Genomic DNA, 72,089 nt, shown 5'->3' with positions numbered 1-72,089 from the left:
TGGGCTTAGCGATTCAGACTCGCTTAGCCACAGGTAGTTCAGTAAGAGGATGAGTGTTCATCCACAAAAGATGAACTCGCTTAGTGCGGTAAGTGCGCTTAGCGAATTCTTCAGAGAAATGCTTACATACAATGAGTATTGATGAACTTGCTTAGCGCAACATGCTCGCTTAGCGAGTTCATCGCATTTTCTAGAAAACGCAGAAAACATTGTCCGTTTTCTTGCACTTTTCAAGCCTCTAAAAGGCATATCAGACATGCAATGTGTGCCTCATACTCAATTCAGTATACAAGCGTATATAGGCCTAATCTTAAACTAAATCTAACAAAACATAAAAACCCTGAAAATCTAAAGCTATAGTTGAAGTCTTCTACCCTAAAGTTAAGACTAGAAAAAGAGAAAAAGAATCAAGGAACTTACTTGGATGGTGTATGGTTGATGCTTCAAAGTTGAAAATGCATAACGAAAGCACAGATGCAAAATGTGCAAATTTTTTAAGAGAGAGAATGCAAAGACGAAGTTTTCGGAATCTGGCAAATGTGAGTGTAACTGTTGTTACACTCACTTAAGCAGTTTTTCGATACTCTCGCTTAGCGGACCGCTGCGCTAAGCGAGTAAGAGAGACGTTCGGTTTCTCAACAAGGCTCGCTTAGCGGACCCGTGCGCTTAGCCGACATTTCAAATTCAAAATCAGTTTTTTTTTTTAAACAAAAACATGGCTTAGCGCGAGGGTACGTCTGCTTAGCGAGGTCTGCAGATTAGAAAAGCTGTAACTCTCGCTAAGCCAGGTTCTGGCCAGCTTAGCTAAAATGATGCATCTTAAGTATAAATGAGCATGCGCTTAGCTGAGAGGGACTCGCTTAGTGCTCATGTTGCCGCAATGAATCTCACTTAGCTGCCATGGCTGGCGCTTAGCTTCATCGACCTCAGTTATGGCCGTAAGGAATTACGCTTGGCGACAATAGGTCACGCTTAGCCACAGATAAGTTTTCGCTTAGTGATCAGGCTGAAGCTTAGCCAAATTCAGATCGAATTGAAGTTAGCTTAGCTCAACCTTGGCAAGCTTAGCGGACAAAATCAGCTTTAGATGCAAGGGTTGGGCACTGAGCGCTTGAGACTCGCGACTTAGCGCATGAACAGAGATGCGCTTAGCGCAAGGCTTGCGCTTAGTGAAAGGACTATTTTTCAGAAGAAAAAAAAATTTCTAAGTTATTTTTCAGTCCTTTTTCCAAGAAATTGAAACCCTTATGTTAAACATTCAAAGATAGGCTGATATACTCCTATGTACAGATCAGACAGCAAGTTCCAAATGATTAAATGCATGAAAAACAGAAATTAAAACTGGGTTACCTCCCAGGAAGCGCTTCTTTAACGTCATTAGCTTAACGCATAGCTTACTATCTTCAAGGTGGCATGAAAGTCACAAAGAACACATCTTCCTTGAAGTTTCGCCTTTTAGCTAGAAATTTCATGAACTTCATATAATCTGGAAGGACATTCCAAATCATTTCAAGAAAAGTGTTAGTTATTAAAGAAAGAATGGCACTTAAGGTTTCCTCATGCTCTCCATGCCTTCCTTTCATGTCAAACAGTTGATGAGGAAGGTTATTGCTTTGGAGAATATTTTCTTGTTGATTTTCTACTGTTGAGTACTTCTCTCATTGTTGTTGTGCTTGTTCCTCATCTTTCTCCTCATCTTTTTCTCTTGACTCATGCTCTTTTACAGGGCTTTTCTTTTGAGCTTCAACCTCTACAAAATATTTTTCTTGTCTGAACATAAATTGAGTTACTGCTTCTGCCAGCTCACCAACCTGAATTTCTACGCTTTGGAGTGCTAGTTGAGTTGATTTAGTTGTTTCCATGAATTGCATCAATAGTTTATCCCGATTGGAACCTCTTTCTGCTTCATTTTGGTAGTAAGGTTGTAATTCTTGTCCCCCTTGAAAGTTTTCTATTGAGTAGTTCTTACCAAAATGAATTTCATGATTTTTCATTTAATTTTGATTAGCTTTTGAGCTAGCATGGTATGCCATGAATTCCTCAAACACACTTTCAAGATTGTAAGAACTTAACTCTTGTTTCCACCCTTGATTGTGTGTCGTCAAGATATTCATTTCACCCCTTAAAAAACTCCAAATCTCATGGAACTAAATCATCTGCAGAAGATTTACTATGCATACAAAGCACTAAAAAGAGCAACAGTCACCAAGTCAAGAGAAAAACAAACATAAACAAAAAACAAATATTTTCAAGTAATAAAAGAATAAAGAATAGACACCTAAAAACGAGCTAACTTCCCAAATAAAAAGAAGTTCCCCGGCAACGACGCCAAAAACTTGTTCGGCTTTCGGCAAGTGCACCGGATCACACAATTAGTATAAAATGGTAAGAACCGAGTATCGAACACTCGGGGAACTTGTGTTATTTGCTAAGCTATTTCAGCAAATAGGTGTCTGGTGTGTAAAAGTAAGTGTGAATATGAACGAGTGTATAAACTATTTGTGCAAAAAGAAAGAAAATCACGCGAGAGAACTGATGTGTAAAAACAAGTAGAGAACACGTTGGTCTTCCTAATAGGTGCCTGATGCCAAAAAGATATTCTCTATCTACCAATGCTCAAGTGTTCTTATGGTGTCTCCTGAAATACTAAACCCCGATTCCTCATGATAGTTTTGCCTAATCCTGATCAAGCATCATCCACAGATTCCTCTTGTAAGACTAAACTCAACCAGGACCGCATTAAGACACACATACTCAACTAACTTATTGCACCCCAATTCCTCATGCAAGCACGACAACTCAGCCCTGCACTATCAAGGACTTTAGAGTCAGACCAGTTTCCACTATTGAATGACCCTAACAAAGCATGGATCTACGTGAGCAAGGTAAAGGCATACTGGAAGGAAAAGAAGATAGCAGAGAGAACACACAAAACATCATTAAATAGATATAAATATATTTACATCAGGTACCTATACGGAAGATCCAACAGAGGATTTAGTTTTCCATACCAGGAAGCCTTCTTAACAACAATGAGAAGAACAAGATGAAAGATTGCAAAAATACATATAGTGAGGATGTCTCCTTGTTCGAGGCCGTACCCGAATCAAATAAACATGAAAATGCAGTAACTAGGAAGTGATCCTAGGTCGTTACCCAACGAGCAATGATAAACCAAATGTTCATAATATACTTGCAGTAATAGTAACGATTGGGGGGGGGGGGTTTGTTTGTTTTGTGATTTAAAGAACAGAACAAGTAAACTGGAATATGAAACTAATAATATTAAAAATGGGTTGTTTCCTCTGATTCAAAAGCCATTCTCTTGTCCTGGGTTATGGAGAATTCGTCCCTAACAGTTAACCACTTAATCCAACCCTATTTCAATTTACTAAGCGAAAATCAACTTAGGGTTGTCAATACGTGATTAGGCAACACATACACCAGTTAGCCCTTCGTCCATTAATGCAAGTTAGGCTCAGAGGCAATTAATCGAACACGAAGCATGCACAAATTAATGTTAACGAATTTGGGTTAACTGGTGAAAGGAAAACTGCCAGGAAGCCACATTATAAACGAAACCTCAAAGAGAGTTGAGCTTCGTCCTCAAAAGGAAACAACACCAGAATATTTAGCCTTCCATAGATTCAAACAGAAAACGTAAATGAAACTAAAAACAGAAACATAAACGAAGCAGAAACGTAAATGAAGGCAGAAAAAGAAACAAGAACGAAATTGTAATTAGAAGCAGAAAATGGAAAATTGCATTACGTGAACAGTACCATTAGAACAGAAAAACGTAAAAACCATAAACCCTATGCTCTGAATAATAGTCTCCCAGAATAGCCTTGCATGAATCCCAAGGCTGCTATTTAAAAAGAGTCACTCAAAGTCACTGGGCCCTATTACAATATTCTGGCCCAAAACGAAATAAACACTGAACCACATAAAATAAAATTGCAATCCCCTAATTAGAAATTAACTAAGGTAAGCACTGCTTTATTTGCCCTCTTCAAGTCCACAACCAAAATCCAGATTAAGCCCAATGTTTCATTAATTCCTGAAATTAGATTAAAAACATCAAATTAGCTAAATGAGTCCAAATAATAAAGCTGCCTAATTAATTTGACAATTAAGATTAATCAATAATTAAAATGGTGCAAAAAGGGTTTAAGAAATAGAAGAAAATGATGGCACATCAAAACCCCCCATACTTAGCCTTTTGCACTCCTGGGCAAAATAAAACAAAGAACAAAATCCAAGGATATCAAAGAGAGACAAACAAAAACATTCACATATTTCTCAATGAACATCAAGGAATGAAAGTAATGGGTAACATCTAACATAAGGAGATCCGAAAAGTTAAGACCTTCATGAAAATCATCCAAGCAACCCAATCCTGGCAAAATAGTTAATCAGCTCAAGAATGAAAAGTGATAAAGCCTCACAAGATATACACTCTATCTCTCAAGTGTCTAGGCTACTATTTACCCTCAAAGCACCCATGAAAACAAACACCACATAAACTTGGCAAGATTCTGAAATTGACAATCAACCCATAAACACAAGCACATAAGGATCAAAAGGTCTTTTTAAGATTGTAATGGGGCCAAGGACAAGGTAGGAAAAATATGGAATAAGTGGCTAAATCCCAAAGGAATAGAGGAGCAATGGGGAATAAGTGCATAAAAAAAAATAAGAAGACCTAAAGATAAAATTTAAATATAAAGAGTAGAACCAAGAGTCTCATCATTCTTTTTCCATTTAAGTTCTTATTCACTCAACTTTATTGCTTTTCTTTTTCTTTTTCAATTTTTTTTTAATTAGAAGCAAGAAACATTTGAGAAACAACATTTCATTCAACATGTCCAACATTTAACCAATATACAATGTACATCAAGTATGGCCCAAAAATACATCATGAAGCATAGCCAACAAACATATTATCCAATGAAACAAAAAACCCCCACACTTATTCCCAAAACAATTCCAAAGCTCCAAAATTCCTTAAGGATATGGTGATATCATGGTTTTTCATTTAAGGCTTGTAGTGAGCTTCAAAACAAGGAAAGGGAAACAAGGCTCAAAAGGGCTATCAAAGGAATTAATTCAAGGTAAGTCCATTTGGCTAGAAGCTTATAAGAACAAAATTGCCTCAATCATTTCCAAATATGCATGTGAATTAGGAAGCATCAACAAGAATCAAGCCAAGGCTATTGTGCAAGCAATCAATGGGGCAAAACACACCAAATGATTATGATGATGGATGGCTCAAATTCTCACAAAGGTAAACTCATCACTTTCAAATTGAGCTTTCAAAACTATCATGACATGTAGAGGAGAATCAAGGATTTCAAGTCACAAAATGTCAAGAACTTTTATTTTCAAAACAATTACCCATTTCTTGAACATATCCTATAATTCAAAGAAAAACATGCAAAGTCGTACATGCACACAAAATTGACCAAAAATATTAAACTGGAAATCCGACGAAACTAACAACATTAACAAATTAACAAAACCGACAAAACTAGCAAAACCAAAGAACAATCCCCCCCCATACTTAAACAACACATTGTCCTCAATGTAGCACAATTAAAAGATTAAAAACAATTAAACCATCAAATAGAATCAGACAAGTGTAATAAAAGAAAAGAAGGAGATAGGAAAAGAAGAACTCCCTAAGTCATGGTGCAGGAAGAGTAGGGTGGAGTAAGCAAGTCTCTTCCACCACTATGTCCACTAAAGAAGGGTTTGTGAGGAATGGCTTAAGTCGATGTCCGTTGACCTTGAAGCTCTTGTTTGTGGAGTCGCTTTTGATCTCAATTGTACCATAAGGAAAAACATTAGTAACAACAAAAGGACCAATCCACTTAGACCTCAACTTACCACTCATGAGTCCAAGCCTATAATTATACAATAACACTTTTTGCCAAACCATGAAGTCCTTCTTAACTATCATGCTATCATGGAACTTCTTGGTCTTTTCTTTGTAGAACTTGGCATTCTCGTAGGCTTCTAGGCGGATTTCATCTAACTCACTCAGTTGCAACTTTCTTTCCTCACCAGCTTGATCCATAGAGAAGTTGCAAGTCTTCACTGCCTAGTATGCTTTGTGCTCAATTTCCACTGGAAGATGACATGCATTTCCAAAGACAACCCGATAAGGAGACATTCCTATGGGTGCTTTGTAGGCAGTCCGATGTTCCCAAAGAGCATCATCAAGCCTGGTACTCCAATCTTTCCTGCTTGGCTGCACAATCTTATCTAAATATCTCTTGATCTCCCTGTTATAAATTTCTGCCTGTCCATTGGTCTGGGGGTGGTATGGTGTGGATACCCTGTGTACAACCCCATACTTTTTAAGCAGGGCATGCATTGTTCTGTTGCAAAAATGGGTTCCTTGATCACTAACAATTGCTTTAGGTACTCCAAACCTGCAAAGCAGATTAGACCTGACAAAATCTACAACAACTTTAGCATCATTAGTTCTAGTGGGCTTGGCTTCCACCCATTTTGAAACATAGTCAACTGCATGGAGAATGTAAACATAACCAAAAGAGACAGGAAGAGGGCCCATGAAATCTATACCCTAGACATCAAACACCTCACAGAATAGCATAGGTTGCTGAGGCATTTGTCGTCACCATGTGAGTGTATTTCCTACTCTCTGACACTGCTCATAAGTGCTGCAGATCTTCCACGCATCTTTAAAGATGGTGGGCCAATAAAAACCATAATCAAGTGTAGATGCAATTGCCTTTGATGTTTTGATTATCATCATGATGATGTGTTGCAATTGATGCAAATGGGCTTTTCAAGATTAAATTCAAGACAATACTTCAAGATTACAAGTCACAACATCAAGATGATCACTAGAATATTAGGAAGGGAATTCCTAATTGAATTAGCAAAGGTTTGGCCAAGTGATTTAAATTAAAAAAGTGTTTCTCAAAGGTTTTACTCTCTGGTAATCGATTACCAGAGGATGTAATCGATTACCAGTGGCCAAATACGTTTTATAACAGCTACAAAAATTTGAATTCGAAATTTTAGACTGTGTAATCGATTACACAATTTTGGTAATCGATTACCAGCAGTTAGTAAACGTTTTAATTCAAATTTTAAAAGTTGTAATCGATTGCACAATTACTGTAATCGATTACCAGACAGGATTTTCATAAAAATAATTTTAAGAGTCACAACTTTTCAAAGGCTTTATTCATGACCACCAATGGTCTATATATATGTGACTTAAACACGAAATTGCTAAGAGATTTTCAGAACAACAAGTGTTTATCCTCTCAAAGAGAAAATTCATTTTATCCTCTTAAGAATTCCTTGGCCAATTCAATTGCAATTCATTAAGGAATTATTTGAGTGCTCAATCTGTAAAATCCATCTCTTTCTAGAGAGATTTGTTCTTCTTCTTCTTCTCATTCTCTAAGGGATTAAGAGACTGTGAGTCTCTTGTTGTAAAGGAATTCTAAACACAAAGGAAGGATTGTCCTTGTGTGTTTAGAACTTGTAAAAGGAATTTACAAGATAGTGGAACTCTCAAGCGGGTTGCTTGGGGACTGGACGTAGGCACAAGGGTGTGGCCGAACCAGTATAAAACTGAGTTTGCATTCTCTCTTCCCTTAATCTCCTTTATTTATTATTGCTTTATATTCATATTCAAATTGTTTTATTTGAATTAATATTTAAGAAGATTGTCATTAAGGGAATTCATAACTTGAATAAAAGTGAAATAGATTTTTAATTGGGGAAGTAGTTTGGAATATCTTAATTCAACCCCCCCCCCCCTTCTTAAGATATTTGAGGCCACTTGTCTAACATCAAGCACTTTGCAAGTTGTCCTTTGAACACCCAGATGACCTCCTGGTGCGGAAGAATGATAGAACTGCAGGACTGAGTCAGTCTCATGATCTGGAATGCACCGTCTAATGACCTGATCACTTCACAATTTCCACAAGTAGGGGTCATCCCAAATAAAATGCTTAGCATCACTTTTAATTTTTCCTTTTTGGGCCTTAGATGCTAAGGGAGGAAAAACCGAAGCAACTAAATAATTGACAATGTTGGCAAACCAGGGAGTAGAAAGAGAGTCAGAAATACTATACAGTATATACAAATGATCATCCGGGAAATCATCCCGAATGGGTGAATCGGCATCTGATACACGTTCGATCCGACTCAAATGATCGGCAACTAGATTTTGTGCTCCGCTCCTTTCACGGATCTCCAAGTCAAACTCTTGGAGCCAGAGCATCCATCGGATCAACCTAGGCTTAGAATCAGCCTTCTTCAACAAGTACTTTAGAGCTGCATGGTCAGTATAAACAATAATGTGGGTACCAAGCAAATAAGATCAAAATTTTTCAAGAGCATAAACTATGGCTAGAAGCTCTTTCTAAGTAGTAGTATAATTCGCTTGGGCAGCATCTAAAGTCCTAGAAGCATAGTATATCACCCTGGGCAATTTATCAATTTTCTGAGCAAGGACAGCCCCCAATGCATAATTTGATGCATCACACATAAGCTCAAAAGGGGCTGTCCAGTCGGGTGCCTGGATGATGGGGGTGGTAGTCAGTGCTCTTTTGAGGCAGTCAAAAGCCTCTCTGCATTTATCATTAAAGTCAAACTCCACCTCTTTTTGCAACAAGTTGGACAGTGGAAGGGCTACTTTGCTAAAATCTCTTATAAAGCGCCTGTAGAATCCTGCATGACCAAGAAAAGATCGCACCTCTCGCACACAAGAGGGGTAAGGCAATTGTGATATAACAGAAATTTTTGCAAGATCTACTTCAATGCCTTTTTTTGAAATAATGTGGCGTAAAACTATACCTTGCTCAACCATAAAATGACATTTTTCAAAATTTAGAACAAGGTTAATTTCAATGCATCTATTCAAAACTTTTTCCAAACTATCCAAACAACCATCAAAAGAGGATCCATATACAGTGAAATCATCCATAAACACCTCTATGCAATTTTCTAAGAAATCACTAAAAATACTAATCATGCACTGCTGGAAGGTACCAGGGGCATTGCACAGGCCGAAAGGCATCCTCCTATAGGCAAAAGTGCCGAAGGGGCAGGTGAATGTGGTCTTTTCCTGATCCTCAAGAGCAATAGTAATTTGCATATAACCAGAAAAACCATCAAGGAAACAGTAGTGAGATTTACCTGCCAGGCGTTCAAGCATCTGGTCAATGAATGGCAAGGGGAAATGGTCCTTTTTGGTAACCTGGTTCAGCCTCCTATAGTCAATGCAGACTCTCCAACTGTTCTCCACCCGAGTAGTAATCAGCTCCTCCTTCTCATTTTTTATCACTGTGAGGCCGGTCTTCTCTGAGACTACCTAGACGGGACTCACCCATTGGCTGTCGGAGATAGGATAAATGATTCCAGCTTGCAAAAGCTTGGTTATCTCCTTCTTCACTACATGAAGAATCATCGGGTTGAGTCTTCTCTGTGGTTGTCTTAGTGGTTTAACTCCATCCTCTAAATTTATTCGATGCATACATGTGGATGGGCTAATACCAGGAATGTCCGCCAGGTCCAGCCTATAGCCTTCTTATGCTTCTTGAGAACAGACAACAACTTCTCCTCTTGCTCATCAGTAAGGGAGGCAGATATAATCACTGGAAAACTTTTGCTATCATCCAAGTAAGCGTATTTTAAATTTGATGGCAGAGGCTTCAATTCTGGTGTGGTCGGCTGGATAGTGGTAGAAGAAGATGGTTTCTCAGCCTGTACCTCATAAAGAAAGTCAGAGGTATGTGTACTTCCTGAAACATGGTTAGTCCTATCTGACTCTATAAAATCAATCTCGAGAGGTAAAACACCACCACCAGACATGCAATCAATATCAATTTCAGACATATGATCAAGTACAATTTCAGACCCAATGCATAAAGAGTGAGAGGCATGCAGATTAGAATAAAGATCAGTCATGTATTCATCAACAACATGGTCAATTATTTCAGCACGAAATATAGAAAGATCTTTAGATGGGTATTTCATAGCATCCAGAATATTAAAATGAACAATTATATCACCAAACTCCATGGATAGTGTGCCTGCATAAACATCTATCTTAGTTCTAGCAGTTTTCATAAAGGGTCTGCCTAGAATGATGGGAACTGATCCTTGAGAAAATCCATCTTCCATATTCAAAATATAAAAATCAACAGGGAAAATCAGTTCACCAACTCTAACTAAGACATCTTCTATGAAACCAACAGGATAGGCAACACTTCTATTAGCTAAATGAATTACCACATCAGTTGACTGCAAGGGACCTAGAGATAGAGAATTAAAAATAGATAGAGGCATAACACTAACAGAAGCTCCTAAATCTAGCATGGCATTGTCAAACTTACTATTCCCTATAATACAAGGTATGCTGAATGTACCTGGGTCTTTACATTTTTCAGGAATTTGGGGAATAGCTTTACCAATCAATGCGGAGACATTTCTGCCCATGCTAATTCGTTCACTTCCTTTAAGCTTCCACTTATTAGTGCACAGCTCCTTCAAGAATTTAGCATATCTTGGAATTTGCTTTATTGCATCCAGCAGAGGTATGTTTACCTCTACTTTTCTAAATGTTTCCAATATCTCTTTCTCTGCCTCTTCCAATTTTTTGTTGGGAACTGCTCTTGGAGGGAATGGAAGAGGGATGTGCTGCTTCTGCAAATCAGAATTACCAGTGGAAGAAGATTCACCTGCACAAAAATTGTTAGGTAAATTTTTGTCATCACCTTTTTCTAGAGTAAAGTGAAGTTGGGTAGGTTCATTTGCAGATGAGAAAGGTGCTACAGGTTGAGGTCCTTGACACTGCTTTCTCGACCTCAATGAAATAGCACTGACATTTTTGGGATTTTGGACAGATTGAGAAGGCAGCTTGTCAGAATTCTGGGACTGTTGTTGATTTAATTGTGTAGCCAATTGTCCCATCTGATTAGTCAAGCTCTGAATGAAGGCTCTGGTCTCTTCTTGAAACTGCATGTTTTGCATAGTCATTTGCCTCACAAGTTCTTCGAGGGAAGGTTGCGGAGGGGCCTCAACTGTTGGCTGTTTCTGGGGCTGTTGCTGTTGTTGGATTGGTGGAGGAATGTATGGTCTGCTTGGGCCAGCAGCATTTTGGAAGGAAGGAGCAGGTTGCTGTTGTTGTTGTTGAGGGCTAGACCATCTGAGATTAGGGTGATTCCTCCATCCAGGGTTGTATCTATTGCTGGAGAGGTCATAATTGTTCTGTTGTGGTTGATTTTGTTGCTGAGGTTGAGGAGGTCTATTGTAAATGTTTGCAGCATAAGCTTCGGGCTGCTCAATTGCTCCAGGTTGCTGCATGGAAGGGCAAAGGTCTATATGGTGGTCAGCAGAGGAGCACAAACCACAGACTCTTGCGACAGGTATAGATTTCTGATTCAAGGCCAGCTGGGTTACCAAGTTAACCAATGCATCTAGTTTGCCTTCTAGCTTCTTAGTTTCGGATGATGCAGCTGAGTTTGTAGCTACCTCATGCACTCCTCTAATGACTATAGCATCATTTCTGGCACTAAACTACTGGGAGTTGGAAGCCATCTTCTCAATTAAATTTCTGGCTTCAGCAGGAGTCATGTCTCCAAGGGCTCCACCACTGGCAGCATCTATCATACTTCTCTCCATATTACTGAGTCCTTCATAAAAATATTGGAGAAGAAGCTGCTCTGAAATCTGATGGTGAGGGCAACTGGCACATAGTTTTTTAAATCTCTCCCAGTATTCATACAGGCTCTCTCCACTGAGTTGTCTAATACCTGAGATATCCTTCCTTCAGGATGTTCAAAATCACCAATAACAGAATGCACAGATTCACCAGTAATGGAATGCTCAGGATGATCAAAAGGTATAAAATGATGCCTAACTAATCTATGAAATGTCCTATCTATCTCAGGATCAAAGGGTTGTAAGTCAGATGGATTGCCTCTAGTCATACACTACATTCAGCATGCACAACTAGTTGCCTTGTCATGTAAATAAAGGTGTAGGTTTGAACTATAGCTACCCTCAAATGATATCCAAATGACATGAAATTTTGTGAGCAACCTTATAAAACAATGAGAAGATAGCACAAAAAATTTCAGACAAAAATTCAAAGTCTAACTATGGAAGCTAAAAATGGTCGGTTGAGAAAAATAAGTGAATAAAACTTGAAAAATAAAAAACTTTTGACAAATCACTTTTTTTTTCTACCCCAAATACATATATAATAATTGTGATTCTCATAACCGGAGTAAAAGTTATGACCGTTTGAAGTTTTGACAAACACAAAATTTGCTACTTTTTTGGAACTTTCAAATCTGACCAAACTAAAGGCTCTAGTTATTTTTCCCACAAAATATAGATTAAAAGAAGTTACCACAAAAAAATTCAGCCAAAAATAACAACCCTAGCTACTAAAACAAAAAATCCAAAATAAATCAGCATGGGTGGTCGCTAAAATCCGTCGCTACATGATTTCTACTACTACTTTGTTTTGCAGCAAGCAAAAGTGGTCGCTAAGTCCGTCGCAAAACACTATTCACAGCAAAACACCCAAAACTGAAACAGGGGAAGCGCTTAATAGGAAAACTGAAACAGAACACACACTAAACAAAATACCAGGACATTAAACAACACTAACACACATACTAACACAATACTAACAATTAAACATAAAACACGAAAGAATTAAACACACAATGCTAGCTATTATGAACCTTTGGACACTGCTCCCCGGCAACGGCGCCAAATTTGTTCAAGGCCGAACCCGAATCAAATAAACATGAAAATGCAGTAACTAGGAAGTGATCCTAGGTCGTTTCCCAACGAGCAATGATAAACCAAATGTTCATAATATACTTGCAGTAACAGTAAGGATTGGGGGGGGTTTGTTTGTTTTGTGATTTAAAGAACATAACAAGTAAACTGGAATACGAAACTAATAATATTAAAAATGGGTTGTTTCCTTTGATTCAGAAGCCATTCTCTTGTCCTGGGTTATGGAGAATTCGTCCCTAACAGTTAACCACTTAATCCAACCCTATTTCAATTTACTAAGCGAAAATCAACTTAGGGTTGTCAATACGTGATTAGGCAACACATACACCAGTTAGCCCTTCGTCCATTAAGCATGAACACAAGTTAGGCTCAAAGGCAATTAATCAAACATGAAGCGTGCATAGATTAATGTTAACGAATTTGGGTTAACTGGTGAAAGGAAAACTGTCAGGAAGCCACATTATAAACGAAACCTCAAAGAGAGTTGAGCTTCGTCCTCAAAAGGAAACAACACCAGAATATTTAGCCTTCCATATATTCAAATAGAAAACGTAAATGAAACTAAAAACAAAAACATAAACAAAGCAGAAACGTAAATGAAGCATAAACGTAAATGAAGGCAGAAGAAGAAACAAGAACGAAATTGTAATTAGAAGCAGAAAATGGAAAATTGCATTACGTGAACAGTAGCATTAGAACAGAAAAACGTAAAAACCATAAACCCTATGCTCTGAATAATAGTCTCTCAAAATATCCTTGCACGAATCCCAAGGTTGCTATTTAAAAAGAGTCACTCAAAGTCACTGGGCCCTATTACAATATTCTGGCCCAAAACGAAATAAACACTGAACCACATAAAATAAAATTGCAATCCCCTAATTAGAAATTAACTAAGGTAAGCACTGCTTTATTTGCCCTCTTCAAGTCCACAACCAAAATCCAGATTAAGCCCAATGTTTCATTAATTCCTGAAATTAGATTAAAAACATCAAATTAGCTAAATGAGTCCAAATAATAAAGCTGCCTAATTAATTTGACAATTAAGATTAATCAGTAATTAAAATGGTACAAAAAGGGTTTAAGAAATAGAAGAAAATGATGGCACATCACTCCTTCACCTTTAGGATCTCACAATCACTCACAAACTCATCTCAAGCTCTCAAACTGGCTCCTACTTCAAGCTCTGGTCTCTGCAAATCTTCACACAACAAAATCTCTCAAAACTCTCTAGAACTTGGACCTTTCTCTCTCTAGAAACCCTAGACATGCAAAGCTCTGAATCCTAGTCCAAACTCTCTTCACAAAATCTGATTTCAGGCTTAAATAGGTGGCCTTGTTTGTGCTCGTGCGCTTAGCGCACTTATGGACCGCTTAGTGCACGTTAGTGATTTTTGGCTTAGCACGCATTTCTCGCTTAGCGAATGAACTGAAGCAGTGCACTTAGTGAGATGAAGTAGTGCACTTAGCGAACCTATATAACTCATCTTCTTCTAGATTCTTCCTTGCGCTTAGCCCAGGAGTGTTGCGCTTAGCCCAGGAGTGTTGCGCTTAGCGGACGCTCGCTAAGCCAGCAGATTGACTTAGTGAGAAGGTGAAAACAACACTTTCCAAAGCTTGCCTAATTAACCTGAAATTGAGAGAAAATGATTATTAAACACACAAAATGAAAATACTAAGTATTTATTACCTATACTTAATAGAAAATACTTATAACATTACAAAATAACCATAAATTGGGAGAGTTTGATAAAATTTATACAAGTTTTATACACAAAAGTTAGTCGTTTTCACCGAGTAACACTAAGCGCCAGTCATGGCAGCTAAACTGAATTCCTTGCGACAATGTGAGCGCTAAGCGAGTCCTTATCAGCTAAGCACATGCTCCTCTGTACTTATGATGCATCATTTTAGCTAAGCCGACCAGAGCCTGGCTTAGCGAGAGTTGCAGCTTTTTTTATCTGCAAACTTCGCTAAGTGGTCTTATCCTCGCGCTAAGCCAAGCCTCTGTGCAAAAAAAAAAAAAACTGATTTTTAATTTGAAACGTCGGCTAAGCACGTGGATTCGCTAAGCAAGCCTCGTTGAGAAACCAAATGTCTCTCTGGCTCGCTTAGCGCAACGGTCTACTAAGCGAGAGTGTCGAAAACTGCTTAAGTGAGTGTAGCAGCAGTTACACTCACACTTGCCAGATTTTGGAAACTTCATCTCTGTATTCTCTCTGTCCAAAAATTTGCACATTTTGCATCTGTGCTTTCTTTTTGCTTTATCAACTTCGAAGAAACAACCATACACCATCCAAGTAAGTTCCTTGGTTCCTTTTCTCTTTTTCTTGTCTAAACTTTAGGATAGAAGACTTCACTTGTAGTTTTAGATTTTAGGGTTTTGAATGTTTTGTTAGAATTAGTTTAAGATTAGGACTATATACGCTTGTAAATTGTATTGAGTATGATGCACACATTGCATGTTTGATATGCCTTTTAGAGGCTTGAAAAATGCAAGAAAATGAACTACGTTTTTTGCGTTTTTTGGAAAACACGATGAACTCACTAAGCGAGCATGCTGCACTAAGCGAGTTCATCAGTACTCATTGTGTATATAGGCGTTCTCTGAAGAACTCGCTAGGCACGCTTACCGCGCTAAGCGAGTTCATCCTTTGAGGATGAACACTCATCCTCTTGCTGAACTACCTGTGGCTAAGCGAGGCTAAATCACTAAGCCCAGGTAACTTAGACAATTTTTTGTTGATAGTCGTGCGCTAAGTCGAGCTTTCCTGGGCCAAGCGCGATTTGTTGCGGCATCCGCTGAGCTAAGCGAGCTTCGCTCGCTAAGCTCCCAATACTTAGTGAAATTTTCGAGGAGTTGGTGTCGCTAAGCGCAGCCTTTAAGGAGCTTAGCGCATATCCTTGCGACAGATGTTTAGCTTAGCGAGCACTTTCCAACTAAGCCAATTCTGCAGAAGCTGAATTTCTACAACTTCCGCTAAGCGGCTCCACATGTCGCTAAGCGGTAGTGTTTTTTTTTTTTTTGCAAAGGCCAGCTAAGCGGACCATGTCTCACTAAGCGGCTAGTATTTTTTTTTCAGTTTTGATTTCCAACAAGTTGTGTCTTGATTAACTGTTTGATACCTTTATCTGCAGAAGGCTTCTAGAAAAAGAAAGAGTATTGGTACAAGGCCCACAACACAGTATGATACAAGGAGATTTCACTCCTTTGAGGCCTGGAATTGATACATGGATAACATTTTAGGAAGACACATTTTACCTGAAAGCAAGGTGGAAATATACCACACTGAGCTGGACGAGTTTAAGGCTGAATTGGAGAGGTGTAACTTCCATAAACGCCTCACCAATTTAGTTGACAGCAGCATAGACTTGGCTTTAGTGAAGGAGTTTTATGCCAACCTTTACAGCTCTGAAGACCCTTCACCAAAGGAAGTCAGGGTTAGAGGCCCCCTGGTGAGGATTGATGCAGACAGCCTCAACACATTCTTGGAGACGCCTGTGATATTAGTTGAGGGCGAAACTTTACCAGCATATTCCAGATACTGCAGGTTGCTCACATATTATAAAGAGATTGAGGCTACTTTATGTATACCAGGTTGAGGGTTTATTTTGAACTCTGAGGGCTATCCTAGGAAGATTCTCAAGAAAGATTTGATGACTCTTGCTCGGGTGTGGAGTGTTCTCTCATATTCCAACCTGGCTCCTACTTCACACACCTCAGACCTGACAATAGATAGAGCTAGGCTAATCTTTGGCCTAGTCTCCCAAATGGACATGAATGTGGGAGCCCTTATCTCTGGCCAAATCACATCTATAGCCCAGTCTAACTCTTCTAGACTTGGGTTCCCTGCTCTGATCACCACCCTGTGTAAAGCCAGAGGGGTTAATTCTGACAGCTTGGTTTTCGAGTGCCTGAGCCCGGTCATCAACTTGGCCTATATCAGGAAAAACTATTGGAATCCTGATGATCTAGTTGTTTCTATCAAAGGGGCCAGGCAGGCAAAGATGAGGCTAACTGAGCCTCCTTCCACATCTACAGCTCCTATTCCAGCATGTACCTCAGCAGCTCCTTCTGTCCCAGCTTTTACAGGTTTTCAGCATCTTGAAGCCATGCTTCAGAGCGTCCATCGAGGGCAGATCATTCTATTACAGAGTTTACAGGTGGTGGCGCCTCCAGGATCTATTCCTTCAGTGGAGCAGTTCACTGAGATGGCAGTCTAGCCCGGGACCCAACCTTATCTTCACAGGGAAGATGAAGGTCCCACAACCCAGGTACCTCAGCATGTGGAGGATGGGTCATCTGAGGCCACCATCCTAGAGCCATTTGTTATAGGAGAAGAGGCAGAGGAGACACAGGTGAGACAGGTAGTTGCTGCCACTCCCGAGCGATCCCTTGAGGCTACTTCAGAGCCTTCTGCACAAGGGGAGGATATACCCTCACCTCAGCCTGCAACAAACCCCTCCACTCCTCTTCTAGAGATGCCAGAGGACCCGACTACATCGGTCCTGGCTATGGACACTTCTCCTCCAACTACTCTAGTATTGCATCTGATAGTTGAGGAGGATGTTCAGACACAGGACACCCAGGACCAGTCACAGGAATTTTGATTCCTGATGACACTTTTTGCTTTTTGGTTTATTATTATTTTAATTATGGTTTTAGTACAATATTTCTTTTATATTTACATACACTGCTAGTCTTATTCTGAAGCATATGGAACAGTTTGACTTGATTTTGATGACATAGCAGTAAAACACTTTTATCTTTTTGTGAAAAATGGGTGTATGACTTTATTTTGAATTGAAGGCATGATTTTGATGGAATTTTTGTTTCTTTTCATGAGTTTGAGCAAGTGTGTATGTTATACAAAGAAAGAACAAGAATGTGAATTTGCATTTAGAATTGTTAGTCAATAGACAAATTGATTGAGAAAGAAAGGCTTCAACCAAAACCGGTGAGAGTGTGATCTTAAACTGTGAGTGAACGACTAGCCTTTTGACCAATCTCTGAATCAATCTCTGAATTTTAGAATGAAATGTATAAATGAGAACATGATGAAGGCCATGATTGTACATACACAATTCTTTTGACCAAAAATCTTACCTTGAATGATAATTATATCCTTTGCACCCTTTTTGAGCTGAATGATATTTTCAAAAATTTGAACCCTGAACTTAAATAATTATCTCCAGATACCTTGTTTAGATTCTAGGAGAGCATATAGTTCAAGGAAAATTTACCCCAAATTTGGGGGAGTGGAACTAATTGGGATGCAAAGAAAGAGATAAAGCATCAGCACACACAACACATAAGTTGTGTGTTAGAAAAGAAAGAAAAAAGAGAGAAAAGTGTGCTGATGTAACAAGGTCAAAAGCAAATGAAAGTGAAAAGCTAGTGAGCATGCCAATTGTATTAAAAAGACCATTGGGATAATTCTAGGATTTGTGCTCTCTTATAATCTAAGCTTTTGAATCCTAGAAAAACCAATGAATTTTTGTAGCCAAGCCTCACTACAAGCCTAGGAAAGTCCTTCTGATTCTGTTTATACATTTTTGACTTTATGGCATGAGATTAAGTGCAAAGATTGGATCTCTTGTTAGTTGTTATTAATGAATAGCTTAAACACTTGTGCTTGAGTGAAACAGTAGTCGTGAGACTGTGGTTTAAGCTACTTCCCTTTATATATGTCTTATGCCTAACTCCATCTAATTGTTCAGGTTACATTTTATTCTTCTCTTTGGATAACTGCATACCTTGTGAAAGACAAGTGATGAGGGCATATTACTTCATTCTCTTATCATGCAATCAGTAATTTTTGCTACATACACCTTTGTACATGATCACTGCATGTTATTATCACTTGAGGACAAGTGAGTTGTTCTCTTTTTGCTTGAAGACAAGCAAAACTGTAAATTTGGGGAAGTTGTTAGTCGGTGAATACGACTAACTTTTGTGTATAAAACTTGTGTAAATTGTATCAAACTCCTCCAATTTATGGTTATTTTGTAGTGTTATAAGTATTTTCTATTAAGTATAGGTAATAAATACTTAGTACTTCCATTTTGTGTGTTTAATAATCATTTTCTCTCAATTTCAGGTTAATTAGGCAAGCTTTGAAAAGTGTTGTTTTTTACCTTCTCGCTAAGTCAATCCGCTGGCTTAGCGAGCGTCCGCTAAGCGCAACACTCATTGGCTAAGTGCAAGGAAGAATCTGGAAGAAGATAAGCTATGCAGGTTCGCTAAGCGCACCGCTTCATCCCACTAAGCGCACCGCTTTAGTCCATCCGCTAAGCGAGAAAGGCACGCACTAAGCCGAAATTCACTAATGTGCGCTAAGTGGTCCAGAATTGTGCTAAGCGCACGAGCATGAACAAGGCCACCTATTTACGCCTGAAATCAAATTTTGTGAAGGGAGTTTGGGCTGAGAGCTGAAGTTTTGCATGTCTAGTGATTCTAGAGAGAGAAAGGTCCAAGTTCCAGAGAGTTTTGAGAGATTTTGCCGTGTGAAGATCTGCAGAGACCAGAGCTTGAAGAAGAAGCTGTTGTGAGAGCTTGAGATGAGTTTGTGTGTGGTTGTGAGATCCTAGAGGTGAAGGAGACATCCTCACCACTTGTATTTTTGCAATCTTTCATCTTGTTCTTCTCTTTGTTGTTAAGAAGGCTTCCTGGTATGGAAAACTAAATCCTCTGTTGGATCTTCCCTATAGGTACCTGATGTAAATATATTTATATCTATTTAATGATGTTTTGTGTGTTCTTTGTGCTATCTGATTTTCGTTCTAGTATGCCTTTACCTTGATCAGGCAGATGCATGCTTTGTTAGGGTCATTCAACAGTGGAAACTGGTCTGATTCTGATGACCTTGATAGGACAGGGCTAAGTTGTCGTACTATCACGAGGAATCAGGGTGCGATAATTTAGTTGTAGTATGTTTGTCTTAATGCGGTCCTGGTTGAGTTTAGTCCAACAAGAGGAATCTGAGGACGATGCTTGATCAGGATTAGGCTAAACTATCATGAGGAATCAGGGTTTAGCATCTCCGGAGACACCATAGGAACACATAAGCATTGTTAGATAGAGAATGTCATTTTAGCATCAGGCACCTATTAGGAATGTAACATCCCAATTTTTGTAATCTAGATTAAAAATGATTGTTATTTATAAATAAATAGAGTTTTAGAAAAATGAGGAGATTTTATAAATAAATAAATAAGGAGATATAATTATTAATTAAAATAATGATTTGAGAGAAAATAAAAAGGGTATTTCATTTATTTGTTTGATAGAAAATAAAATAGAGTTTGTTTTTATAAAATAAATAAATAAATAAATAAATATAGAACAAATAATAGGCTGAATACCCTAGGTATAAATAGTTATGTTAAGTCAGGTGCCTCTTTTTGGCCTCTTTTTCGTTTTTCCCTTTCTCCTCTCAAAACCCTTTCTTTTTCCCGCAGCCCACCAAACCTATCTCAGAAAAACGATGATCTCAGACTCGTTTACCGTTGGATTGTTGTTTAATTTGAGTACCACGTTCACAACCCAATTTCCAACATTCTCACCGTTGGGAATTTCAAAATAATATCTGAGCTTAGAGGAAAACCCTTCGCATTGTAGCATTTTAATTTCCCGCAGAAACCCAAAACTTTCTCGGTAAAACTGCGATCCCGGTTTTGTTAACCGTTGGATTTTCATGGCATTTGGATATGCTGTTCGAAATTCAATTTCTCACACTTCCACCGTTGGGAGTTTTGAGATAATATTCGTGGAGGGAGAAAAACTAATCGCATGAAGACAGTATAAGTGGAGGTTTCAATCTCTTCTCCGTCTCTCTGACGTTTGGGAATTCTATCGAAGCAGTCAGAGGAATAACTGAAGGAATCTCAGGGAACCGCTAGATATGTTACTATCGCTGGCTGAAGACACGTGAGTCCGCTCAGAGGTAAGGGATGAGTTTATCACAATTGGGGGTTAGAATGAACATGTGTAGGGATCCTTAGAAAACTAAATTTGGGTTTATTTTGGGATGTTTATTGAATTATAATTTTTCTTTATGATTATGAATACAATATTATTGTGTTCTATGTACCAATTGATGTCCTGATGAGAATTGATTGATAAACTTGAGTGCTCTTGATGTCTTTGTGTTAACCCATGATTTTGATTAATTGATTTTGATACAGTTGTGAGGAACTATTTCAGAGGTTTTACATTCCATGTTGTGATAAAATCTTTTGTATAAATTGTTATGTTAAGGTTATGAAATGATGATTCAAACTGTGAGTATGTGATAAATTGAACATGTGACGGATGATGAAATACATGTGTATTGAGATGAGATTGTGTATATTGAGTTGTGAACTATGAACTATGCAATCACACAATTGTAAGACCCTTTAAGGGCGACGAGTATTGTGATGGGATCCACTTTGGGAACCCGACGAGTTAAAATGATTTTGAAAAGAATTGAGTAGATGTGTGTATTGCATAGTTCATAGGTAAAGTGTATATGATTCATGAGGTGTGATAATATGTTAAATTGAGATTATACCATTGTGATTGGGATTAAGTGTATGTGATAAATTGAGTATGTATATGATTGAGATATATATGTGCAATGAGTTGTGAACTATGAATTGTACAATCACACGATCATAAGTCCCTTCAAGGGCGACGAGTTAATGCTAAGTCCCTTTTAGGGCGACGAGTTGATGTTAAGTCCCTTTTAGGGCGACGAGTTGATGCTAAGTCTCTTTTTGGGCGACGAGTTAATGTTAAGTCCCTTTAAGGGCGACGAGTTAATGATAAGACCCTTAAAGGGCGACGAGTTAAAATTATTTTGAGAACAATTGAGGAGTCGTGTGTTTTGTACAGTTCATAGATAGAGTCTGTGTGCTAAAATGTTTTCTGGGTTGGACCTAAATCAGGAGGGAGAGGCCCTGACGGACTCTTCGGAGTGTAGGCCTTGGGGGTCACACGGTTTGAGTGGTCCTTTAAGCCTATGTTGATCCCATATGGTTGGAGCATTCTCGCAAAACACTGTGACCCTGACTGGTCTCCCTATGATATTACCTAGTGAGAGTGACTTGACTTACTATTGTGTGGTTTGTCTTGTCATGTACTCCTAGGCGCCCGACGAGGTTTTTCACTGACATGGTACCACATTGCATATAGGCTTGAGTCTTAGCATAACTGTCGCATACGCTTGCTAATTGTTTATTATGAAATTGATGTGTTATTATGTCTTGATCGGAGTGTGTGATTCCTGTGTATAGTGATTGATGATTGAAAGGTGTGATTGATGGATGAAAAGTGTGATTGATGAATGACAAAGTGATGAAATAATGTGAGATATGTTAAGTAAATTGTATTTGGCTACTATATGTTGTGTTGTTTCTCTCTAGTAGTTAGAAATGTGATAACTCACTCCCGGTTTGTTGTTCCCTGTGATGATCTTGAACTTTGTGTTCGGGGGAGCAGATGAATAAGTGGATGACTATAAAGAACCTCATGCTAGAGGACACAGGAACACCACGCTCTGATAGGATGTGACATTAGGATATAGGTTCCATATTAATTGTATGAGACTTAGATGACCTTCTTTGAGTCGAGATGACTTTATTATTTATTTGGACAAGTTTGAATATGATGTAGAAGAAAGTGAATATGAGCCTTTTACCCATTTGAAAAGCTTGTATTTAAAAATGTTTTAAAAATACTTTTAATTAATATTTGAATTTTTATTCCTTTATTAATATATATGTGAGGGGTAGAGGGTGTCACTTTTAGTGGTATCAGAGCAGGTCGAACCTTTCGGCCAGTGTGTTATGTGCTTATCATATTCTGGTGTGCACTCGGTGTGGTTACTTATGACTAGTTTTGATGAACATGCTTGAATTATTAATTGTATTTTCCTTTGCATGATCAAATGAGACTTAATAAAAAATACTTGTATGTGCCTTGCATCCTTAATGTTTGCTATACCATAAATCTACTGTTGAGTCATGAGTTATGAGACTGGCCATCTCTATAATTTATGAAGTGCGGTTCGACATTATGGCAAGCCGTTAGGTGATGCAAGAAGCCTTGATACTGATGGATAGTGCCTTAATGAGCCCTTATCTTCCTGCGTGTATGTTGTTAATAAACTTATTTCTTTCTTAATGTGTGGATTAGTGTTGTGATAACCTTTTGAACCATATATATGTCTTGGATGAGTGTGTCTTCTTGATGTGTAAACGCAAGACTACTTAACTCCCTTTATTTTGTGCGTAGTCGTTAATGTAGTAGTTGAAGTTTGTGATACCTTAAGACATCCTTATTAACTATTAAATTCTTACTTCTTATATGTACGTTGTATACTTATTATAAGAACCTTATAATTCTGGTTATGTTAGTAGTATGGTGTTCTGCCTTAATTGCATAGATAGTATGGTTGTTCGTGATTTCTTGTTCTTAGCAATGTTGATACTCTATATTTCCAGGACTCGTATCGAGATATATTTCATATAGAATACTCTTTTGGTCATACCTTCTGATTCTAGTGTAAACTATTCTTTGTGTTGCGTACTTAAGTCAAGTAATTCGATTTCACTTGCAAGCTTGAGTATAATTCAATTTTTGTGTTATGAGCCTACATCAAACAATTGGATTATTGATGTTTCTGTCACAATCAAGTGATAGTTGATGTCTCCATATGTGCGTACACTGTGATTATGTTTTCGTTTCTAGAATTCATTTGGAGTATCTATTGTTGATTCTAGATGAGTGATCCTTCTTGATTTAAAATTATTGTCTCCTAATCAATCGAGTGTTCATCTTATTATTGGCTGCTCATCTTCCAATCATGTCTAGTTAAATTGCTTGATAATCTTTCTTGTTGTTACTTCTAATTCGAATAAAGAGAGACTTCGCCTTTGACAATCACGTTAAGATGTTTTGAGAGGAAATACTTGAGTAGACATTATCATTGTTACCTATAGACGAAAGTCAAACTTAGTAAGACGTGTACCTGTGTTCCTTGAAGATATGCTTAGTTACCACCTAAGTGCAAGAATGAGAATCTTATAAGTGTAGTACCCATAGAAACTTGTAACCGTAGTTCGTGGGAAATATCTAGTGTAGAGTTGTTGGAGAACATAGTGTAGTTGGAAAAGTTATGAAGTATAGTTAAGAGGTTTAATGTGGAACCTTAAGAAGAGAGTAAGGTAGTTAGTAAGACATTAATTGTTAAGCATAGAAGGATTCAAGAGTGAGTGTTCTTGCGTAAGGTAGGTGACCTAAAAGATTATTGATGATAGTTGTATGATTAGCAAGATAAATATTAGTTCTTTTTACCTTAATATGGAAAAAGTTTGTGGATGCTTTAAGAAATACCTTAGTACCTATTGTGACCTCTATGTGTACCTGGTCATGTCATAATATGATTGATGTCCATGTGTGTTCGTGGAATGTGTGACAGGATCTCTCACCCTGAGTTAGCTCTTGTTGTGGTTTTGATGATTAGTGTTTAGTATGTTTCCAGTTAAGTTGAATTATGATGTGCATTATAAGGTTGTTATAGACCCTTGGGCATCATGTTCCGAGCTAAGAGTTTTGTTATGCATTTTAGTTAGATGAAGATGACCCATAGAGTATGCTACGTCTAGGTGAAAGATAACTACAAATCCTTCTAGGGCAGAAGTTGTTTTAAGATGAGAGGAAACCTAAGATTAAGATGAAATGCTCTTAACTAGTAGTCGAACCAAAAGGTTATTTTAGGACTCATTGGATTAACCTTAATGCTTGTTGGAGATGACTCAAGTAAGTTTAAGTTTTTGAGTGAGATCCTTGTAAGGAGTAAGCCATAAGTTCATAGAGAAGTCGACCACTGTAAACTGTTGAGTGTTATCTTAGCCGCGTAGGTCCTTATTGGAGTAGTAAAATATTTGAAATAATTTTTAAGTTTAGAGGAGTGCTTGTAGGAGGACAAATAGCGATAAATGTTTCTTGACAACTTAAGACTTATGAAAAGATTTATCCTATATGTGAGTTAGAATAGGTAACCATGGGGTTCACCATAATATTTTGGGAGACATTATCGTTAGTTTGATACATTGTGAGGATCTTTGGAGTTGAATCCGAGATAAAAGAGATGGGTAAAATTCTCAAGAATCTTGTTGTGAGTTTAGTTTTAAACGTTAGAACTAGCTTAATAGTTAGAGCTTGAATAGGAAACCGATGATATGACTAGTGTCCTAGTTATAGAGTTAGATATTGTAAACAACAATCGAAACCTCAAGTTCAAGTGCAAAGTTATAGGGTGACATGAGTATATATGTGTGAAGATTACCTTAAGGTGAACAAACTTACAAAAGTAGGGAGTAATCTGTATTGCTTATCTAATTAGCACCCAGTTAGTATCAGGTAGGCAACCTTAGAGTTGAATCGTTACAATTCTTGGACCTAAGTGAGAGTTATGAGTCAAGTATACTTAAGTAAGGAAGATCGTGCTCAGGGAAGCGGGATAGATTTGAGGGTAGTTAAAAGAGTCGGAACTCGTTATTTTTTTGAAACATCCGATGTTTGAAAAAGAGTCGACCATGTGATCAGTCGTGTCTTCTTGTGTTTGTTTGTTCATTTCAAATTGTCATTAGCATCTCCTATGATATTATTATACTCCAAATAGTATGTCATTCACATTCTATTATCGTTGAGATGTTACTCTTGCGATACAACATAACTCATGAAAAGCTATCATTGAGGGAACGAGGATCACCAGATTTATCGTCAAGTGTAGAAAACTCTTATGATCGAAGTCACTGATAAGTGTTTCAACAGAGCACACAACTTGATATTGAAAACTATATGTGTAATATCTTTTTCTCGATCTTTCGGCAAAATTTCGAGGACGAAACTTCTTTTAAGAGGGGTGGAGTCGTACCATCCCAATTTTTGTAATCTAGATTAAAAAGGATTGTTATTTATAAATAAATAGAGTTTTAGAAAAATGATGAGATTTTATAAATAAATAAATAAGGAGATATAATTATTAATTAAAATAATGATTTGAGAGAAAATAAAAAGGGTATTTCATTTATTTGTTTGATAGAAAATAAAATAGAGTTTGTTTTCATAAAATAAATAAATAAATAAATATAGAGCAAATAATAGGCTGAATACCCTAGGTATAAATATTTATGTTAAGTCGGGTGCCTCTTTTTGGCCTCATTTTCGTTTTTCCCTTTCTCCTCTCAAAACCCTTTCTTTTTCCCGCAGCCCACCAAACCTGTCTCAGAAAAATGACGATCTCGGACTCGTTTACCGTTGGATCGTCGTGAAATTTGAGTACCATGTTAACAAACCAATTTCTAACATTTTCATCGTTGGGAATTTCAAAATCATATCTGAGCTTAGAGGAAAACCCTTCGGATTGTAGCATTTTAATTTTCCGCAGAAACCCAAAATTGTCTCGGTAAAACTACAATCTCGGTTTCGTTAACCGTTGGATTTTCATTAAATTTAGATACTTTGTTTGAAATTCAATTGCGCACACTTCCACCGTTGGGATTTTCGAGATAATATTTGTGGAGCGAGAAAAAGGAATGGCATGAAGACAGTATAAGTGGAAGTTTCAATCTCTTTTTCGTCTCTCTGACGTTTGGGAATTCTATCGAAGCAGTCGGAGGAATAACTGAAGGAATCTCAGGGAACTGCTAGAGATGTTACTATCGCTGGTTGAAGACACGTGAGTCCGCTCAAAGGTAAGGGATGAGTTTATCGCAATTGGGGGTTAGAATGAACATGTGTAGGGATCCTTAGAGAACTAAATTTGGGTTTATTTTGGGATGCTTATTGAATTATAATTTTTCTTTATGATTATGAATACAATATTATTGTGTTCTATGTACCAATTGATTTCCTGATGAGAATTGATTGATAAACTTGAGTGCTCTTGATGTCTTTGTGTTAACCCATGATTTTGATTAATTGATTTTGATACAATTGTGAGGAACTATTTCAGAGGTTTTACATTCCATGTTGTGATAAAATCTTTTGTATAAATTGTTATGTTAAGGTTATGAAATGATGATTCAAACTGTGAGTATGTGATAAATTGAACATGTGACGGATGATGAAATACATGTGTATTGAGATGAGATTATGTATATTGAGTTGTGAACTATGAACTGTGCAATCACACAATTGTAAGGCCCTTTAAGGGCGACGAGTATTGTGATGGGATCTACTGTGGGAACCCGACGAGTTAAAATGATTTTGAAAACAATTGAGTATATGTGTGTATTGCATAGTTCATAGGTAAAGTGTATATGATTCATGAGGTGTGATAACATGTTAAATTGAGATTATACCATTGTGATTGGGATTAAGTGTATGTGATAAATTGAGTATGTATATGATTGAGATATATATGTGCATTGAGTTGTGAACTATGAATTGTACAATCGCACGATCATAAGTCCCTTCAAGGGCGACGAGTTAATGCTAAGTCCCTTTTAGGGCGACGAGTTGATGTTAAGTCCCTTTTAGGGCGACGAGTTGATGCTAAGTCTCTTTTTGGGCAACAAGTTAATGTTAAGTCCCTTTAAGGGTGACGAGTTAATGATAAGACCCTTAAAGGGCGACGAGTTAAAATTATTTTGAGAACAATTGAGGAGTCGTGTGTTTTGTACAGTTCATAGATAGAGTCTGTGTGCTAAAATGTTTTCTGGGTTGGACCTGAATCAGGAGGGAGAGGCCCTGACGGACTCTTCGGAGTGTAGGCCTTGGGGGTCACACGGTTTGAGTGCTCCTTTAAGCCTATGTTGATCCCATATTGTTGGAGCATTCTCGCAAAACACTGTGACCCTGACTGGTCTCCCTATGATATTACCTAGTGAGAGTGACTTGACTTACTATTGTGTGGTTTGTCTTGTCATCTACTCCTAGGCACCTGACGAGGTTTTTCACTGACATGGTACCACATTGCATATAGGCTTGAGTCTTAGCATAACTGTCGCATACGCTTGCTAATTGTTTATTATGAAATTGATGTGTTATTATGTCTTGATTGGAGTGTGTGATTCCTGTGTATAGTGATTGATGATTGAAAGGTGTGATTGATGGATGAAAAGTGTGATTGATGAATGACAAAGTGATGAAATAATGTGAGATATGCTAAGTAAATTGTATTTGGCTACTATATATTGTGTTGTTTCTCTCTAGTAGTTAGAAATGTGATAACTCACTCCCGGTTTGTTGTTTGTGTTTGAATCCTGTGATGATCTTGAACTTTGTGTTCGGGGGAGCAGATGAATAGGTGGATGACTATGAAGAACATCATGCTAGAGGACACGGGAACACCATGCTCTGATAGGATGTGACATTAGAATATAGGTTTTATATTAATTGTATGAGACTTAGATGACCTTCTTTGAGTCGAGATGACTTTATTATTTATTTGGACAAGTTTGAATATGATGTAGAAGAAAGTGAATGTGAGCCTTTTACCCATTTGAAAAGCTTGTATTTAAAAATGTTTTAAAAATACTTTTAATTAATATTTAAATTTTTATTCCTTTATTAATATATATGTGAGGGGTAGAGGGTGTCACAAGGAAGACCAACGCGTTTTCTACTTGTTTTTACACATCATTTCTCTCGCGTGATTTTGCTTTTTGCGTAGATAGTTTACATACCTGTTCATATTCACACTTAGATTTTGACACCAGACACCTATTCATTAAAAAAGCTTACTAAGTAATATAAGTTCCCCGAGAGTTCGATACTCGGTTCTTACCGTTTTATACTACTTGTGTGATCCGGTGCACTTGTCGGAAGCGAACACTGTGGAAATGTCATAAATGCCCATGTTTATACCAAGTGTCAACAACATAGGATGTCCATTTTAGACTTTTCGACGGACTATTCTTTTGTTGTAGATGTTTTGTTTTTAACATTTTGGAAAGTACTTTTCATACTACTATTTTTTGTTATGGAAAACACTTTTCAAAATGTTAAGAAATAAAATTGTGTTCCAAAATGTTCTTTCCAGAAACATTTGAAAAAACATTCAACCAAAATAATAGAGCCATTAAAAATCCTATTTAAAGGAAATATTGTACAATAGTGAAGTAATTGAAATGAAAAAAAAACATATAATTGATATCGATCCTTCAATCTAAATGACTCTAAGAGGCGCTTTACTGCAACAACTTGGACAAATTTAAGATCTAATCGTATGCTGTTTTATATATAAAATGAGAGACATTAATGATGTTGTGTGAGTGGAAAAAATAAAATAAGTAATGAAAGTAGTTGAGAAGATAAATATATTACATTAGTGTTTGAAAGATGGAAAAATCCTAATGCTAGAGTAGGGAATTGAACAAGAGAGAACTAAAGGAAAACTTTAGCAAGAGATTGAAGGGGGGGGGGGGGGGGGATGAAGGGAGTGAAAAAGAGGGGGATGTGTTGTTACCATGAAAGAGGGAGTGTGCCAAGGAGTGAAGAAGGTTTGAAAAGAAATAAAATCATGTAAGTAATTTGATTAAGAGAAGTGTACTTAGCAAAGAAGGGGAGGGTAATGTTAGTGGGAGGTATAATAGGTGTCCATTTTCATAATGGTGTTCAAATCCTTTTGATGTCTAAATTTTCATTTGTGTAAAGACATTTGAGATTGTTTGATGATTTCTGTATACGAGATAGAGTATCTCTTGTATTTTTTAAAATAATATATATGTTTTTTGGATATAATAAAAAAAAGTAGGAAAGTTAAATGGTGGGTGGTTGGGGGTAGACGCATAGAAGATGACCATATAAATTGAAATTGGAATGATAAGGAGGAAGAATTTGTCAGAAGGATACAATGCACCATAGAATGCGTAGAGATAATGCATACAGATGATTGCAGGTTTGCACATTGTCTATTTGCTTCTTTAGTCTTTATTCTGTAATAAATAAACAATTAAAAATCTCATCTTAATGGATGTGTCGGGACCGTAGTGGAATATCTCACATGGGAAGAATTCCCAATAGATGTGACTTGTCCATATCTCTCACCCTTTTTTATTTTTATTATATATATATATATATATATATATATATATATATATATATATATATATATATATATATATATATATATATATATTTGATCATGGCGAGGATTAAAAACAATGATTTTTTTTATTAAGAGGCATGATCCTTCAGACATGAACACATAAATTATTCGACCTTGCTGTAGGAGGCAACCTAATCCCACCCTCCTAGGCCCCTTCTCTTCTAAGAGACCAGCCAAAGTAGTATGGGTTTAGCTGGTGCAAATAAATGCCTGTGTTTTTCGTTAGCAAAAACATTCCTAATTTATGTCAAAATACTAATTTGACTTTTCTGCTGAATATTACACACGAATCACGAGACTACGGATTCAATTTATTAGAAGCAAATCAAACTTACCATGTGGATATATAATAATTAATGAGTTTATCTTGAACAAGTCCGTACCACGACGACCAAATATTTTGTGGGGATCAAAATAAATTTTTACATGATCGATTGTATTAAAATGTGAGACAATTTGACAATATTGTTCTACTTATAAAGAAATTAAAAAGGGAAATCAGAGTTCTGACCCGTGTTCAATTTTAAAATGGTGTTATATATACACGAAAGAGCTTCAAACCAATTTCTATTTCAAAATAACAAATGTAATAAAATAAACGGTTGAATATCTTTTTGGTTTGAAAATATCATGATTTTTAGATTTTGCTGACATCACTTATTTTCTTCCTAAAAGAGTTAATTAAATATGTTCTTATTCCTTTTTTTTTAAACATTCATTTTTAGTCGTTAAACATAATTTTTTACCACTTTTTGTTTTCATATTTTTTCTTTTAATATTTTTAGTTCATATTGTCTAGTATTAAGTGATAGTATAGTCACATTTATTGTCACATGATTTATCAGGTCTTCAATCAGTTTTGATGTGAAAATTATGAGTAATTTTTTTTATATAAATTGTGTTTTTAATTATTCATCTTTTTAGATTAGTTTATGAGAAATTAAAAACTTAAATATTTTTTTATTCATAATAAATGATTGATTTATTTTAGTCCCTAATAATTTTTCTTTTGTTGAAATTCTAATATATTAGAAATTTTATCTTGAGTCTTTGCTTTAAGTTAAGTGATGATATGTTAATTAAAAATTTTATAATCAAATTTGTGACAACTCAAAAACTATAAATATTCATTTAAATTAAATTAAAATTGTTAACAATTTAAAAATTTCCATAATTAATTAAAGTAAAAAAAAAAAGAAGACAAATCTAAGTTTTGTCTTTTCTTTCATTTCTCATTTCAGTTTCCATTCCAGATTCAACACAAATTCTTTCTTGACCTTTTGCAAAAGAACAATTAAAACATCAATTTACAAGAATCAAATAAAGCATAAACAGCTATCTCCTCCCTATATGCATCAAAATTTTTCAAGTCCACCTCCCACTCAATTGACTGCATCAACAACTATCTTCTCCATACACACCACCTTCTTCGTTGGCAACATCGTAGGTTGTACCTGCATTAGAAAAGCAAAAGGAAAAATTTATTGCATCATAACGGATGAAACATACCTTCTTCTTCAACGTCGACGAGCAAAGGTGCATTAGAGTTGTCTCCCCCAAATCAGATTCATGTTGTGTTCTTCGACAATGAATAACACATGATGCTAGATCCAATTTCAACCCTTACGATCAATTTTGAACCCAAACTTTGAATAATTAAAATGCTCTTATATATTGAAACTGAAAAATAAAAAAATTGAAAACTGCACATGCAAATTGAATTGAAAAGGAAACAAAATCGAAAGAGGAATGGAATTCAGAGTATAAGCAAATTGTTCTTCACTATCACCAACAAAATCACCACCACCCCTAAAATTGCAATTGCCCCAATCACAACCCCACTCAAAACCTTCCCTATCAACCCCTTTCCTCGCATATCACTCTCTCGGAACCTAGATCCCCTTCTCGAAACCAAGATCTTGAAACACGTCACTCCCATGTCACCCCTGATAAGTGTCATTTTCACTTATAAATTGTCATTTATCTCATTTTTCTCTCACTTTTAATACTTATTTGACCTTAAGTTTGTTAATAATAGGAACTTTAGTCTAGAATATTGCCTTTTACTTGTTAAATAAATTTTCATTAGATTTGGTCTTGTTTTGTAGGAAAAAAATTAAAGAAAAGAAGTGAACAATTGACGAGTTTTGGGAGTTGCGCTTAGCACAGATGGAATCATGCACTAGACAGCAGAAAGTTTTCTAAGAGAAGATTTGGTTTCAACATCTTTGTCGCGTAGCACGAAAAACATTCACACTTACCTAAAGTTCCTGAAGACTATTTTCAAAGACCAAGTTTAGCCTAGATTCATTTTGTGCTTAGCTCAGAAGCCCTGGAAATTAAATAAGTTGTTTAAGAACTGCACTTAGCGCACCACCTATGAACTGACACTTATAAAAGGGAATTTTGTGTGCTCTTTCAGCATACTTCACTACACTTTATTTCATGTAATCCAAGGACAATTCTCTCTCTCAAATAAAGGGTGAAAAGGATCTTCAGAGCATTCTCATGGCTTTTCTATCTTCCTTCTTCCAATCTCGATGGTTTTTCTTCATTTTAGAGGTTATGAGTAGCTAGTTTCTTAGTTGTTGGGGTTAGGTCTAGTGAAACCCACTCATGGATTTCTTGTAAAACCTTAACTCTGCTATCATTTTAATATACTACCTCTTTGTTTCTATGCTTAATTCTTGTTTATGGCTATCATCCATTTACATGCTTTGTGAGTTGATTTATGATTGGAAAACACATTTTGATTCTAGATTTAAAATGGGGAACTCAATATATCTAGATTAGGAGTGGATCTTGATTTTTTTGTCTTATCATCTTAATCCTCGTGCTTAATGCAAATTTCCTCATTAATGCTCTTTAGAAATTAGGGATTTGATGAGAAAACTTGATCTCAATCTACATAAGGAATTAGGGTTTGGGAATTGTATGCGAATTTTGGTATGTTGAGATGAGTACATGGTTTTGTGTTGACATTACATGAAATTGGTGTTTTCATGAAATTCAACCCCAACAACATCATCCATTACATCACATTTCACCATTTCTACTGCACCCCACGTGTTAGATAAAAAGTCTAAATACATTTACTTCAATATTTTCTGCTTTCAATCTTAGGTTTAATTATATTTTATTATTAGTGTTAGCTCTCAAATGAATTTATAATTGTCCTTAAACCTTTGTTAGCAAAATGTGTCAAATGTACTTAATATTATGCAAGTCCTTGTGAATATGATATCTAAATATTCATCGATACTTGCACGATTTGGTTCACTTGTCAAATATTGTGAACAACCTGTGTCCCCATGGTAACAACCTTTAGAATAATGACTAGAACCTATATGCATGTTCAGAGCGGAAAGCCAATAACATCGACAACAAGGTGACGAAGTGGAAATTATAGAGGTAGAGGATGTTAAGGAATGACTTGTTGGAGGAATGCCTTGATGGACCATTACACAATAGAGTGATGAGGATTAAGTTTCTAGGGTCTAGAAGCTTAAGGGTCATGCTTAAGTGTGGTTTGTGTTGTTGTTGGTGGGGATGGTCTAGAGAGTGTGTTGGAAACAACCACTTGAAGACTTTATCCATTGGTCCATTGTGATAGGATTCAAATTAGTTGCTTTAATTCCAGAATTTACAATTCAATTTTATTTTTTTTCCTTTTTATTTTAATTAATTCTAGTGGTTTTGAAACCTCCAGAAATTGTTAAATTTTTAAAATGAATACTAGCGATTTTTAAGCTATTGAAAATCACATTTTTAAATTTTTTAATTGACACGTCATCACTTAACTATTGGTAGGAATCTAAAACAAAATTTTTAATATATTAGGAACCTAAAAAAAAATTGTCATTTATTAAGGACCAAAAACATACTTAAGCCAAGGGATAGATAGGGAAAATTTCAAAATGGGGCACCATTGGCCTATTACTACACAAGACTTAGAAAATTTCAAACTTCTTCCTCATGCACAACCTATTCTTCCAACTCTTGATCAACTTCATAAGTCTTGACTGACCTAGTAGTACCATTTATCGTAGGTTTATAGGGTACCTTAGAATGATCTAGAGTATGGAGCAGAAGATGGAACATCAAAGGCACCAGAGGGATCTCGACCATAGACTTCAATTCCCCCTAGTAAACATCCTTATTAATGTCAAAGCGAGAGGTGTCAACAAGACCAAATAACTTAGCCTAATGAATTTCGTTTTCAAAACTCACTCATTTTAGCAAACTCATTTTTTGATCACCCTGTGTTTCTTGATCACACTCATTTTTGCCAACTCAACAAGCTTCTCAACCTTCACCTTAGCCACCCTTTCGAAATTTCTAGCCTGCTCCACATCATTTAGAACCTTATTTAATTTTTCTAGCTCCTTCTCTAACAAGCCCACCGAGTTTTTCGCCTTCTTTACCTTAGCCTCCCATCCTAACTCTTTATTCTCAAAAAGTTGAACTTGAGATTTTAGAGTGTTCACTTCAGTAGTCAACTTAGTATTAGAATTGATGGTACTCTGAAGGTCCTCGACAAACTCAACTACTTTCTTCTTCAAACTCTCCACCTCTTCGACTTGTGAAGGGACTTAGGAATGTTCTATAACCCAATGCTGAATAATCATCAAAAAGTGAGTCTGCATGTCAACAAACGTCTCCGAACCTAAAAGAATACCAGTATAAGCAATGATTTCCTTGTTGGCCGAGGAAGTAGCAAAACCCAATGCAACAACAATGTTGATTGTTGGATGATAGAGATAGGGTGAAAGAAAACGTTGGTCGCCTGGTACAATACTCTTGTCTTTTGTATAGGTCATCCAATCTTCTATAATTAGGTGGAGCGTCTAGTCACATAGAAGGGAGTGTTCAGTCTGGTGATTCATTAACATGGGTTGTGTTGTAACTGTAATTGTATTTTGTTTTTCTATTGTAATTGTTTTTGTTTTCATTATAAATTTTGTTGTCCACAATAAACTTAACAATTTTGCACAATATTTTTTTTCTTCTTTTATCATCTGTGCTTCCCTATCTGAATAGAATTTCTCGAATCTTCCCAACAAATAGGTATCAGAGCTTCGGTTAGAGAACATTTTCGCATCAGTGTTGTGGTAGATCAAGTCATCAATGATAAACCATTTTGTTTGTTATCTGTTCATGCTGCGTCTTCAAGATTTTATCAATAAGATGGTCAACACAATCAAGATTGAGAAATTCACATGGAAGAATCGCTTCAACCTTTGGCACATCAAGATGCAAGCCTTGTTGAAAAAACAAGGCATTTGGGCTCATTTATCTAGTTAATCATCAAAGATTGATAAGTTATTGTTTGAGTTACAAGAGGAAAAGGCATATTCGCTAATTTTCTTATCTAAGTTTGATGATGTTCTTTATGAAGTTTCTAAAGAACCAACTACTATTGGGCTTTGTCTCAAATTGGAGAAACTCTTTATGACGAAATCCATCTGCAACAAGTTGCTTTTGAAATGACATTTGTTTGGCCTTCAAATGAGGGAAGTTATGCCACTGATGGAACATCTTGATGAGCTAAACTTTGTTCTGATGGAGCTATGTGACATTAATGTCAAGATGGAAGATGAAGATCTGATAATGATTCAATGAGCCTCTCTTCCTCCCTCCTATTAGAATTTTATGAGTTATCTTAGTGTAGGAAAAGACTTCATTACACTTGAAGAAGTCAAGTCCGGTCTCTATTTTCTAGAGAGCTTCAACTAAAGGCATCTAAGAATGGTGATGAAGCCTCTAGGTCCTGATTATTAGTGACTAATTCTGCTAAAGGACAGAAGAAGAAGAAAGAAAAAGGTGGCAAGAAGAGCAAAGTTGATCCTAAGGACATCTATAATTACTACAAATAACCAAGTCACTAGAAGCGAGATTGTCCAACAAAAGTAAAGAAATATTTGTTAATGCTCTTGTTTAGAATGGCCCCTCATCAAAAAGTGATTTGGTTCTGGTTGTTGGTGACAACTATAGCAACATTCTAAACAATGGGTATTGGACTCAAGTTGTTCTTACCATATGTGTCGACACAGGCATTGGTTTATGACATGTGAGAAGAAGTCTGGTGGTAACGTCCTCATGGGTAACGAAGCTCCTTGTATGTTTATCGGTATGGGTTCTATACAAATCAGAATGCATGATGGTGTTGTTAGAAAATTGATTGAAGTTTATCACATTCCAGAGCTTAAGAAAAATCTTGTCTCTATGGGTGCCATGGATTCAAAAGATTTTTCTTGCAGGGTTGAAAGTGGAGTTATATAGATTAGAGGGAAAATGAAATTTTTGGTAATGCAGGGAACCAAGCAAAGAAATTTGTGGATGCTTCAAGGGTCCACTTTGACAAGCTTTGTCTCTACTGTTTCATAATTTGGAAGCCATGCGTCCAATAGCTTGTCTGATAATTCTCTGTGGCATCTCCATCGGGGCCACATAAGTGAAAAAGGTTTGAATAAGGTCTGAATATTCTAACCAAGCAAGGCTTACCTGGAAATCACAATGTGGAACCTCTTCAGTTTTGTGAGCACTATGTCTTTAGGAAACAACATCAGACAAAGTTTCCAAAGGTTATGCACATAACAAAGACCATGTTGGACTATGTTCATTTTGACCACTGGGGGCCTTCAAGAGTTCAATCGTTGGGAGGGGCAAGGTATTTTCTCTCCATCACTGATGATTACTCTAGGATGACATGGGTATTCATGAAGAAGAAAAAATCTAAAGCTTTCAATTTTTTCAAGCCATTGAAAATTCTTATGAAGAATGAGACAAGAAAGACAATAAAGTATCTTAGGATTGACAATGGCCTGGAATCTTGTTCTACTTAATTCAATGAATTTTGTAGAGATGAAGGCATAACAAGGTAGAGTATTGTATGCCATACTCCACAACAAAATGGAGTAACTGAAAGAATGAATCGGACCTTATTGGAAAGGGCCAGATGCATGCTATCCAATTCAAGATTGAATAGGAGTTTCTGGGCTGAGGTAGTCAGCATAATATGCTATCTTGTGAATCGTTCACCATCCACTCCCATAGACTTCAAGGCCCCTATTGAGGTATGGTCTAACAAACCAACTAAATACTCAATGTTGAAGCTATTTGGATGTTTGGTATACTATCACATAAGTGAAGGTAAGTTGAAGCCCAAAGCCAAGAAGAAATTCTTTATGGGTTATGGAGATGTCAAAGGATTTTGAGTCTAGTCTCCATCTGAAAGAAATGTCATTCTAAGTAAAGATGTCATTTTTTACGAGTTCTTTATGCTATATTCTAAATCTGATGAAGATTTGTGCAAGGCTAATGATGTCACTAAGTAGGTGGAGTTTGAGAGCTCCATAATCAAAAACATTAGTGATCAGAAGCAGTTCAAAGCACCTAATGAAATTGATCAAGATCTTCAAATGCACCCTCAATAGCATAATTCAACACCAATTAAGGGGACTAATTGGACGAGTAAAAACCATCTGAAGTAGCCCATTCACAACACCTAGAAAGTCACAAAGGCAAATCAAAGCTCCTAGAAGATATGGCATTGATATAGTGTCTTATGCACTACAGGTAGCAGAAGAAATCGATTCATTTGAGCGAACCACTTATCAGAAAGCAATTTCCTATTTTAAAGTTGAGGAGCGGATGATGACTACGAATGAAAAGATGAAATCCCTTTAGAAGAACCAGAGTTAGGATTTAGTTAAGCTACCTAAAGTTAGACAAGTAGTAGGGTGCAAATGGATCTTCAAAAAGAAATTTGGATCATTCATTGAAGAAGTCATCCATTATAAATCACGTCTGGTAGCCAAGGGTTACAGTCAGAATGAAGGAGTGGACTACAACATGATATTCTTTGCAGTAGTTTGACTCATCTCCATATGTGTTTTGTTGGCCTTAGTGGCAACTCTGGACATGGAGTTAGAGCAACTCGATGTCAAAATTACCTTTCTCCCTAGAAGATTGAAGAAAGACATTTTGATGCAACAACCTGAAGGTTTTAAGGTGGTAGGAAAGAAAAATTTTGTCTGTAGATTGAAAAGGTCTCTTTATGGGTTAAAACAACCATCAAGGTAATGGTTCAAGAGATTCAATGAGTTCATTGTCTCTCATGAGTACATCAAAAGTCCTTATGACTCATGTGTTTATCATAGGAAGGTGAAGGATGTTCCTAAATCTATCTACTACTCTATATGGATGACATGTTCATAGCATCTCAAAATTTGTTGGCAATTCAGAAGATGAAGTCACAACCTAGAAGTGAATTTGAGATGAAGGACATAAGAGCTATTGAAAAGATTTTGGGCATTGAGATTAAGAGGGATCAAGTCCAAAAGAAGCTCTTTCTGTGTCAGAAGGTATATATTCAAAAAGTGTTGAATCATTTTAGGATGACATCAGCAAAACCAGTATGTACTCCTCTGACAACGTCCATTTGTCTACCTGAACTCAATACTGCTCAGTTAACATCAAAGAAGGAATACATGTCTCATGTTCCTTATGCAAGTGTTGTAGGTAGTCTCATGTATGTTATAGTATGCACCAGACCAGACCTAACACAAGCAGTTAGTGTAATGAGTAAGTATATAGGTAATCCTGGAAAGGAACATTAGTAAGCTGTGAAGCGTATACTCAGGTGCCTTAAGGGTACAACTGATATTGGACTTGTCTACCATAGAGACATGTCATGTGCTCTCGTTGGTTACTCAAATTCTGACTATACTACATATTTGGATGTAAGGAGATCTGTGATTGCATACACATTCACAATTGGAAATTCTCTTGTTAGTTAGAAGGCAATAATTCATCCAACAATGGCTTTATCCACTATAGAGCTAGAGTACGTGGCTCTAACATAAGCATCAAAGGAAAGATCTGGCTGAAGGGTTTGATTTGAAATCTTGGGTTTCCACAGGAAAGTCTATAATTTTCTACAACACTCTTAGTGCAATCTGTTTAGCCAAGGATCAAGTCTATCATGAGAGGACTAAGCACATTGACATCATATAGCACTTCATCCATTTTGAGAAGAGGGTAGAAGTCCAAAAAGTTTATATGAGGGAGAATCTATTTGATATGTTCACAAAGCTTGTTCCTGGAAGCAAGTACATGCATTGTCTAGATCTACTTAACGAAGATTATTGGAAATGAAGTGAGTTACCTATAATTCAGAAATGTTAGTGAACCAATGTGGAGATTGTTGATTGTTGGACGATCGACGATAGAGATAAGGTGGACAACAACATTGGTCATCTTGTCTAGTACTCTTGTCTTCTATATAGGTCATCTAATCTTTTGTAATCTAATGGAATGTCTAGTCACGTAGAAGGGAGCGTCCAGTTTGGTTGTTCATTAACATAGGTTGTGTTGTAATTGTAACTATTTTTTATTTTTCTTTTGTAACCATTTTCGGTTAGACAGTTATATGTAGTCTCCTTTATAAGGAGCTTTGTATTATGGGTTTAGAGAGCTTGAGAGTGCTTTGAACCCTTTCATTGTAAATTCTATTATTTGCAATAAATTTAACAATTTTATGTGATATCTCTCTTCTCCTTCTATCATTTGTGCTTCCCAAATTGAATAGAATTTCTTGTATCTTCCCAACAAACAAGTTGAAGTTCCTATCGAATACCTCCCCACCAAGACAACTCAAAGAACCCCTTATATTGGTAGGAGTATGATGAGGAAAGAAGTTGGCATCCAGAGTCATTTGACATGCCTCTAATGATGTTGTTGAGAGGTTAGGGTGTTGTTAAGCTCGTGAAAGGGTTTGATAATCAAAGGGGTCATCCATAGTCATCATAATACCTGCAAAACCAAGTGAATTCCATAAAAATGACACTAAGGATGACATGTCATAAGAAAATAGTCGAGGACTAACCCTTTAAATCAACATGAAGATGTTGGGATTTATACAAAGGAAACTAGCTTTTTACTGGGAAAAGATTTGGGGAACCAATCTAGGACCCTTAAATTCTTTAGTTCCCTCTCGGTCAACATGGAGAGGGAAACTTCTTCATCGTACCTCCTTGATACCCACGTCTAGTAAAATTAAAACTTTTCCTTACTGTCATTTGTAAACATATGGTTTCTTCCATTGGCAACAACTAAGACCTTGAAGAATGAAGTCTTAAAATTTTTATATGAAGTAGCGTAAGGAGTAAGCATAGGAGCATTCATCCTACTCACCATGGACAACCACCCGACCTCACCCCAAGATGAGTACAACAACGATGCAAACAATAAAAAACCAAGGGTAGGCACATAATAACTAGAATAAAATTTAAAAGGTTTCAATAGTTCCCAACTGTTAGGGTATAACCGGGTTGGTGCTATGTTCAAAATCCTAAAGACCCCCTTTGTAAACTTGCCAAATAGGAGGGTGACGTGCAGGTTCCAAAATGATGTTTGATACACAGAAAAAAGGATTTTCTTGATGTCGAGCACCCATAAAAGCTTGATCTCATTTTCTTCGAGATTCAACGACGAAGACTTTATCCTCTTGGCTACCATACACTACTGTGTACTTAACAAATCAGTCTAATACCAACTCTTATCATAGTTTTGAGTAGTAACCCCATGCACCTTTTCGTATCCAAATGAATTTTGCTAGTCGACCATCAACATGATTGTTGGAGGATGCCTCGAATGAGCTTACTACCCTTTTGGCATTAATGACATCCTTGGCCTTTCCCTTTGCCATTTCCTCTTTTGGTATCCCCTCCTCTAGAACCTCCTCCTCATACAACTCTACTTCCAATGCCTCATCTTGGACTTCTTATTTATCTAAAACCAAGTGATAATCATGACTAGAAAACTCCTTGGTGTTTGAACTAGAATTGGATTCATCGATACCTTAGACCTTAGGTGATTGCATCCCTTGCTCCCTAGACTTCTCAGACTCCCCAAATCTTGAACCAGAATCCATAAACCATGTACTTAGAAAAGTGTTCAATCTCCAAATTCAAGTTGTAGATCATGAAAAAAGGGAGCTCAATATTCAAGTGCACAACTAACAAATACACACTGTAACACCCTGAAATATTACTAGTTATAAATCGATGTTTAATTGTATTTATCATGTTATTTGACTATCGAGACCTAGTGCAGAGGGAGTTGCACAAAGCGCGAATTGTCACACTAAGTGCGAAAAGTGGACTTCCGCTTAGCAAAATGAGCTCACTAAGCGAGATCTGCAGATTATAAATACGTTCTTCATCGTGAAAAACATGATTTTCACTCTCTCCTCCTCTCCAAACACCACCCAAACCCTAACACCTCCTTCTTCACCACCCATGACCACCGGTGGCCACCACGAGCCGTCGTTGCTTGTCGTCGAACCCCCACACTAAAAGGAACATTTTAATCGGAGCGGAATCCTCAGAATCCTCCTCAAGGATTCGGTGGAGAAAATTCCCCCAATCCTCTATTTCAAAGCTTTTCTGAGGTAATCTTGACTTCTAAGCCTTTCTCTTAGTTAGTTTGAGTTTCTCTTAGTGTCTGTTGTGTTTTGGGTACTGTAATAGGGTGTTTTTACACTTCCTTTGAAAAACCCTTGAGAATGAGACATTGTAAAAATTATCTTTTTATAACATTGATGTTATTTTCATGACCTTCACTGAACCCTAGTCACATTGGCGTGATCGGAATTTTAAAATGATGTCTTCTTTTAGTAGAATCCGAAACACCCTTCAGCCCTTTATGTTTTAACAGGGGTATTTGACTTCGGATGTTTTCATTAACCTTGTTTCTGAAATCTATACTAAATTTCCTTCAATTTGCTATATAGAACCTTGCTTTTGGACTGACGAATGTGAACGAGAGAGGTCTCTAAGCGACGCAAAGAGAAACTGACATAGAACTCACGATAGGTGAGGGGAGTTTATTATAATTTACGCCTTTTAATACCATAGATGGGGTTAGGGAACCTAACTATGGGGATGTATGTTTGTCCCTATTGTATGCTGGTTTTCAAGAAAACAATGTTTTTGACTAATGGGATGCGATATATCTATTATTGATGAATAACATTATTGTTTTTATTAGACTTGTGTTGTCTGAAGACCTGGGGAATGTTGTAACACCCTGATATATATATATATATATATATATATATATATATATATATAGTAATTATGTTTGATGTTTGATTATTTGTTGTGTTGTTTTTATCCGTAATTATTTTCAAGGAGGTTAATTTAGTTAATAAAAGGGTGTGGGTAGATAAGGATCTAGCTTCTCAAAGAAGCCTCTTGAGAAAGTTTCTCAAAGAAGCCATGAGGAAGCTTTTTGAGGAGGCCTCTTAATGAAGCTTCCTGAGGAAGCTACATAAGCTACCTTGGTAAAAACGCTGCCCAACCTTCGTTAACCGTTGGATCTTCTTGAAATTTGGTCTGCAGCTTCCAAAGACAATTGTCCATGATCTAACCGTTGGGATCTTTGAGAAGATGTCTGGAGTGTGTTCGAAGCTTCCGTTCTCGAGAGCATTTCTTATTTAAGCATTTTAGCCTTTGCTTTCGTGTAGCTTAGGAAAAACACCATTTCTTCTTCTTTCTTTCTTCCAAAGCCATTTCTAACGTCCCAAGCACTTTTTCCATCACCCACAGCCACCATTAGCCACCACAAACCATCGTTGTTCTCCATTGAAATCCCACACCGAGAATAACCCTTCAACCGAAGCGGAATCTTCCAACTTGGCTTGCGGTTTCGGTAGAGAATAAGCCTAATCTGACCTTTCATTTTCTTTTGAGGTAAACATGGTTCTACGCTTATTTCTTGTTAGTTTCATCTTGTCTTTGCATCCTTTCTGACTTTGGAACCGCCATTGCATGTCTTATGCTTCCTTTGAAAAACCTTAGAGAAAGAGACTTTGTAAACTTATGCTTTCATGAAATGCATGTTATTTTCGTAACCTACATTGAACCCCGGTCACATTGGCGTGGTCGGAATTTCCAAATGATGTTCCTTTGTAAAACCCGAAATGCTCTCAGCTCTTTCATGTAGTGATGTGGGTGTTTGACCCAGAGCACAATTACTAGCTTTGTTTTCTGAAATCCATACTAAGTCTCCTTCGTTTTGGCATGGTAGAGGCTTGCATGGAATCGACGAGCAAGGACGAAAAGGAATCTTCAAGTGACGCGACGTGGAATCCGCGGGGTAGCTCATGATAGGTGAGGGGAGTTTATTATAAAATTTACCGTTTTAACACCATAGCTAGGGTCAGGGAACCTAGCTATGAGGATATCTGCCTGTCCCTGTTGCATGCTGATTTTTCATCAAAGAAAATTATGTTTTAACTAATGGGATGTGATAAAATTGTTATTGATATGCATGCTGTTTTTTTTTCAGGAGAACCTATGTTTTTGACGAATGGAATGCGACATATATATATATATATATATATATATATATATATATATATATATATATATATATATATACATATATATATATATATATATATGTATATATGTGTGTGTGTGTGTGTGTGTGTGTGTGTGTGTGTGTGTGTGTGTGTGCGAAATGCGATTTGTTGTTGATATCCCTATTAAGGATTTTAATTGATATGTGATGATAATGATAATTATGATGATATTGATTTGAGATGACGTTGTTAATAAAGACCATGTCAACATGAATTGTTATTATTGATGAATATGTGAATATGAAATGAGGTTGTTGTTGTTGTTGATAACGTCATTGAGATGAGATGATATTTATGTTATGAATGACATGGAAATGGAATGATGATTGATGTTGGAAATGCATTGGCTTGTGCATGTTGTGTATGTTCATGGGGGGCACTGTGCACTGACCTTCCAGGGTCTTTGGCACTAGCTTTTGGCCACGTTCATATGTTGGATGTTGTGTATGTTCGTGGGGGGCACTGTGCACTGACCTTCCAGGGTCTTTGGCACTAGCTTTTGGCCACGATCATACGTCATATGGAGTGTATGTCATGGGGGGTAGAGTGCACTGACCTTGTCGGATGACCCAGACGTGGGTAACTAGCGTGGTTAGAGAATCTAAGCATTTCTAAAGGGATGCTTAGGCGCTTTAATTAGTCCATGTCTTTGGCACTTACTTTTGGCCATGATCATAGCTCATACGACACAGGAAATAGAGTAACTGTGGCCAAGTGTACTTTGTACTAAGGGGTTGTCACCTGGTAGGGAACACCTTTGGGCTCCCAGGCGGATCACTTATGGGAAGGGGGCTGTTACATGCACAACCGGGTGGTCTCGACAAACTCAGCACAGTTCCCTAAGTGAGAGTGTCGTGTGGACACGCTTATGCTATTTCCTGAGATTTGGTTGTTGTTGGTACGTACCACATTGCATCTGAGTGTTGAGTCAGGTGCATGCATCATTCTGTGCAATCTTGATTGGGTCCATGGATGGATGGTGAGTAATTGTTGGATGTGGATGATGAATATTTGTTGGATATGAGTGTTGAATAATGATTGTTGTGTATGCTTATCATGTTTGCTTATGTTGCTTGCTAATTGTGGTTATTTGGAATTGGTATTGGTTCTTTTTATAATGAACTCACCCTTGCAATTTTGTATCGTGTGGTTGATACCTGTGATGATCACGAACCTTGTTCGTGGGACCAGAATGACAGTGGTAGGGTGCAGGGAGTAAGATTCTGGTGAGGAGCCGCCGAGCCGACGTGATGACATTGGCGTTATTTTGGGAGAGAGTTGTGTTTTTTAATCAACTCCTCCATAGTTGGTTTTTAAGTTTTATTTAGTTGAGTTAAAGATGTAAAACTGGGATTTTAATTATATCTATGAACAAATTTAATTTTCATTATGTGTATGACGTGTACCGAATTACTGTTTCTATGTAATTATGCATATTCACTTAAGTAATGGCGTGTTGTTGGATGAATTTATGTTGTGACAAAATCACTTCTATTTTCCTAATAAAAAAATTAAGGAAGTTCTTTTTATAAAAAAAATTGAAATCATCGAATATTAGAGTGTGGATACCGTAGCGACGAGGCGGGTCATTACAAGTGTGAATCTCAAGCATGAACTATATATGTATATGCAGAGTGTGACTTATTAATGATATTTCTATTGATGACATTAATTGATATGAGGTGACGTTGATGTTTATGATAATATTGATATGAGATGATGTTGTATTATATAGTATTTAAGTTCATTTGTTCAGCTATACTTACCCATTCAAGTAGGCTCCCAGGTAGACATCCCGTTTTGAACTCTGCATCCAGTTCTTCATGTAACTTTCTTATTCAAACTGTGATTGCCCAGATCTCTAGATGGACTGTGGCTCGAGGAATCTATACACATCGGAATTCCCTAATCACATAATTGTCTCAGTCAGATGCCTATTGTTGTTAACACAAAGTAAATTATGTATGTAATTAAAACAATAACTTAGGTAATTAACAATAATCTAAATTGACTTACAAAATTCACAATTGTATAACAGATATGCTGAGACATTGACCACCATGTGCAATTTCAAATAAATCTTCGTGCTTTATGTACAACGTGAAGTTTTCATTAAACACCCTGAACACGGTAGCATCCCACATAACCTGGAGAGGCTTCAAAAAAAGCTGTGGGATGGTCAATGTCATCAAATATAGGAGATCATCGATCTCATAATCCGACCTATCTGCAGGTTTTGCTGGAGACACAGCTGCCTATTTATCCAACATAGTTAATTAACATAATTTAATTACAATGAACAATTCAATTGAAAAAAAGAAGCATATAATGAGAGTAAAATACATGTTCTGATAAATGCTTCACGATATGTGTCGGCCAACCAAGGAAGGTGTTAAGTGTCTGCCCCACTAAAATAACCTCGTTAGTGGGTACAAGAACGGGAGCATCTGCATCTTTAACCTCCTCAACACCAACCTTCACTTGGCCATGCAACAAAGGGATGTTGTGAACCGCTGTGGATCCCTCATAAACTCTTCCTAGGGCAACCAGGCGGCAAGGGTTTTCTTTGATGTACAACCCGCATTTGTCCGAGTCACCCGTGTCTGGATCGGTCGCTGAGGGATCAACACAACTCCCCTTTATGCTGACACAAGCAGTTGAGGGACCAACCTCAGGCTCCAGAGGTAGTGCAAGTCCCTGTGATTGCAACTGGGACTACATCTGGCTGAAGGATAACATCAACTGTCGAGTCACTTTTTCTGTGATCGACTCCTCCAGCTGGTCTCTGATTTGTTGAGTCAGCTGGTCAAGTTCTTCGAGAGCCATGAAGGAAGAACTGCGGGAGGTTCATGGAGCCGATCCAAAGTATTTCTTTATGGTCACACCAGCTCCAGCAGCACGCACACGGCCAGGGTGTTCTGGTCGCCCAATGGCAGCAGTCAGGATATCCTGACGTCCATGGGGGACAAAGGAACCCTGTGACGCTTGCTTCTCCAAAGAATCCTGTACAAAACACATATTTTTTGTCATTCACAGAATAAACAAAGATAATTACAATTCTTAATTGAAAATGACTTACAATCTTCTCAGCAATTTCCTTTGTTGTCTCAGACGTCATCTACCCAGTTTTCTTGGTGCGAGCCATCTTCCACTTCACGTGTCGTCTGATGGGAGATGGAGGGTCAATAACGACCTCAGTGCTTCTGGATTGAACAACTTCCTCTAGTTTTTTCTTTGTCTTCTCAGCCATCAACTTCTGTTCTAAATATTCATAACCCCCATGAGACAACACGTGGGGGACGATGTTTTGCTTCTGGATGGCCTGCGCCTTTTTCTACACATCCTGCAAAAATCAAACATTAATGAAAGTCATTATTACAATGTATTATAATAACTAAATTTTTAGTGGAAAACAATTAAAATGACAAAGTACATACCTCCCACGAGGGATCTCTACAGGTCTAACAAAATTGGGCCCATTTCTCCTTGCCAATGTTGTATTTTTCACAAATAGTGTCATCCACGCTGTCCTTGTCGGCTGCAAGTGCCCATTTCTTCGTCAAATCAGATTTAAACTGTCTCCACCGCTCCTCGACAGTGTGAAATATTTTCTTCTTTGTCTTACCGTCAGATGCTTCAGAATATCAAATTCAGCCTGAAAAACAATAAATTAGGTTTTATTGTTAGTAAATTATAAACTTTGGCTAATAAAGAAAATGAAAGATGAAAACTAAAATACCTGAATATCCTTCCATATCAAATCCTTCTAAGCAGCAGGGACTTCCTTCCAAGTCTCGTATGTCACGTCGACCTTATCACGAGCGACAATCCCCAAATATGTTCTTAATTTCTTCTTGTGGGGACCGTCGGCCTTCCCGGTCGTAGGATCAACGTGGACCATCGATCTCTTTGCCCTAGGTGGTCTAGTCGCTAAGGATCGTAGTCATGTGACTTTGCGTGTCCACTTCAAGGTAGACAAAGACTATGATGGTACTGCAAGAGGAGGAGGAGGAGGCGAGGCAGGTGGAGTAGCCATGGGCCTGTAAAGGAAAAAAACTTGACTTAGTTAACATTATCAAAAAAACTAAATCAGTTATGTAAATTAATGTACTGAAATGAAATACATAATAAGAAAATTACATTAGACGATGTTAATTAATTCTCCTTCATCATGATCATTATGATTAGCATGAATGTCGTCAGCTTCTTCTCCGACGATGTTAGGAGTCATTCGTGTGGGCAAAGGACTAACATAAGTATGAATGTATGAATCATAATCTTCTACATTAACACCAATTGTTTTCCCGTGTAGAATCATAGACCACCTTTCATCACAAGGGTCTTGAACATAAAATACCTATTTAGCTTGTTCTGCCATGATGAAAGGGTCATTCTGGTAAGCTAGTTTCTTTAGGTCTACCAACGTAAATCCTACATCATCGGTCCGCACACCGGTGTTGCTGTCAACCCATTTACATTTGAAAACATAAATAGTAAATTTGACATATTTACGCTCCCAAATTTCATCAATGAACCTAAAGTAAGGGATGGAAGCTACATAGGGATTGTCATCATGTACACTTGCAAAGTGTTGAGATTCAGCCCTTAGGGTGACCCCGCTGTTTTGCATTGTACTTTTCTCGTCCTGTGCTTTTGTATAAAAGGAATACTTGTTTATGTCGTATCCTTGCCAAGTTATAACATTTCTTTTAGGCCCATCTGCTAGCTATCTTAATGTTTCAGAAGCATTTTCATCAGCAAAGATTGTATCTTTAAACCAATCAAAGAAAGTCTTGTTATGCTTTTTCAAGACCCAGTTCTTTAACATTTTTGGATTACTTTGTTTGACTAAACTTTCATGCTGAAGTATGTATGGCAAAACTTCATTACTGTTATTCAAGACATACAAGTGAGCTTGTAACAAATCTTCTAGACTTGAAGTGATAACATGCAATCCTCTTGAACCCTTACCGCCCACTCTATCTTCATGGCGAGACTCAAGAAGCCCAACAGGTTTAGCCTTTTCAATGTACTCTGAACAAAATTCAATGGCTTTTTCTGCAATGTACCTTTCAAAAATAGATGCTTTAGGACGATGTAGATTCTTCATATACCCTTTTAAGATCTTCATGTATCGCTCAACCGGGTACATCCACCACAAATAAATAGGACCATAACATTTGATTTCTCTGACCAGATGAACAATTAAGTGAACCATGATGTTGAAGAAAGCAGGAGGAAAATACATCTCCAACTGACACAATATAATAGTGGCCTTGTTTTCCAACTCATCTAACTTGACAGGATCAAGGACTTTGCTACATATGGCATTGAAGAAAAAGCACAGGCGAGTTATGGCTAACCTGACTTTGTTAGACAAAATGTCTCGTATGACCACGGCTAACAATTGTTGCATCAAGACGTGACAATTGTGAGACTTTAACCCTACCAGCTTAAGCTCCTTCAACTGCACAAGGCTCTTAATATTTGAAGAGTATCCTTGTGGGACTTTGACCCGCCGCAAACGGGGCATGCATGATGACCCTTAACACTGTAACCACTCAGATTCCTAAATGCTGGAAAGTCATTAATGGTACAAAAAAGCATTGCACGTATTTGAAAAGTCTCATTTCGAAACCCATCAAACACTAAAACCCCCTCTTCCCACAACTTTGTCAGGTCTTGAATCAACGAACCTAGATAAACATCAATGTCATTTCCTAGCTGTCTTGGGCCCGATATCATCATAGACAACATCATGTATTTTTGCTTCATGCATAATCGAGGAAAATTGTAAATTACTAGTAGAACTGGCCATGAATTGTGTTGAGTGCTTAAATTGCCATATGGATTCATTCCATCACTGGCTAATCCAAGCCTAAGATTTCTTGCCTCTTTGTCGAAATCCAAAAAAAAATGATCTATCTTCTTCCACTAGGAGCAATCAGTCGGATGACGGACCATTCCATCGCAGTTTCTCTCATTTGCATGCCATGTAAGGTCTTTAGCATCGTCTGCATTAGCAAAAAGACGCTTAAACCTTGGAACGATCGACAAATACCACAACACCTTCACTGGGGGGCCTTCTTTGAGTTTTCATCAATACTACACTCTTCATCATCCTTGACTTTGTACCGTGATACCCCACACCTAGGGCATTTGGACATTTCTTCAAATTCATGTTTGTATAATATGCAATCATTCGGGCAAACATGAATCTTCTGATACTCCATATCCATCGGACACAATATCTTCTTCGCCTGATAGTAACTTTTTGGCAACGTGTTTTCCTCTGGAAGCATATCGTGCACTACTTGCAGCAGTGAACTAAAGCTTTTGTCACTCCACCCATATATGGCCTTCACATTAACCAGACTTAAAACCGCCGACAACAGCATCATGGAATTCTTGCACCCCGGATACAAAGACTTCTTTGAATCACTTTGCAATGTATCATACATAGGGACATGTACTTGCTGAAAAGACTCTTGTCCAAGGTCACGAATAATATCCTCTAAGCGATCTCCCATTTCTACATCAAACGGTTCAGATTGGGACCCACTCTGTATGCTTGTCAATTCACCATGCCATATCCACGTGGTGTAATTCTTCTTAATCCCATCACATAATAAATGCTCCTGTATGTTGTCCAGTGTTTGTCATCTTCCATTCAAACAATTGATGCAAGGACAATAATATTTTCTGTCCTCATCCAGTTAATTTCTTTCGAAGGAAAATTGCAAGAACTCTTTGACGCCTTCCTCATATGCAGGGCCCATGCGACTTTCATTCATCCAGCTTCGATCCATGTAAATAATAACTCCATGATACTCACAAAGTTATTCGATGCATGAAAATCTCACTTTTTTATCATAGGTGTGGCCCTATCCCATTCAGGAAGACCTTTTTTTATGGTAGCTTCATACGTCAAGGTTAACTCTATTTTGTTAAATTTGACAAAATTTTGGCAGCATTTCGCATTGGTCTCCAAGTACATGACATGAAATCGGTGAAATTAATTTTTCGATAATCAAGTATGCACTCAGAGAACAACTAGAAATACATTGTATCGAAATTTCATCAAATTCAACAAAATATTGTTAACCTTAACGCATGGATCTACCATAAAAATATCAGCCTCCCCAAACTGTCCAAACGAACAATTCAAGACTGAATACAATGATTAATGCAAATTGTCAGCAAGAATCATTGCATTCGGTCTCAAACGGGAATCTAAGGTTCACTCATAATGAACACAATTTGTATATCATATATCAGTTGTCATTAATGCTAGTGAACAAGTAATAAAAACATTAATTGGTAACAAACATTTGTACCTATGATGATGAGCAGCACGATCCAAAATGAAAGGAACTATCTAACAAATAACTCAATGACCACCTACATCAATCATCATTCCGACAAAAAATGGATATCAATATGTGACAATGAGTAGGCTTAAAGTATGACAAAAACATCAAATTTTCCAATCATATGAACCTTTGAACTAGAATGGAATAAACAAGTGAATAAGGACGTAGCCAAGTTTCTTTCATGCAGATCCAATAACATGATTCTGCCTGAGACTATGGTTGTGTTTCCCCCTAGTATTGCCCTTTGGATGGACAAGTTTTTTTAGGCCCTTATGAGTGATGGGACATTCTCTACAAAGTCTGCTTATGATCTTTTAGCTTGCCCATATGTCCAGACTGACCCCTCTTTGAGGAATTGTCTGTAGAGAATCCCTGGTAGACCTATAACTAGGGACCTTGTCTGACCTTGAGCCTGAGTCTGACTTACATCTCAAGCCCAATGTTTGTAATATGGATTTGGCTACATGGGTGGAGCTGAATATAACTTTAAATGGTGTTATAGGGGTTCTATGGATTGGCATATTTGCTTTATTGAAGGGGGGTGAATATAACTTTAAAGGGTGTTATGACTCATGTTATTTTTTATATAGATTGTAAGGGGGTAATGGATACAATTAGTGACCCCAAAGCTAATTTTTCCAAGCTTGGGTCTATTGTTTCTGAGTGCAGATCCCTACAATTAGCCAAGTGCAATGCATACAAACTACACAATTCTTTATTGGCATAAATAATGATTCCCTCTAACTAAACATTTGTAGCAGTCTAGCAGTTCAAATTAAATTGCCACATAGCCAATGGAAGAAAAGACTGAAGGTTACAAGGCTTACCTTTGCTTTTGAAGTAGAGACCGGATGTGGCTAGTCTTCTACTAATGCTGGCTTGTACTGAACAACAGTGGGTTACAATGCTGCAATACGAACACAGAATACAGCTTGTCATTGTTAGACAAGCGGCCTCAGAAATATTAAGAAGGGGGCTGAATTAAGATTTCGTTGACTATTCCTAATAGAAAATTTTCTCTTTCTTAATTATTCCCTAGATTCAAATATTTCTTTGTTAACAAGTTACTAAATAATAAATGAAGGAAAATAACTTGTGGAAATGTAAAGATAACAGAAAGTAAAAGAGATAAGGGAAGAGAGAATGCAAAACCAGATTTATCCTGGTTCGGCCACAACCCGTGTCTACATCCAGTCCCCAAGCAACCCGCTTGAGATTTCCACTATCCTTGTAAAATCCTTTACAAGCAATGAACCACAAAGGAATCCCCTCCTTTGTGTTTAGTGATTACATCCAAGAAGTTATGCCCACTTCTTGCAATGAACCCAAAAGCGATTAGTCTTTTGAGTCCAGTGATAACAACCAAGAAGTTGTACCCACTTCTTGCAATGAACCCAAAAGTGGTTAGTTTTTTGGATCCAGTGATCAACCAAGAAGCAAATCCGCTTCTTACAATGAACCCAAAAGCGGTTAGTCTTTTGAGTCCAATGTTTAATCAAAAAGACCTTCTCTTGAAAACAATCACCAAGAGTAGGTCTCTTGAAAAGATTTTTGTAAGAATGGAGGAGGAGAGGAAAAAAGAATAGCACAAGTTTTTTTCCAATAAACTTTTTCTTTACATAGCAAGTATTGAACAAAAACTCTTAGAAAGATGTTGAGAATGAATCAGTAAATCGTTAGTTAAAATTCGTGCCATGGTCACATATTTATAGTCATTTGATGGATCTTGAAGAAACCATGTTAAAAGTTGTGACTCATGGAAATTTCTTCAAAACTAGTCACTTTAAAAGTTGTGACTCTCTTAAAAACTAGTCACTTTAAAAGTTGTGACTCTTTTGAAAACTAGTCACTTTAAAAGTTGTGACTCTTGACAAAATCTTCAAAAGCTAGTCACTTTAAAAATTGTGACTCTTGGCAATTTATTTTTCAAAACCAGTCACTGGTAATCGATTACCATTATAGTGTAATCGATTACCATTATAGTGTAATCGATCACACATTAATAGTTATGACTCTTCATGTTTAGATTTGAAAATCAACGTTTAGAAACACTGATAATCGATTACAAATGTTGTGCAATCGATTACACAAGTTTGAAAATGTTTTAGCACAAGTTGTGACTCTTGAAATTTGAAATCCAACGTTCAAAAACATTGGTAATCAATTACATGAACATGGTAATCGATTACTATTTTGTAAAATAGTTATAAAACTATTTGGCCTTCTGATAATCGATTACTGTCTTATGGTAATCGATTACCAGAGAGTAAAAACTCTGGTAAAAAGATTTTTCTTTGAAAAATTCTTTTGGAAAAATTGTGCTATTCAATCTTTTCTTTGAAAAATTCTTTTTATACTTATCTTGATGCTTTTCTTGAAGTTCTTGCATATCTTGAGTCTTCTCTTGAATCTTTACTTGAGTCTTGATTCTTGATTGAATGACTCTTTGATTCTGGAAACTTGCTTGAATCTTGATTCTTGACTTGAGTCTTTGACATCATCAAAATAAGCTTGGAAGCTTTGCTTCCACAGTCATCACAAGACAAAACAACATACATCAATCATTAATTATTAACTTGATAACATCCAGGACCAAACAACATACATCAATCATTGTTAACTTCATAACGTTGGTTTTTCAATTAAACAGACCAAATATTTGAATTCACCAAAAATAGATGTCTATTCCTTAAACTTAGAAAGAAAAGAACGCACCTCAGGAAATGTTTCAGCGCTACACAATTGCAAGGAAATAAGCAGGATTGTTAGTAGGATTAACAATGCCTTTTTAAAGCCACTTCCAACTTTTGGAGATGATATTGCCACTTCAAACAACCCTTTAAAATGTGGATCAGAGCTATCAGTTTGAGAACATAATGAACAAAATTATAATTGCATTTTAATTGTTCCAGTATATTTTTTTATTAGTAGTTAATATAATTAGAAAAGCTAACAATTACAGCCAGTTATAGCAACAAATCAGTATCGATATAGCTAACAATATCGACAATAAAAAACAATTAAGATACAATCATAATTTTTCTTAACTAAGTATTTTTCTAACTTTGCCTTGCTTACATGCATTGTCCTCTTGTGAATACAACCACTAAGTCAATGGGAATCTCAGCTGAACAACAAAGAACAAAAATTGCTTCATTTGTATCATATAGCTGAGAGCCAAGAAGGGTCAATGAAGGCAGCTTTGGTAATGGTACACTTTGGTTCAAGATGACTAAGAAGAAGAGTAGGATTGATTCTAGGCTTAATGATACCAGACTTAGCACGAGTGCACATAGGGTTCACATTTAGAGGTCTGTCCAATGAAGAATCAATATTGACAGAAGCTAGCCTGGTATTTGGGTGCTAATCAGTGCTGAGATTATGAACAGTATGGGTGGGATTTGGGTTCTAAACATTATTTGTGGGGTTTAGGTTCTGAATAAGGTTAGTGGGTGGGATAAATAAATTTTCAGGGCTAATAAATAGAGAAGCAGTTTGTGGGAAAGGTAGAGGAAGGGAAAGAGAGGGTAATGAAACAGTGTTACTAGGTACATGGGGAGAAGCAGTTTATGGAGAAGCACTGGACTCTCTGTCTCTCTATTATGTATACCTTCCCTTTTTAACCACTGCCCCCTCCTTCAGCATTTATTATTTTCTTACTCTACTTGACAATTCACATTATATATATTACTATCAATCAACTCTCTCAGTTGACACTTGATGGACCAATGAATCAGCCACACTTGCACTTAATCAATGTGAATCATTCATGATGTAATGCACGGAGTTTAAAATATCTTTGGATATCTTTGGCCTAGCGAGGAAGCCAGCCAAGTTTTAGCACTAGTGTCAATGTAATGCAAATGAAAAGCCCTTGACTAGCTTTCATGTTTGAAGTGCATCTATGTATCTTTCATGATGTAAGTGCATCTTTGTCCCTTCCATGTATTAACTACAGAATATAGTATTTCTTCTATACTGAGATAGAACAATCGAAATCAGCAACAACAAAATTGATTAATGCAAGTCCAATCAACACTACTCCAACAGGGGAACACAGCAAACCTAGTGTATATATAAGAATTGCATATATTACTACAAGGTAGCACTGGGGTACTTGACAACCTCCAACAGTAAATAGAAACCATTAGCATAAACTATGTGCTCACAAAAGCTACTAAACACATTTGGTCCATCACAAAAGCTACCAAAATTGTATAAGGCACTACTTAAAAATATCAACCAAATCACAATGAATCTTAAATAAACTATGTGCTCATTGCTAAATTTTATAGCTTATAAGGATTCTAGAAGAGTTACAAATAAGGATCCTAGAAGATATGCATAGCTAAAATCCAAATCAGATTAGATTGTGTTCTCCTTTATTCTAGGAGATTCAGTTAGTTGATATCAAGATCAGATTATGCAGATCTGATTTCATTCTCCTCTATTTTCCTACCTTGGCAGCATCAACTCAAACAAAAAACATGGCAGCAAATAGATCCTATACAAAATCCAAAAATGAACAAAATTGATATTTTTCTACAATAATTTAAATACTTAAAAATTAAATACCTCTTAAGTTTATTGAAAGTAGGCGAGCAGTATATCAAGCGATACCCTGCAGATATTCATAACCAAAAATGGTGTAAGCATAACAATAGTATCTAATCCTTCGAATGTACTCAACTACAATTTCAATCAATTGTTAATCAATACGTGCAGCAAGGTCAATCATGCACAAGCAAGCATATGAACTAGTATCATCATAGAGATATCAACAACATCTTAAAGGCAAAATTTACATAGACAAATCAGAACACATGCACTCCAACAAAACCAGGGACTGCAATTGTAGTGGCCATCAAGAAACTTAAACCATAAAGCTTTCAAGGCCACAAAGAATGGCTTGTATGTCCAAGTCCAACACAAACTCTTAATTTGTTTTCTAACTGCTTGGTCTTGCTAGGTGTTGACTAATTTTCTTCCATTTTTGTTTGCAGGCAGAAGTCAATTATCTTGGCTAGCTTCACCACGAAAATATGGTCAAATTTATTGGTTACTACATAGATGGTAAAAACAGGCTTCTACTTTATGATTTTATGCAGAAGGGAAGTTTGGAAACCTTTTAACAACAAATCACTTTGAAGACAAATTTTTCCCCACTAGCACAGCATGTCCCAGTATTACAGGGAATGTGAAATGCTCTACCCTACAAACCAGAGTCATGAAGCATAATTTCTATTTCAATGTAACTAATTGGGGCTAGGTTGATTAAGTCCATAACTATTTTCAGTACATTTGTCTACTTAAATATGTTGAAATAATAGCATTAGGAGTCTTAATCTATTAATGAGTTTAGGCTTGCACTAGAAATACCACACTTGTACTTGACCTGACTATAAGTAAGTATAGCAAAGTCCAGAAGGTTAGTATCCATACTAATAAATAATTCTCAACTACTATTGTCAAATCAGAGCAAAAATGATGTCAAATCAACTCTTAATGAGGTAATTTTGCTTCAACTTTTCATCGAACACATGATGAAGAATCAGAGAAAACATTTAAATGCATTAAATCAAGTGGCTACAAACATGGTCACAAAACTATTTAGTGATATGAATATGCTGCAAAGGAAAAGCTTTAGGCAATATACATTGAGCAAAACTATTTGCACATTTTTATATAAAGCAGCTTGCGGCAAAGTGACCACCACGTACCTCAATGAAAATCAGACCTTTTTGAGCACAACTGAGTTCTTGCAGTGAGCATCCCAAACGAAATGCAAACTAAAACGAACCTAGGTAAGCTCCTTGCAGTAGAAACAAGCAAAGAGTCGTTGCAGTGAGTGCATAAGTTCGTAGCTAGGTATTCAATAGAAAATAAAAAAAAGAAGAAGAAACAATCACGAAACGTACCTAGGTATTCAATAGTAGTAAGGTGGCAGCGCAGCTTCAGCGACAATGCTAGCTTCAACGAACCTAGGTAAGCTCCTTTGCGGTAGTTATAGCTTTCGTGACAATGCTAGCTTCAATGGCAGCAACGCAGTTGGGAGGAAGGAGAAAGGAGAAACGACATGGGAGAAAGGAAAAAAGGGTTTGAACGCGCGGAGGACAAAATTAATTCAGGTTTTTAATTTATGAACAAAATCGGTTTTTTTTAAAATAACCAATGTTAACTATATGAGGTTAACATCGATTTTTTAAATAATCGATGTTAACTAACTCGACTTATTTACAAAAATGTCACCATGCTCTTCTTAACACCTATTTTTCAAAAAACCAATGTTAATCGGACAATGTTAAATCTATAAATTCTACTAGTGTCAACACATTGAAGGAAAATGATCACTGTAACCTCATATAGCTACATAGAGAAACTCTATGAAAAAAGAAAAAACAAATCACAAACACTACATGAACTTTTAAAACATGGGATAAAAACAAATTTGGTGTTTAGAAGGAACTAAAATATATTTAGAACAATTCAATACTAATTATTTTAAAATTAATTTGTTTGTGTAGAATTTTTTTTTAATCACACTTGACTTTGTTTATATTTGGGACTGACAAGAATTTTTCTCTTGTTTTAGTTGTTTCTTATATATGTTCTTGAATGTCATGAGATTCAATATATATCGGGTCATGACTTTTGAAGAATATGTTATTATTTTAACAAAAATGTTTATGACATTCTCATTGATTATTATTATTATTATTATTATTATTATTATTATTATTATTATTATTATTATTAAAAATAAAAGCAAATATTGTTATTAGTAATTAGTGATAGAAATTCCATAGAATTCTTTAAGTATGACTTGTATAAGGTTAAAAATGATTTTGAGGATGGGATGAAAACTTATGCCGCACAATGTTGCAAATTAATTAAATTATACACTAGGTGTATGCGTTAGATTATCCTGTGTTGGTTGTATTTTCAAGCATTGGAATGTAATAGAATGTGAACTTGGACCTATGAAATATATGGATCATTGTTCTACTTGTATTTTACTTTTTTTAAATTACTTTGAAATTTAAAATAAAGTAAAATATTTAGACCAATTAATCCAACCCAAATACTAATGTTTTACTAAGTCGGTTTGGGTTGGGTTAAAATATTTTTTACATAAATTGGATCCAAGTCAACCCGGCCAATGAAATTTTGATTGTGCGGAGTGATGAGCATTGTCACACTTAATCCAACTTGGCTTGTGAACACTAAGTATTGTTAAAATACAGTATTGTTAGTTAGCTTTGATATGAGATGACTCTAATGGTTTGGACAAATGATATATATATTTGGACACTCCTTGAAGTGTGCCCACCTTGAGAGATATTGGAAGAGAGGAGAAATACACGATTGATAACATGATGCAACAAAAGAAAAAAATAAGAAAATATTTTTATGTATATTAATACATCTACTTTCTCTTTCATTTTACTTTCATCACATTTTTCTTCTTATTTCTCTTCATTTTTCATCACATTGTCTATCATATTTATCACTCTCTCTCTCTCTCTCTCTCTCTTCTTTTCCTCTCTCTCTATCTCATTCTTCCTTCCACCCATACACCCTAAAAATGAGACGTATGTTTATCTAGCTTCTTCAATAGAGAAAAATGGAGGGTGACAATGGAGTATTAGTATTGTTGGAGAGTCTAAATATTATTGTCCCTAGACCTTGTCCCTAGACCAAATTAGTATCCTTTTTGGGAGAAACACATATCACAAGACTAACCTAATCACTCATCACAATTACCATTATACCCACAAATGTGAATAAATTATTAGGTGATTTAGAACTATCACATTATGTGTTGTCCCAATTAATAATCATATGACATGAGCAATTTAATATGGTGATTCTAAATCATCTAATTAATAATTTCTCCTCAAATGTGCCATGCACATATGATCACTAACGACTTCTTTCTACTCTCAGTCACATAATGTGCTTTCTAAAGCAAGAAGACCAACTCCAACCATAGAGACCCAAAGTTTGCATGCATTCAAGGACTTTTCGCATTTCACAACGAGATAAGTCAGCATACTTACAATTGCTCTTGTACATGCGCCAACATTTCTATCCTCTGTGTTCAGCCTCAAGTAGAGGAACATCTACCCAAGAAGTTGGTATAACTAAAATTTAAAGAACGAAATCAAAACGATGTGATGTATATGATTTGTATTATGCACTACTTTATCAGGTGAGATGTGTTAATCTTACTTTTATTATAATTAAGGTGGATAAAGGGAAGAAGTATTTGTTTCATTGTTTGGATATTGGTGTTTAGCTCTTTTACAGTGTATGAAAAACAACTATAAACACTCCTTGATATATATGGCTTTGGTTATTAAAATAACGAAAACAAAACGACTGAAAGGAGACCGAGGTATAATGTAGGACGATTTTAAATTTTAGATGTAACGGCAACTTTGGTCACTTTATCTTGTTGGTTCTATAATCCTGCAACATGTCTAAATACATATAGTAATGGATCCTGATTGGTAAGTTTTAAGTTCTAATATTACGCTTGATCAGCTTTTGGTTGGAGATTGTAATCAGCTGGCAGGGTAATATATTAGCCGTAATATATAGACATCCATATTTATTTTATATATATATATATATATATATATATATATATATATATATATATATATATATATATATATATATATATCATACTTATTCTTTTTCTTCATTCTTCCTACTAAATCATATCACTTATTATGTATAAAACAATGATATATAAACAACCACTTAATTTAAACATATGATCATCCAACATTTTTTATTTTTCTTTATGTCTTCTTATCACATCATAACTCATGAAATATTTTTCTTATGTATGCACTTCTCTTTCTCTCTTAAAGGTGTTATTAGGATGGAGTGTCAATGCATCTTTATCCAATATATTATACATGTGTGTTTCTTATCCCAAGTATATATTTCTATCTTGTTAAGTGAGCATTTCTTATGCCCTCACTTAGTTTTTAATATAAAAAAATGGCTTATTACAAACAAGAAGAAATTTCCAAAAAAAAAAAAGCAAGGAAGAAACCAAATAAAGAATAAAATAAAAGATAAAAAGATTAATTGAAAACGAAGAAAATAAAAAGAAAAGGTAATGTTGACATTGGCTGCATATTTCTTGAATGGTAGATAAAGAAAAGCAAGAATCATTTGAAGGGTAAGAGGCGAATGAAAATCGAGAATCATGCTCACCATCATGTTCATGTATATATGCTTGCAACGATATGTAGAGTAGTTTCGATCACTTAGCAAGTAAGGGGTGCGTAAAAATTAATTTCGTAAAAAAATCAAATTAAATTAGTTTTAAACTGTTTTAATCAGTTTGAATTGATTTAAAAACTAGTTTAAAATTGAACTAATTTTAAAAAAATATTCTAAATTGAATTAATTTTTAATCAATTTTAAACAAGTTTTAAACACTGAATTAGTTTTGAATTAGTTTTTGAATTATTTTTTTCAAATCAGTTCGATTAACTGAATTAATTTTGTATTCAGTCCATCAAATTGATTTTTATAAAATAGTATACTCATTTTTTTTAAACTAATTTAAAAAAAAAAAGAATTAATATTTAAATTTGGTTATAATTTGATTCAATCCGAACTAATTTTTTTTTTTTGAAGACCCCTATTAACAAGGATGAAATAAAGCACTGAAGTGGATTTGCATGTGAACCCTAATGGGATAGAAAGTCAATAAACTTGGAAAACTCGTTCATTGAATATTTAGAAGACAAACTATCATTATTTGATCGGTTAAAAAAAGTGTGATATACTGATTATAAATCCATAAGAGTCTAGATCTCCAACTAGATTTCTTTCTTTTTTTTTTAATGCAAAATTTACGTTTTGTAAAAAATAAAATAAAATTCTAACACCCTTTTACCTTTCTTTCTCTGATTAGATTTTCGTGAGAGGGCGCGCAACGTAGACTGCTCACAAATAATAAAAAATAATATACATGAGAAATCTCAAATGCTATTTAATATCAATTTGAGTGAGGAAAAAAAGAAGAGAAAGATATAAGTATAATAGATGATGATATAATTTTTTTTTGGTGAATACCAAAATATAAATATAACGTGACAAGAAAAAAAATAAAAAGTGTTAATGAGATAGATTACGAGATATTCAAATGCCATTCTTAAAAAAATAAAAATAAAACAAAGATAGAAAAATGTAGAACATACTCATCCATTATGTTAATGAAATTTCGATTACACCCACCCCCACCATTGTAAAAGCAAAAGATCATTGCAACAATGGCATTAACATGGAGAAACATGTTCTTCCCGATCCACCAAACCCATGCATACACCAATTGATCAACACTACACAACCCATTGCTTTCTCATCACAAAAACAAGCAAATTCCCTCTCAAACTTCCCCTAACAACTATTAGCTGAGCAATTGTTTAGAAGTGGAACCGAACATTTGACAAGGTTGGCAACCACCCTTCATCAACAAAGAAGAATAATTAACACTACTATTATTGGAGTAGTTAGAAGACATCCCTAGCGGAAAACCAGCAGCACCAACAACGTGATTATTGGGACTATTAGTATTACTGTGTGGTGACGTATTTGCCCCTGCTTGCTCCAGCGTCTGCACCTGTTTCTTCAAGAACTTGACGTAGTGAATGGCCTCGTCCAACATAGAAGCAGTGTCCATCTTGGTGCCGCCAGGGACCAATCTCTGAAGAATCCTTATTCTCTCGCTTATCCTTTCTCTTCTGTGCCGCGCCGCCACGCTCTGCGGATCCTTGGAGATCTTCACGTTCCTTCTCTTGGGTGGCTTTATGGATTCAGGATCGATGTGAACGGGCTGCATAACCGCTATTCGGAATATCATCTCCCTCATCGCCGCCATCGAGTTCTTCTTCTCGGAAGGGTAGGGTTGAAGGGACTGTGACATAGGTTGTTGTTGGTGTTGGTGTTGGAAAAGGTCATCGATTTTGGAAAATTGGACAACATTTGACGGAGTTGGATCGACGAGAGTCGTCGTCGGTGGTGGAGTTGTTGTTACAATGCTGTTGTTGTTGAATAGGGTGGAAGCACTGGTTGTTGAGGAACTTCCACTTGATAACAAATCGGTTTCTTGGTAAGAGGTGGTATAAAAAGGGTCGCAGAATAATTCAGGGAACTTTTCCATTTGCATCATCATTGCCATCACGTCCATGTTGTTGTTGTTGCTGGAAGTTTTCACTATGTCCACATCCATGAAAGAGAGGAGAAGAATGGGGAAGGTGAGAAAAGAGAGGATGCAGAGTATGGGAGGGCTCAGGGAACGGGGTGTGGAAGTAGGGTTTGTACCAGAGAGAGATGATGACGGGTATGAGAGAAAGAATAAAATAGTGGAAATGAGAGTGCAGAAGGTGCAGAAGAAGATAGAAGAGAGAGATTGTTATTTATCTCTGAACCGACCAACAACAACAACAATATCCAGCAGATCACTGTAAGTGGAAGCCCTTTTTATAGCAACTTGTGACTTGTTAGTAATATTTTATCTTTGGAAACTTGAAGAAAATCTACTAAGCTCTCTCATTTAATTGTGACTTTTTTTTTTTACAAAATTAAATGTATTCTTTGTGGGGAGTGAGGTATAAGTGATAAAACTAAAGTCTTTGTCTAAATATTGAAGACAATTTTATATTTAATACAAAATTTATATTATATATAGTCTCTTCGTTGTATTTTTTATATTATAAGAAATTGAAAATAAATATAGCTAACACAGTTGTAATTGTGGATAAATTTCCATTGCAATCACTTTAAAAATCTTGAGGTTGCAGTTGAAATTACGATCACAAAATATTTTCTAAAGCTATGATTTAAAACTCAAATTTGAGATGATGTAATTACATATAGTTAAAACTCAAATTCAAAATCACTAAAAAATAAAACAACTTTATACTAATTCATCTACACATACACATGTACCTCTCATTGATTTATGATGATTGAATTTACAATTTTGTTAATTATTATCACCGATGGGAACCGCCCATGATGTGTGGGGTTTGTCTTAAGGGAAGGTTAGTGTTGCTCCATTGATGTGTGAAGAAGGGGGTGAGGTCAAAGGTAGAGGCATTTAAGATCAAGGGTTGAGAATAAAGAGGGACCACATAGCGGTGGAACTGGGGTAGAAAGGATTGGTTGAAATGCTGGTGCATGAATCAGGTTTGAAATTAAGCTTGCATTGTGTGTGCCAATGTGATATCATCCTTTTTGACTGAAAGTTCTTTCTTTGCAACATTGCTTTGTTGCCTTGAAATTTTACTAGTTTTGCTTTGATAAAGCCCCCAAGGTAGCCCCCACAGTCACATGACATATGTCAGAGCAACACTGGGAGATAAATCAATCCACCACTGCAATGCAAGCCTTGAGGCTTACCTACGTCACCGTCGGAAAGGGCCGCAAAGGCAGAGATCAAGATAAGAGTACAGTGGGCCTGGCTTCATATACTTAGCAAAAAAGAAATGAAAAGGACAAAACGAGTACCAAATAGAAAAAAAAAAAAAAGATAATAGACGATAAATTTTTATATAGTTTCCTCTCCAAATATCAAATTTCTAGATTAAGGATCATCAAATACATAGATCAACTGTATGGTATTACTTCAACATAATTAAAAGTGTTAATTATATTTTTAGATATATAACTATATTAAATATTTAAACTCTTAAAGAAATTTTTTTACCACCCATAATGATATTATCTTATTCAAATAGGATTGTCTAATGAACAATACTTGTGTTATAGGAAAAAAAAATTATCAATCAAGTTAGTGTTTAATTTTATTTAGATAAATATTTACATGTTTTATTATATATTGAGAAATTGATTTTGAAATTAAGTGGGTGTGAAATATTATCACTCTTTTTTAACTAACTTTTTTTTGTTAATCAAAAGTTTATATTAAATATTAATATCAATGTATCTTTAAGATAAAATAAAAGCATTTAGATATAAATATTTTTCTCAAAATTGATTTTAGTTGAAATAAATTTTACAGTGGAGAAGTGACTCTAATCTTGAGTTTGTTAAGAGAAACATTTTTCTTTAATAGTATATATCTCGAGGTAACATTTTCTGGCCGACAAGATGGAAAATAATCTGTAAAACAATTAACAAATTTGTCTTGTTATATTCCATTAAATTATCACCTCACATACATGTGAAAAATAATAATAATTCACGGTAATAGCCGTAACACATATGACGTAATTAATATGTAAACACTTTTATATATCATACTTTATTAATATTCGTTATTTCTCAATATTTTTCTTTTCTTATCTAATTATATTATCTATTGCCGAATTTTTCTCTCTTCTATTTTTTTTTTCACTAATTGGACATTATATCCACCCATCGTTTTCAATACATATTAAACGATAAGGAGTTAGATTCTAAGATATTAATTTCACATGTCACTTAAGAATTTGAAAATGTGAAAGTTACTAAATGAGTTAGATCCTGACGAATTATGCTATGCAACTAGTCACTGCTCCATGGAACGCTTTTCGAGGTAGATTGGGAGCTAGCGGTGAGGCATAATTGCGGACCCTCCTACTAATCTGCACTCAACATTTACTGCAGCTGAGCGAGCCTACATGCATCTGTTTAGACTTGGTAAGAAAAGGAGAAAAAGAAAAAATACGTTGTAAAATATGAAACACAAATATTTACAGTTCAGGTTTGATAAAATAATCTTTTCATATGATCACAAATATTTTTTAAGACTTGAGTTTCATAGGATTATCATTGGTTATAAAAAAAATTCAGAATATTTGATACACCTACAAATTTAGAATTCAAACTCCATATTTTTTTTATTAAGTTAGAATAACTTATGGCAATTGATTCATGAAATTTGGTGGTTTGAAAAAAATATTCTTTTAGATCTCCAGTGAATTTCAATTAAAATAAAATATAGATTGTATAATTTGATAATGACATTTTATTTTAATATTTTTACAGAAAATGAAAAAAAATGCTATTAATATTGCTTGTACTGCTAACTGTTTTTGGCAGTCCTTTCGGAATTCCAAAATAATGGTAATCAGCTTTTGCATTTTTAGTAGCTTTTTCGCTTACATAAACGTGTGAAAGTCAATAAATTTTGTGTTCTTTTTAGCATAAATAGTTCGTCAGTTCAAGTACAATCTGAACGCACCATGTTTCTCCCTGAATCTTCTTTGTTCCAAAGGCACACACGCATGCATATAGCAATATGGAAATGTGCAATTTTTTTTTTTTTGTTATGATAAACCAATCAATAGTTTATTGTAAAAAGACATTATCATTTTCGGCATGTTAGAAACCACAATATATGATAATGAACAATATCTTACACTATTGTTAATGCATCAAAATTAAATCGTTATATGGGAAACAGTTTAGGAGGAATTTGTTGTATATGACGCAAACCAAATTATTATTTGTACAGAAGCTAGAGCGCACCTTCTAATAATACTAGGAGGATAAATTAAAATATAAATCTTAGCTTCTCTGTTGCTGGGACCCACTAGAAAGAAGGAGACAAAATATCCTTTGTTTTGAAAACAGGAGGAAAAAACCTAACAGGATTGAATTATTTATTTACAATAAAACAGAGAAAACGGAAGGGAGAGAGAAAAAAATAAAATTGAAGTAATGTATAATGTAAAAAGGACAGCAGATAAGAAGATAAGATGTTAATTATAATTGCACAGAAAGTGGTCCCTTATCCTTTATTCATATATATGATCTTCCGCAATTAAATGGGATTAAATTTACTTTCACCCAAACAGCGTGGTTCCTATAGCAAAAGTGAAGAAGTAACCTTTCGAGTTGTCTTGCTATAGTTTTTATATGGTAATAATTGTTACTATGGCAACCCTTTTTCAACCTAGCGTCTATCATTTATTCTGACATACGATCATACGAGTACTTTATTTTTTTCTTTTAATTGACAGTACTGAGTAAACAGTTAAAAGTCTTCTTTTCTCTGTTCCAATGTGTAGTAAGTATATTGGCGAAAAGCCTGGAAGGGATTTATAAAGCTGCAGAGTCAACTCAAAAAAGGTTAAAATGGGTTGGCATTGTACTAGCATTTGCAGTAGTTACTACTTGTAGCTCAACTAAATAGGTTGACGGTTGCACCGTTAATTTTGCACCAAACTCTTTCTCATCGTATTGTTCGATCGGAACCAGTATGGTTCCTGTGAATGTAATGAGATGAAAAGAAAAGTAACGGAGCTTAATGGGAATAAATATTTCTCATAATTGGTCCATAATCGGAATTTTTTTTTTATGGAAAAAGGTATTTTTTTTTCATCAATGCAACAGAACAAACTGTGCTAATTAGCATTTGATTCTAGTTAATAATTCCTCTCAATATATCAAACCAAACTTGTGCTAAGGCTCGGCCGTTTGTCCTTGAGATTATGCTTGATTGAAATGAAAAGAATAGAGGAATAATGAAAAGGACGTATAATCTATTTTAGAATAATATACTTTATTGTGCCTGTATCCTACTTGTTTAATTAGAATATATTTATTTTCTTCGATTCGTTGTGATGCTAAAAATATTAAAAAAGAAAGAATTTTTTTTTGTCATTATTCAATTGAAAATGATAAAAAAATGGAACCCTACCAATATGCGTACGTAAAAAAATGAAGTAAATAATGCCATCTTTCCTCCTTTCAATTTTTCCTCCTATTAAATACAAATGAATCTAGTAAATATATAATAAATAGCATATCAGATTACTAAATCTCAATTATAAGAAGAAAAAGACTTTGTCTTGTTCATCATACTTTGACCCATAATTATATGGTTTATTTGGAATATGCATACCAATATCATGTTTCAAGTGATCTTTAAGATTTTAATGATGTTTTGGACTTGAAAACAACAATGTTGCATATCAGATTACCAATGTTTTGGTAAAAATCGATGTTGTTTGTTTATAACAAACATTCATTTTTGGTAAGAACTAATGTTGTTTATTATCAGCAACATCAGTTTTTACCAAAATCGATGTTGTTAATGAATTTTAACACCGGTTGTTTACAAAACCGATGTTAAAATAACTTACAACATCGGGTTGTTTTTAGGAAGCTTTTTTTAATATGGTATCTGTTTTTTCAATAATCCTAAAATTAACCTACAAATTTTTAAAGCAGACCATATAACATATAATTTTCATTATGTTTTGAAATAGTTTTTTTTTTCAGAAATTTCATAAAAAATTTATTAATTACTATGAATTAAAAGAATATTTAATGTTAAGGAGACATGAATTGTAAAAAAAAAATGTGAAGTAAATAAACTACAATTACAAAATTGCCTAAACAGCCTAGGTTTCATTTTTAACTTTCAAATAATACTTTGCCCACTGGATGCGAAGCGCCTTTAATCTCTCTGGTTCCAATGGTCTAGCATCATTAAAATATTGCATGATATAATAAAGTATAAGTTAATAATATAATATCAATCATAACTAAATGAAATTTGTTTGAATTAAACAATTACTATGTCCCAATTATTGTTGCAACTTCCTAAGATTATAGTTGACATCTAGTGCATGACGTAATACTCACACTTTGTGCTTCCTTTTTGTCTATTACACTAAATATATTATGAAATTTAAATATTCAACTTTAAGTACAAATTAGTCTACACAGTACTAAAATATAACTAGAAGCATTGTTTAAATGAATTACTTTAACAACAATCCACCTAGCAGTAGCCTTGGATTTACTTTCTGGAGTATCGTCAAGTTCTTTCAAAGCACTGTTGAATAGAAACATGAATTTTTATTGTACAATTAAAATATTGATGTTCCCAACTAATGCTAATGCAAATGTATTGAAAAATAACATTGACCTGTTAATTATTCCTTTGAGGTAGTTGTCTAGCCTATTATGCAATGAACAAAATCAGATGATAACATTTTCCTTAAGCAAAATGATGACTATTTGCCAATGTGCAGTGCAATGGAGACCAATATAGGTTATTATACTATTATACATTATTTAAATTCATTTGTTCAGTTTAACTTACCCATTCAAGTAGGCTCCTAGGTACACATTCCATTTTGAATTCTGCATCCAGTTCTTAATGTAACTTTCTAATTCAAATTGTGATTGCCTAGATCTCTAGATGGACTGTGGCTCGAGGAATCCATACATATCGACATTCCCCGCTCGCATACTTGTCTCAGTCATATGCCTATTATTGTTAACATAAAGTAAGTTATGTATGAATTTAAAACAATAAGTTAGATAATAAACAATAATGTAAACTGACTTACGAAATCCACAACTGTATAACAAAGATGCGGAGACATTGACCACCGTGTACTATTTTTGACAGATCTTCATGCTTTATGTACAAGGGGAAGTTCTCATTAAACACCCCAAACATGGTAGCATCCCGCATAACCTGCAACGACTTCAAAAAAAGATGTGGGATGGTCAATATCATCAGATATAGGGGATCATCGACATCATGATCTGGCCTATTTGTTAGTTTGGCCGGTCCCACAGCTCCCTGTTTATCCAACACAGTTAATTAACATAATTTAATGTCATTGAAATAATTGTTCTGATAAATGCTTGACAAGATGTGTTGGCCAAGTAAGGAAGGTGTTAAGTGTCTGCCCCATTAACTTAACCTCTTCAGTGGGTATAGGAATGGGAGCATTTTCATCTCTAACTCCTCAACACCAACCTTGACTTGATCATGGGGCAAAGGAATATAGTGAATGGTTGTGGACCCCTCATAAAGTCTTCCTAGGGAAACTAGGCCTGGAGGGTTTTCTTCAACGTACAACCTGCATTTGTCTGAGTCACCTGTGTTTGGATCGTTCCCTGAGGGATCAACACAACTCTCCTTTGTACTGGCACGAGCAGCTGAAGGACCAACCTCAGGCTCAGGAGGTAGTGTGAGTCCCTGTGATTGCATCTGCGATTGAAACTGAGACTGCTTCTGGTTGAAGGATAACATTAGTTGTCGAGTCACTTTTTCTGTGATTGACTCCTCCAATTGGCCCCTGATTTTTTGCGTCAACTACTCCAGGTCTTCGGGAGCCATGGACGAAGATGTGCGGGAGGTCCTTGGAGCTGGTCCAAAGTATTGCTTGATCGTGACACTAGCTCCAGCAATACGCACATGACCAAGGTGTTCTAGTCGCCCAATGGCAGCAGCCAATACATCCTGACGTCCATGGGCGACAAAGGAACCCTGTGAGGCCTTGATGTGCCATTATTTTCTCCTATTTCTTAACCCTTTTTGCACCATTTTAAGTACTGATTAATTTTAATTATCAAATTAATTAGGCAGTTTTATTATTTGGGCCCATTCAGCTAATTTGATGTTTTTAATCTAATTTCAGGAATTAATGAAGCATTGGGCTTGAATTTGAAGAGGACAGACTATTTTATTCTACAAAATTAGATCTTATCTTATCTTATCTAGATATTATTTAGATTTGATCTTATCTAGATATTATTTCATCTAGATCTTATCTTATCTTATCTTATCTAGATTTGATTTGATTTTATTTATGGGCTTGGATTTAAAACAGATTTGTAAGCTTTGGGGCTGGAAAACTATATAACAGCACCAAGGTTCTAGTTTAGCCTCTCTCTTCTCTCTCCCCTATTTTTGTTTTTTTAAGTTTTTGGTTTTTCTTTGGGACATTTTTTCGTTTTGCAATTCCATTAGCAATAAAATTTCGTTCTTCAATTTATAAGTTCGTTATCTATTGATTAATAGAAGGCTAAGTCCCCAGCGTTGCTTTCTCTTGAGGATCAAGCGCAGTTCTCTTTGAGGTTCTTTTATTACTGTTAAATTCTGTTCAGTTTTTCCTCTTCACTAATTACTCTGAATTTGTTGCTATTAATTCATGCATGCTTAGTGCTTGATTAATTTTCTCTGCGCTTAATTTACGTTCATGCTTAATGATCGTTTATGAGTAATTGGTGTATGTGTTGCTTAATCACATAATGAATGCCTTATGTTAAATTTCACTTATTAATTTAATTTAGGGTTGGATTAAGTGGTTAAACTGATAAAGGATAAATTCTCGTAACCTAGGATAAGAGACTTGCTTGTGAATCAAGGGGAAGCAACATATTTTAATTTTGATATTTTTCTAATTCAATTTTACTCGCTATTTAATCTACAAAAGCAAACACCCCCCCTCAATTTGTTACTATTTCCTACTATCTGTTATGAACATTTGGTTGATCATTGCTCGTTGGGAAACGACTAGGATCACTTCCTAGTTACTACATTTTAATGTTTATTTGATTCAGGTACGGCCTCGATCAAATTTGGCGCCGTTGTTGGGGAGCAGTGTCCAAAGTTCATAATAGCTAGTGTCATGTTAGTGTTTAATTCTTGTGTTCGTGTTTAATTCTTGTGTTAGTGTTGTTTTAGTATTGTGTTAGTGTTGTTTAGTACCTTGTTATTTTGTTTAGAGTGTGTGTTTTGTTGCTATTCAGCGCTTCCCCTGTTTCAGTTTTGGTGTTTGCTGTGAATAGTGCTTTGCGACGGATTTTAGAGACCACCCTTGCTGAATTAATTATGAATTTTTGTTTTGGTAGCTAGAGTTGTTATTTTTGGCTGAATTTTTTTGTGGTCACTTCTTTTGATCCATATTTTGTGGGAAAAATAGTTGGAGCCCTTAGTTTGGTCAGATTTGAAAGTTCCAAAAAAGTAGCAAATTTGATTTTTGTCAAAACTTCAAACGGCCATAACTTTTGCTCTGGGTATCAGAATGACTATTATTATATATGTATTTGGGGTAGAAAAAAAATTTCTCATGCTGTTGCAGCCCGCCATAAGCTGGCTGAGGTCTCCTTCTTCCAAAAATTGCAATTCTGTCAAAAGTTTTTTATTTTCCAAGTATTATTCCCTTATTTTTCTTGACTTATCATTTTTAGCTTATATAGTTAGACTTTGAATTTTCATTTGAAATTTTTTGTGCTATTTTCTCATAATTTTATAAGGTTGCTCACAAAATTTCAAGTCATTTGGATATCATTTAATGGTAGCTGTAGTTCAAACCTACACTATTACTTGCATAAGAAGGCAACTAATTGTGCATGTTGAATTTAGTGTATGACTATAGGAAATCCATCTGACTTACAACCCTTTGATCCTGAGATAGATAGGAAATTTCATAGATTAGTTAGACATCATTTAGTACCTTTTGAGCATCCTGATCATTCTGTTATTGGTGATTTTGAGCATTATAGTTTTGAACACTCTAATTTTGAACATTTTGAGAACATGACACAACCTCCACCTCGTGAGAGGACTCTAAGGGAAATGGCTGCACCTGATTTCACCTACGAAAGCTTATGCACCCAATACCTTGATGAGGATGTCCCATATGTTCTTAAAACTGGACTGATCCATTTGCTTCCAAAGTTTCATGGCCTTGTAGGTGAAGACCCACACAAGCATCTGAAAGAATTCCATATTGTCTGCTCCACCATGAAACCACCAGATGTCCAGGAAGATCACATATTTCTGAAGGCCTTTCCACACTCTTTAGAGGGAGTGGCAAAGGACTGGCTATATTACCTTGCTCCAGGTCCATCACGAGCTGGGATGACCTCAAGAGAGTATTATTAGAAAAAAAATTTCCTGCTTCCAGGACCACGACAATCATAAAGGATATTTCAGGTATTAGACAACTCAATGGAGAGAGCCTATATGAATACTGGGAGAGATTTAAAAAATTATGTGCCAGTTGCTCTCACCACCAGATTTTAGAGCAGCTTCTTCTCCAATATTTTTATGAAGGACTCAACAACATGGAGAGAAGTATGATAGATGCTGCCAGTGGTGGAGCCCTTGGAGACATGACCCCTGTTGAAGGCAAAAATTTAATTGAGAAGATGGCTTCAAACTCCCAGCAATTTAGTGCCAGAAGTGATGCTATTGTCATTAGAGGAGTGCATGAAGTAGCCACGAATTCATCAGGTAAGACTAAGAAGCTTGAAGGTAAACTAGATGCCTTGGTTAACCTGGTAACCCAACTGGCCATGAATCAAAAATCTGCACCTGTAGCCAGACTCTGTGGTTTATGCTCCTCTACCGACCACCACACAGACCTTTGCCCTTCTGTGCAACAATTTGAAGCAATTGAACAGCCTGAAGCTTATACTGCAAACATCTACAACAGACCTCCTCAACCTCAACAACAAAATCAGCCACAACAGAATAATTATGACCTCTCCAGCAACAGGTACAATCCCGGATGGAGGAATCATCCCAACCTTAGATGGTCGAATCCTTAACAACAACAGCAACAACAACAATAGACT

At 36.0% G+C, this 72,089-nt stretch overlaps 2 protein-coding genes and 2 non-coding genes across 4 annotated transcripts; 2 read left to right on the top strand and 2 right to left on the bottom strand.

The window, feature by feature from the left end:
- The first annotated feature begins 11,722 nt into the window (after window positions 1-11,722).
- LOC114413908 lies at window positions 11,723-11,830 on the top strand. Its single transcript, XR_003667048.1, has one exon. It is a non-coding gene; the product is annotated as a small nucleolar RNA R71 (small nucleolar RNA).
- A 26,283-nt stretch (window positions 11,831-38,113) lies between these two features.
- Window positions 38,114-38,713, top strand: LOC114411225. The gene is made up of 3 exons (XM_028374973.1): window positions 38,114-38,278; window positions 38,384-38,445; window positions 38,557-38,713. Exons 1-3 carry the CDS (start codon window positions 38,114-38,116, stop codon window positions 38,711-38,713), a joined length of 384 nt encoding a protein of 127 aa, XP_028230774.1.
- A 22,221-nt stretch (window positions 38,714-60,934) lies between these two features.
- LOC114412412 (transcription factor HEC1-like) lies at window positions 60,935-62,188 on the bottom strand. The gene has a single exon (XM_028376305.1). The coding sequence runs from the start codon at window positions 61,975-61,977 to the stop codon at window positions 61,156-61,158; it is 822 nt and encodes a 273-aa protein (XP_028232106.1). The 5' UTR covers window positions 61,978-62,188; the 3' UTR covers window positions 60,935-61,155.
- Window positions 62,189-71,425: 9,237 nt separating this feature from the next.
- On the bottom strand, window positions 71,426-71,531 carry LOC114413871. Its single transcript, XR_003667015.1, has one exon. It is a non-coding gene; the product is annotated as a small nucleolar RNA R71 (small nucleolar RNA).
- Between the last annotated feature and the right edge of the window lie 558 nt (window positions 71,532-72,089).

This window comes from Glycine soja, chromosome 5 (genome assembly GCF_004193775.1).
Source record: "Glycine soja cultivar W05 chromosome 5, ASM419377v2, whole genome shotgun sequence".
Classification (NCBI taxonomy): domain Eukaryota; kingdom Viridiplantae; phylum Streptophyta; class Magnoliopsida; order Fabales; family Fabaceae; genus Glycine; species Glycine soja.
Note: the sequence above shows the minus strand (reverse complement) of the source record. Positions and strands in the feature narration are given on the sequence as shown.

Bases quoted from the DNA above. Each gene is read 5' to 3' on its own strand.
- LOC114411225 (XM_028374973.1), top strand. From the start codon at position 38,114: ATGGATGACATGTTCATAGCATCTCAAAATTTGTTGGCAATTCAGAAG. The intron at 38,279-38,383 runs GTATATATTCAA...AATACTGCTCAG, and splicing joins AGCTCTTTCTGTGTCAGAAG to TTAACATCAAAGAAGGAATA. The intron at 38,446-38,556 runs GTATGTTATAGT...GCGTATACTCAG, and splicing joins AGTGTTGTAGGTAGTCTCAT to GTGCCTTAAGGGTACAACTG.
- LOC114412412 (XM_028376305.1), bottom strand. From the start codon at position 61,977: ATGGATGTGGACATAGTGAAAACTTCCAGCAACAACAACAACATGGAC.